Here is a 72,089-nt window from a genome sequence, read left to right as displayed (position 1 = left end):
TTACTATTACCACCATACCAACTCACTGTTTTGTAGAGTGTACTCCATATTCCTATATAACATTCATTTTTTTAAATATAATTTTATTGATGATAGGTGGAAAACAAACAACAGCTTAACTGAATGAAAGGTACAGTCCTCAAATCATGATATCAACAGGAACAGCAACTAGGAAAAGGAAGCATGCTTTTATAACATCTTGTCAAGAAGATAACATTAAATTGAAGACAATGACATGGTGGAGTTGTTGGTGATTGCAGGGAAGGGATCCATCTCAAGCATGCTAGTGTTTTTTTGTTTGTATTGTTCCAGCGTAATAGCAGAGTGCTACTTAAATTTATGTATCTGATTGACCTTCACAAGGAGGTTGGGAGGATTTCCATCTTGCCAGTATCAATAGCTTAGCTGCATTAAGCAAGTCTGGTTTGGTACTGTGTATGAAGCAGGACACCGAAGTGTCTCAGTGTAAGAGCAAAATATATGCTGGATCTCTGGGGATGTCCAATCCCCTAATTTAGTTTGTCATATTACATAAGTATCCCCAGGGAGGTTTGATTAATGGGCAGTCCCAGAAGATTTGAAGAATGGTTCCCTGAACTTGAATGCATCTCCAACCTCATCCATTGGTGTTTATATGTAAGTTTTAGCTTGGAGGGAGTGTAGAACCACTTTGTGAGGATTGTGTAGTTCATTTATTGGATACTTCTACAATGAGAGCTTTTAAAAGGTTTCTGTAATAATATGCCAACCTGTTCTTCCTTAAATATAAGGTCCTGGACTTTGGACATATGCAGCAATAAACTTAAATCCTAATGTGATAGATGAGCAAAGCAATTAGGCATTAAAGGACAAGTACTTGTTATACTGCGCCTTCTAACTCTCAAAAGTAGGTGAATTAAGCTCATGCAAAGGATTTACCAGTAAGAATACTATTTACCAGGAGTAAATCAGTCTAACAGTGGAGATTGCTGTGTAATGTTGCTTCCCAATAATCAATCATCAGAAGAGCAGATACCAGTTTTTAGTTGTCCTTCATTTAAAAAATGTGTTTCCAGCTTGAGACCATTGGACCTCTAGCCCTGATGAAGTGTAGAAATGCTTTATTGAGCAATATTGCTTTGAAAAACGTTTCAGGACTACAGCTCAAAATATACTTTACCCTTGGATAATAACATTCAGTATGATGTGCTCTGTAGTCCTGCAACATTTGGGCAACATATGGCTAGGCAACACTGCTTACACACCCTTTCAATGCAGCTAAGGAAAGACTACATTCGAGTTGGTCCACCAAAGGGCACACATGGAACATTTATGTGAGTAGATATACAACAGTATAATTTATGGGCTTTCATGGTTGAGTCAAGTCATCCCACTGCTGCAAATAAAAATACAAAGAACCTTAATTATTAGAGGAAAACGTCTTAAAAATTAAGCTTATGAAATGAAAACGTACTTTCCCTGTTGTACCTAATCCTTGATACTGAGACTGTATGATTTATATTAACATTATAAAATTGTTGTTCAGCATCACAAAGTGTTCCTTCTGCAACAATGTTACAAATCTAACCATTATTACCTTGCAAAATATAGAATGTTATTTACACTGGAATCACAGTCATCTTATGGTTTTTGCAATTTATGTTTCAAATATATTTCATTACATTTAGGGGCTGATTCACTAAGCTCGAGTGAAGGATTCGAATGAAAAATACTTCGAATTTCGAAGTATTTTTTTGGTACTTCGACCATCGAATTGGTTAAATTCGTTCGAATTCGAACGAAATCGAACGAATCGAACGAAAAATCGTTCGACTATTCGACCATTCGATAGTCGAAGTACTTGCCCTTTAAAAAAAACTTCGACCCCCTACTTCGGCAGGTAAAACCTACCGAAGTCAATGTTAGTCTATGGGGAAGGTCCCCATAGGTTTGCTAATCTTTTTTTGATCGAAGGATTTTCCTTCGATCGTTGAATTAAAATCATTCGAATCGTTCGATTCGAACGATTTAATCGTTCGATCGAACGAAAAATCCTTCGATCGTTCGATCGAAGGATTAGCGCTAAATCCTTCGACTTCGATATTCGAAGTCGAAGGATTTCAATTCGAGGGTCGAATTTCGAAGTATTTTTAACTTCGAAATTCGACCCTTAGTGAATCTGCCCCTTAGAGAATGACATTTATCATTATCCCATACTTTCTTGTTTATGACTTTATTTATACCTTCAGAAGAATACTATCTTGGATTTTTTCCCCTCTTTGACAAATTGGTGTTTACTATATATTTCTCTTGAGGCTAAAAATCAATATAACATGAAATAGCTATTTCTCTACTAGGCAAAATATTTTTAATCGGCTTTCTAATCTGAACTACCTTTCATTAAAGGAAATTTACAGCATTTCATACGATTGAGGTGTCACAATAACACATTTCAGTTGCATAGTAAATTGTTCTATCATAACATTCCCAAATCTGTAAGTGGCATATTTATTTATTTATTTAGAATAAGGCAACATTTATTAAAGAAGAATCCCTTCTTAAAAGATGAAGTGAATGCAGGGTTTTATTGTAATGTTTAGCAAAGAATATCCTTTGGACTGGGTGAAGTCATCTTGTGTCTTATTGTTGTCTCCAGGGGCCCAAGACTAAGATCAGGACATTATCAGCAGAAGAACTGCTGACTATAATTGTCAAAATAGCATAAGGTAAATTAGAAAGAAGTCTCCTATGAAATAATGCAAAATAAATAAGTTATTGTTGGGCTTCAGCCCCCATTATACTGAGAATGCTAGCAATGGGGGGAGTATACATACCTGTAAACATAACTAGGATATTATGTTTATGTAGTTGCTCTCTAGAAACCTTTATGTTCTACAGCTAGATTGGTGACACATTTTTGGTACTGTAAATGCAACTAACTTCATCTGACAAACATTGATATGTGTTCAGCAAACAAGGCAAAAGGTAATACAAATGCATAAACAATTTATTTTATTTTCTCTGGACACTTGACATTGAATTCGGTCTACAAAAAAACCTCATCAATGTTTTTTTATAGAGCCACTGTATATTTTGAGTACCTGCTTGTTAGCTCCAACCAAGGACAATTGCTGTGAGGCTTCCATAGGTCTATATAGTACCTACTGTATAGAACTAGAATACATGTGGAAATACATTAGCCCATAATATAATATGTAACCTTTGTTCCTATGGTAAAAAAAATAAAAATTTATACTCTGGGGCAGTGATTGTCGAACAGTTTAAATTCCACTTGAAGGTCCAACCTTTGGACATGGACTAAAGTCTAATCCTTGTTCAGGACCACCCTTTGCTTATGAAGTGAGTACAGATAGAAGAAAATGTCATTCAGACATAGTTCCAAGAATACTGTATCTAGGACAGTAAAAGGCTTTTCTCCGAAACTGTCACCCTTACTAGCCTTCAGGCTGGGTCTTCCTGTTCTGACTTGTAACCTTGCCCCTTGCTATTCTGTATCTTGATCTGCTTCTCACTCCAAACCTTTCCCTGCCTTGACCTTGTACTGACCTTGCCTTGCCTGTTCCAGATTCTTGCTTCCTGTCCACGCCTTGTGCCTTGTAACCCCTCATCTCATTCTGCATCTTGCCCTGCCTTTTCCTCCCTTTCCTGCTATCCAGTCCTGTCTCCTTTTGCTCCAGTCTCCTTTTGCTCCAGTCCCTTTTTGCTCCAGTCTCCTTCTGTATCCTGTCCTCCCGCTATCTTGTCCTCCTGCTAGCCTGTCCCCCAGATCTACGCCTACACCATCCTGTCTCATTCTTTCAGTCTGCCCCCAATCTACGCCCTCATTGTACTGTCCTATCCAGTCTGTTCCAGTCCTGACCTTCGCCCTCTCCGTCCTGTTCCCCCTTCATCTGTTCCAGTCGGAATCATTGCCCTCTTCAACCTGTTCCTGCCGTCCCTTTACGTGTTCCCTAGGCACATTCAACTCCTGCCTCAAGGACTCACCCTTCCGCCATCAGTCTCCAAAGCGCCCCTACCTAATCTTTGACAAAAAGTAGAAAGACTACTGATGGACTATTAGTCACAAGCTTAAATAAATATTTATTAAGACAAGGAACTTGACCTGTAAACATAACCAGGATATACTTATAGCATTTAAGAACCCTGATGAAGCTTTGTACAAATATGCATGAGCATTTTGATACTTTGTCTACTTTACCCATAGGTGTAATAACAAAATTGGCCAGTGCCAATGTATAATGCTCAGTGGTAGGCATGGTTCAGAGCAAACAAAATGACAATCTGACCATTTGCTTACTTATATGTAACATAGCAGCAGCCATATGATATGGAATAAAAGATTGGCTGGAAGGCAGAGCATCATTTACTTTCTGACTGACCAAGATACTATAAATTGTTGGTTAAAGACCCCCAAGTGATGCTACCATCTCCTCTACTGCAAATTGAGGGGAATGGAATAATCATCAAAATGACTGGTACCTTGTTTAATTACAGTCTCATTCCAGTGAAGATCACATATTAGTATGGATGCACTAGCTTTTTTTTCCTAGTTCTTACTGCCGTCTATTTTTGTGCTATAATTCTTCTGTTACCATATGGTGTAGTGCATATTGTCTATCTTGGATCCTGAGTCTATTTAAATTAGTGTTTCTATATTTACCTCTATATATAATATATAATACAGTGTTTCTTAATTAATCATATATAGTGCATATGTTTTTTTTTTGATTCATGTAAAATAACAAGCATTTTATCCCAAAGGGAATTTGCTTCCTTGCGTGCAAAACAGATTGCATAGCAAATGAAAATCCTTCTTTTATAAAATGGACAATTTGTAAGCTAGTTTATTCTTTTGTTGCAAAGGTGCCCACATGAATATAAAACAGTGTGGGGTGACCCACAATTACTACGCCTACTTACTGTGTATCACTATCAATTCCTGTTTTTATTCCAGAATAACCATTACCATATTATAAATTCAAGTCTGAGTTCTGCTCTACCTCTCTATTGCTGTTTGATACAAGCCAGGATCAGCGATTGTGTAGGGAACTTTCCAGCAGAATGAGAAAGACAGCACAATTGGAGATTTTTTTCACAGAAACCAATTTAATGCAAGACAAAATGATGGCATAATTTCTTTTTCTTTTCACCCTGTATAAAAAAGGGGAATCCTGTGATTGGAGCTGGAAGCATTAGATATATATGATACCCTTCTGAGACAAAAGCAATGAGGCAAAATTGTCCAGTGATCTCTGTATGCTAACTACTTATTATTACTGTGTCAATTTATTTACATAGTTGGCTGGTGCCTAAAAGGAAAATTGGTGAGTGCTAATGAGCTAATTTATTTCAAAATAGCTTCAGACTTTTATGCAGTACCATTAATGAAAAACAAATAAAATATATGGTACAAGTTACATTATGTTTGCTGGTCATTTTTATGGTCAGAAAGTGAAAAGATGCTTATCTGCTCCCAGGTGTACTGTATCTCATCTTTGTTTGATCCTTCCCCTAACAAATACAAAGCATCTGGATGATACCGAACACGGAATGCAATTTTTTATAATATGACATTTGATTAATTACAAGAAGCAGTTTTATATCAGCAATAAAGTCGTAAGAAATTCATAGAATGTCAATTAAACAAAAAAAAAATAAGAGGTGGGTCACAATTTTCTCACAAAAGGAAAAATAAACAGAAAGTTTAATAGCTAAAATGAGATAAAAAGAAAAACTAAGTAGCTATCATGTAATAACAGAATGCTACATAGGTTTTCATATCAAGGCCAGGACTCTGTGTATCTCTTTTAAACTATACTAAGGAGCAGATTTACAGAATCAAGGGTCTAATTTTGAATTTATGAGAGTTTCTAAAAACTCTCATAAACACGAAATTCTGAAAAGAAAATTACCAATCGAAATTCTGAAAAAAATTTGATTTTTTTTACATTCGGGTAAATAGGATAGACCTGTAAACACGAATCAAATTGAATTTTAAAAAAAATCTAGATTTTCAAAGGTCCACCCCCCCCCCTAGGCTAAAACACCAATTTGGCAGGTTTTAGATGGCAAATAGTCAAATTCTTAAAGGGACAGTACCCTTGATGAATCTGCCCCCAAGTGTCCCAGATATTGGTCCAGGTTGTTTTCTTTCTCTGCTGCCAACTGTTCCATAATGTCTCTATTATTGATTTGCAATACTGTTTTTTGAAGAGTGAAATATCTATAAGGAAAAGGTAAGGAGGCGTTTCAATTTCTAGTGAACTTCCTGGACATTGTATAAAAATGCAACACAACTAAAGTTCTGAGTAGTATATGAGACTAAAAATATAAAATACTGTATTTCCTTTAACATATGATTTGTCAAATCAACTGAATTGCCTTTTTTTGTACAAGCATTGCTGGATATTATTGTGATAGCAGTTCATTAATTGCATTGCTTAAAGATGCAGGATACCCTGCGTGAGGTAGATAATTAGATTTCAGGACAAAGATAATTCACCTGCATAATGAACTCCTGTTAATAGCAGTCACAACAAGAGGGTTATTTATTATATATATATAATTATCTGCCTCGCAAGAACCAAACATGGAGTAGCTTCAGTTTGTCTGTTTGCCCTGTTAAAAGCAAGAAATAACAAAAAACATATTTTTTTGTGATTAAAACAATAGGCAAAATGTATGTTCGCCACAAGCGCTATTTAAAGCTTTATGTATACCTGCATATTATATGTATTGTTTTTTGCAACTATTTGGATTAACTGTTATTGTTTACAGTATATCATTCAGGAATGTGTGTACAGGTATATGTGAGCATTCAAGGTTAATGTCAAGGGGGCCCGACTATTTCCAGAAGTGCAGCACAGCCGGGCCCCCCTTTAGGCCCGGTACAGGAGTACCCTCTGTACCCCCCTGATGGCGGCCCTGGTTGCAAGTTAAACTGTAAGGGGTCAATTTAAGATTGCTTTTCAGCACAAGCAATCTTTAATGAAAACCAGTGTGAATTTACTAATCACGAGGGGTTTCATGCCAAAAAATGGCAAAAATGGCTTTTTAACAAAGCTAAAAGCTACTGAAGTTTTTCTTTGTTACAGAAGTCCATTTGGGCAAATTTATGAAGATTGTGGTGCTTGCTTTTTAGATTAGTAGACTCATGAGGGGGTCCATTAAAGATTGCTCGTGCCAAAAAGCACGATCAATCTTAAATGAAGCCCCTTCACCCGTGTTGAGTGTGAGATTTTATGGCAGAATTGTTTTCATGTTATGTGTAGGCACAGCTACAGGGAAAAACAAATGGAGGTTGGCATAATACATTGTTTTCTTCATATTCTAAAATCCTGTCGCCTTTTGCTTGTCACATTTGACTGACTTTTATTTTTGTCTCCTTGATGATGCCTTGATGCATTGTGCATTAAGCTGATGCAAACCATATATACAGTTATCTAGCTTCCGTAGGTAAGAATTTGTCATCTAATTTGTCATCTATCTTTTAGGCCTCCTGCAGTTCGTACCTTGCTGTTATTTTGTATCACATCTGAACAAAGAGGCATTTCTACATCGATTTCATATCTGGTACACCGTTAGGTATAGTTTAATAGGCCTCATAAAAGAAGGAGCACTGGTTTAGGATTCCAGGTTAGCCACATGGGTCACATAGGGTACCATATTATTACCAAATTGGCACACCCATGTTTTTGGCCTTTTGTTGTACTTTAACATGACTTCTTGTTTTCAGAAGATGAACTGTTGTTCTATTTTAGCACAATTGGCAGTCATTTATTATTTTATTACCATTTTGGTGGGGTAATTAAACAATATATGCCAGTAGATAATGAAGTAACACTGAAGTATTAACATAGAGAAAAAGGGAAGCAGTTGATATTGTTGAAAGCTACAAAATCACATGATAGAAAGGGGGACATCTAGAGCATTTTAACACGTTAAATACATTTTTAAAAAAAACTGTTACAAATGGTATCTAAAATGAACACAATACTTCTCTTTTATATTAAAATGGGAACTCGTTGTAAATGTGTAATCAAATGAAGGAAAGAAATCTCATTAAAATGGTCTGTTATCCATGCAGATGCATATTAAGAAGATCAGGAAGTGATCTATGACAGCTGTACCATCAATCCTTTCCATCTCCTATACAATCCTCTGTATGTACATTAATGTTATCTCATTTAAGTATAACTACGAAACTGTACTAATGATTAGTTAGGAACAAAATTACAATGAAAATGGATTCAATGTTTTTCACGTTAATTACTGTGCTGTGAAATTCAGTACTTGAATGGGAGTTTCTAAAGCAGTTCAATGCAAAATTCTTAAAGGGAAAACATGTTTTTTTTTCTAAATGAATCAGTTAATAGTGCTACTCCAGCAGAACTCTGCACTGAAATCCATTTCTCAAAAGAGCAAACAGATTTTTTTATATTCAATTTTGAAATCTGTCATGGGTCTATACATTTTGTCAATTTCCCAGCTGCCCCCAGTCATGTGACTTGTGCCTGCATTTTAGGAGGGAAATGCTTTCTGGCAGACTGCTGTTTTTCCTTCTCAATGTAACTGAATGTGTTTCAGTGGGACATGGGTTTTTACTATTGAGTGTTGTTCTTAGATCTACCAGGCAGCTGTTATTTTGTGTTAGGGAGCTGCTATCTGGTTACCTTCCCATTGTTCTATTGCTTGGCTGCTGGGGGGGGGGAAGGGAGGGGGTGATATCACTCCAACTTGCAGTACAGCAGTAAAGAGTGATCGAAGTTTATCAGAGCACAAGTCTCATGAAGCTGCGAAATTGACAATATGTCTAGCCCCATGTCAGATTTCAAAATTGAATATAAAAAATCTGTTTGCTCTTTTAAGAAATGGATTTCAGTGCAGAATACTATTAACTGGTTCATTTTGAAAAAAACTGTTTTTCCCATGACAGTATCCCTTTAAGCAGGGCTGTCCAAACAACAGGTTACATGGAAGTCAGGGTAAATGGAAAATGATCTGATTTTATCAACATTTCGGTGACACAGAAATCCAGACACAAATGCATTTGGTTTTGTTAACTATATTTTTAAACCCAAAGAAGAATCTTCACATAATAAATACATTTTAGGCACAATTAACTTGAAATTGACTTCAGAAAGCTATTTACAATATAAATAATTATAAATGAGAACACTTTTGACATAGCTTAGTCCGGTTTCCTACATTACATTCCAAAGGAAAACTTCAAGTTACAGATAATATGCTACAATGCCACTAGTAATACACATTGCAAGGTATGGCAGTTGAGACATTAGTGTAACTGATCTGAGAAGAATGTCAGTGTCACTCTAGGGTGCCAATCACAAAAGCAAACAATCCAAAAAAATCTTCATCTGTTACTATCAGTATAATCTCAGTGTAAACATGCCTTTCATGTTATTAGTGCAGTATAGAGCTATTTGGGTTCAGTTATTTTATTCTGGCAGGTTCATCCTGTACCACATGGATGACAGTTGGCACCAACCAGAGCCCTAGGCATGTCCTTAGTTTAGTTTTGTCTAGTTAAAGGACCAGTAATACCAAAAATGTAAAGGTATTTAATGAATGCACTATAACTCACCACTGGTTAAAACTGTGTGATTACATAAGAATAACACTACTACAGTTCATATAAATATGATGTGGAGAAGACAAGGGGTAGCCATCTTCATTTCTACTCATTGGAGTGTTAAATAACATTTATCGAATATAAAATCAATATAGGATGAAAACATCTCTCATTTAAAAGAAGATATTTGCTGCCAAGAAACAGTCAGAGCAAAGATACAAATGTAAATGAAAAAATATATATTTTTATATGTTTTTGTTTGTTTCACTTTATGGTGTTACTGGTCCTTAAAGATCAAAACTTAATTCCACTGAATGTGTTTCAAGATTAACAACATAAGATATACAGATATATTTCAAGATTACCCAACATAAAAGAAATACAGATTGATTTTTTTTTCTAAAAACATATTCTGAAGGTGCAGTCTATAAAAATTCAAGTGGAGTATTTCAACATGCAGATTGTGACATTTTCCTTTTTTGTCATTAATAAGAGGGTAGGAAATCTTGGAAACTGTCTCCCAAATGACATTCTCGTTGTACAGAAAGCTGGAAGGACAATGGACAATTGGGGGCCGATTCACTAAGGGTCGAATTTCGAAGTTAAAAATACTTCGAAATTCGACCCTCGGATTGAAATCCTTCGACTTCGAATATCGAAGTCGAAGGATTTAGCGCTAATCCTTCGATCGATCGATCAAAGGATTTTTCGGAACGATTCGAAGGATTTGAATCCAACGATCGAACGAAAATCCTTCGATCAAAAAAAGGTTAGCAAGCCTATGGGGACCTTCCCCATAGGCTAACATTGACTTCGGTAGGTTTTACCTGCCGAAGTAGGGGGTCGAAGTTTTTTTTAAAGGGCAAGTACTTCGACTATCGAATGGTCGAATAGTCGAACGATTTTTCGTTCGATTCGTTCGATTTCGTTCGAATTCGAACGAATTTAACCAATTCGATGGTCGAAGTACCAAAAAAATACTTCGAAATTCGAAGTATTTTTCATTCGAATCCTTCACTCGAGCTTAGTGAATCAGCCCCTTAGAGTTGCAAAATGTAACTTGTCTTTGCACTTATACATATATCAGAAAGTCCCAATTTGAAGGTCAGAAAGATTCAACACAATGACATAACTCCCTGGGCCTGTCCCTGATAGGACCTGCAGAGGTGAAGCAGAAAGCTGCCTGCATGGGGCAGAGTGGGGCATGTGGCCTGGTGTAAATTGGTGGTCCCCCAGTATGTATTTTGCAATGGCTCCCATAAATCTTTAGATAGATTAAGATTGACTGGGAAGTATTGTTACATATGTTCTGTATTGTAGACAATGTGTACCTTTGGCTCAAATGGCCATACTTTAGGACCACACATTTCCTGATGTTAATCTCTAGATACTGTTTCATAATTTGTTTTTGTATTCCTTGTTTCTCTATTTAAATAAATGTACCAAATTAAAAGAAATAAGGAGTTTAAAAGAAGTAAGTTCTCCCAACTGGTTTTTATTATTTACATTTTACCATTTGCCCAACAATGGGCCAATTTGTTCCTAGGCAGTAACCCATGACAACCAATCAAATGTTTACCTTCTTACCTTCAGCTGACTGAAAGAAAGCTAATTAGTGATTCGTTTCTATGGGTTACTGCCCAGGAGCAAGTTTGCCCAGTTCTCATAAATGAATCCAATGTGTTTTTCTATTGTATTTGCTCTGTGGTCTATAGATGTCTGTATGTAAAGAAGAGTTGTCAATCAAATTAGGGAGAATGCATTGCCAGCAAGAACACTTTTCAGGCAGAGAATCCGTTGTATTCTATTAAATACACCTTCCTAAATAATTTCCATGAAAGATCTATCTTGTACAATCACGTGTGAACAAGTTGCCAGTTGCTATGTCGGTAAGAGCATGTTATGACTTTCTCAGATATATACATACAGTATTAGTATATTGATCATTTGATAAAATGGAACCATTTTCACTCTTTTTCACTCTGTATTAAAAGTTTTAAAGCATTACCATTTATAGCATGTACCTTTAATGTAGGTCCCAATTTTTTATAAAGCTCATTTGGGGTAATGTAAACACAAGGGCAGTTTGTTCCACGTCTAGAACACCATAACAACCAATCAGATGCCTGCTTATAAACAGCATTCCATCTGCCGATTGGCCTGGATAACTATACTACAAACAATGTCTGCACCTGTTATAGGCACTGAGACCACTATTCCTTTTACTACTTTACATTTATGTAGCTTTTATTTTCCACTTTGCTCAACTGCCCTGAAATTTCACAACATATTAAATGAAGGGTTTGCTTTACTTTAAATTATGCATCAGCTAGCCATGCTGGGCAAAGTAGCAACAAAAAAAGGTCTAATTATTAGTGGTATATGGCAATAGGTTACGTGAATAAATTGGGGCTCTTTCCAATAAATAGTAAAAATATGCTATGGTACAACTGATTTTGATAGATCCATAACAATCATTAGTATTTATTACTGCTACAATAGATCCATAATGAATTGGTTTAAGTATCGGTGGAATTTTCGTGAGAAGCAGGTATTGTTACTATGAATATTGGTCAAATCCACTGAAAATGATTTTCACAAATGGGCTATTCTTGACCAGTCAATCTGTTGAGTGGTGTGGGATAAACACTGGTTTTCCACAGACATAGTCATAGCAGGAACTACTTCCTACGTCTTATTATGAACTTTGCAGAGACACACCATGAATCTATGGCAGATAAGTAGGTCTCTGACCTATACATAATTGTGTGGGAAAATCTCTTTTCAATCAGTCTCTTTTCATACCACTCAAATCACTTTTAATATGACATTTTAACATTTGTTTCTGTAACTTATGGCTTCTTGCTGAGAAAGGCATTAAGCCCATAAAGCTTAACATAGCAGATATACAGTATATGTATAGATATATTATACAGCTAAGTATTGTGTAAATTGCATATTGTGTGTCAGACTGTAGGATCACATCTTTAAATGCCATTGTTCTGTAGAAAAAAAACAGGGCCATAATCTAACTGGAGCCTAACCACAAGGAAATCATTTCTGACACCCTATAAATTAAAATGAGACGTGCTTCTAGCTGTGTTAAGCATATTTCCTTATCACTTTTTTCTAACAGTTAAAAGGCAAAAATAAAAGCTCCAGGAGTGATCAGAAAAAAATGACATGGGTTGCCTATATCAAATGATCTGTCATGTATCTTTCATTGAAAATTGTTTTTATTATAATGCACTCTTTCATAACAAGTAATCAAGTAACACGTCTAGTTGTTCTGTATTATGCTAAAGGCATTTTCTCAAATGACTCCTGCTGACTAAGTTGAATGATTAGACGTGTACAGTATATACCACTCCATGGTAAGTGGTACTGGTTGTTAAATTATTACAGTGCAAGCTTTTCCTGATTTTTGTTAGCATTAATAAATACATTTCATCTGAAATATTTCATTTTTAGCATTACCTCAAGAATGATTTTCTAATATTGCATGCAAAATAGTATGTAATAATACTTTTTGCATGTAAATGTGGTTGTTAAGTCTTGCTGAACTAATGGCTTAAAAGTGAGATTGTTCAGATGACCTTTTTTTTTATAGGTTTCAGCGAAAACTAGTACAGGTATGGGATCTATTATCCATAATCCTCAGGACCTGAAGCCTTCTGGATAAGGAGTTTTTCTATAATTTGGATCTTCATATCTTAAGTCTGCTAAAAATCATTTAAACAATAAACAAACCCAATAGGAATGTTTTGCCTCCAGTAAGCATATATATAATTTCATAAAAATTTGGGTTTTTTTAACATGGCCTTCCCTCCATCTCCAATAATTTCAGAATAACGGATCCCATACCTTACCCTACATTCTATTGTTTATAGGAGTCACTTGACTAAGCAGTAAAAAATTCTTGTCCCACTCAGCCCCCAACTGTCTAAAGCTCAAGTTTAAATATAATTACAGGTGCAAGAGGACTGATCATTGAGAATCCTGCTTACCAGAATTATGTCAGCCATCTAGTCGTTATTCAACATGTGGAGATTGGTGTTCAGTTTTTAAGTCCTATTATCAGCCATTGGTGGCATCATCATGCAAGCTCTGCTAACCACAATAGTATGATGGGTCTTTATGTGACTGTTAACATGGTTTTATTTGATCCAGAGTATAGCCATGTTACCAAATCAAGTACAAATACTTAGTAGAATGTAAATATATGTTTAGCAATATAAGTAGGAGTTGTGAGAAAAAAATGTCAAGTGCACTTTTTGTTATTTTATGTTTGATTTGTTTCAGAGGAAGAGTTAGGCGAAGAAATTACCGTATAAAAAGGAAATATTTTGGTGTGTGAATACATTCCACATTTCTGCAAGTGTTGGGTGCATAGGTCATTTGTTTGCAAAAATTATTTGTTGCACACATGCAATTCACAGTTACCAATAACATAATATCTTTAAAACACAATTGTTACATTTCTGAATGAGCTGCAAAGCTGGCTGGTGCAGATATATGACGTATATGGTTTAGTGAAAACCCAGTCAATTCATTACCTCCATTTCATTTTTTCTTTTGTCATTCCAATTCTTAATTCCCATTTCATTTCTATTGCATTATTATTCAACAAATGCTGGAAAAAAACATTGGAGATAAAACAAAAAAATACACATTTCCTTTCAATACACACCCTGATACAGGTCAGACAAAATCATCAACTCCCATTACTAATAATCACTGATGTGCCCTTGTGCACTTGAGCAGAATCTTGTTGCATCCTTAAATGAGAAGTCACATCAAAATGTGTTCCATTACATCCCAATGAATAGTTCCTAATAGATTCACTGTCATAAAGATGTTCAAGAGCATAACCAGTAAAAGTGTAAGTATGCTTGTCAAAATATTGTCTGTGAGAACTGTAGCAATTTGGGGATGCAGAATGGTCCATTGCTGGTGATGGGGACACATTTGCATGTAAATAATCTTTTGCTAGGGTTACACTCGATTTTGAAACTCTGTCGGAATTTGGACTACTCATTCTTGATAACGCAGTTGGGCTGGTCTCATATTCATTGTCATGAGGACTTAGGATTTTTCCATCCCGTTGCTGGACATGGTCACAAGGAGAAGTGTTAGATAGAGGTGGGCCACGGCACACAACCCCAGTTAACTGTGGCTGGTGATAATTTGCAAAGCAAACAGAGTTTCTTTTGCCAGCTCCATTAATGTTAGTTAGTTGATCTGGACTAGGTTTACGCAACTGTAATCTACTTTCTTCCTCTTTAATCATTTGCTGGGTAGCACGTATGAGAGTTTCAATTTTGCTTGGTTCATGATGACTATTTTGATATTGTTCTGTGCGGTAACGATCCCCTGATTCACTTGCAGAGCCTGGATCAGGAGAGCTGACAACACTATCTTCTTCCCAATGACTTCTTCCTAAAAAGTAGAACAAATTAATCATGCATTAAATATGCTAGGATGTATAACTGAAACACAAAAATCATATTACTGCTTCTGATATATCTTTAGACAGAGACAAATATACTAACAGTATATCCAAATGTTGAAGGATGTACCGCATTTCGTTCGAGCGAAGGAAAAATCGATTAATTCGATTCGAAGGATTTTAATTCATCGAACGAACGATTTTCAATCAAAAATTACTTAGAAAGCCTATGGGGAAGGTCCCCATAGGCTAACATTGGTGCTCGGTAGGTTTTAGCTGGCGAAGTAGCTAGTCGAAATTTTTTTTAAAGAGACAGTACTTCGACTGTCGAATGGTCGAATACTCGAACGATTTTTAGTTCGAAACGTTCGATTCGAAGTTGAAGTCGTAGTCGAAGGTTGAAGTAGACAATTCAATGGTCGAAGTAGCCAAAAAAAAACTTCGAAATTCGAAGTATTTTTCATTCTAATCCTTCACTTGAGCTAAGTTAATGTGCCCCATAGCGTAATAAAAGAGCTAAGTGGTTTATAACACAAGCAAAGTTCTATAGGTACTCTATAGCAGCAAATTAACAGAAGCAGAATTATTGCCAATTTCTATATTACTCTTTTACTTGTTAGGGACAGATTTATCAACATTTAAATTGTGAATCTGCACTTCAAGCTTTCAAAATTGATTGAAATTTGTCAGACTTAGGCTTAAGAGAAAAGAAAATTCTGATAATTTTCTCCCCATGTGTTGTCCACATTAAAGGGGTTAATTACTAAAGTCTGAATGGCAAAAACTCGAAAAATGTGAGGTTTTTTTGGACTGTAAAATCTGAATTTTTAGTGAAAAAAACCTCGAACTTTTCATGATTTATTATACCCCGAGGATGGAAAAAGTCAGAATCCAAAAATCTGGAATTTCAGACCTGCAAGGTTGTATATAAGTCAATAGGAGAAGTCGCAAAGATATCCTGATATACGCTGGGTTTCGTGCAAAATTCTGAAGACTTTGTGGTTTTTGGGCAAAAATCTGAAAAAAAATCTGAGTTTTCGAGTGGAAAATCTATAAAATTCGTTTCATTTGAATTTTTGTACAATTTTCACTATTTTTTTAAATGTATTGATAAATAAGGGGAAATAACCAGTGCAAATTTGGTTGGAGTATATTTCAGATTTTGATAAATAACCCCCTAGTTATATACCTTTATAGTAATTTTTTTTCTTACCATGTGCTCTGTGAACTGATGCAATATGTGGCATGGTGGCTTCATATATATCTTTGCCATCTGGAGATGTCTTTGGTAAAGGCAACATTGATCGAGATCCCCACCAAGTCCCTCTTTCAGTCTGAGGACTTCCAAGAAAGTATCTGCCAGCCTCACATCTGCCTTCTTCACAAGACTGGCTATGGTGGTGTCTATCATCACTTAACCTTGAATGGTCAAGGGCAAATCCAAAGCAAAGGCTACTTCGGTCAGGATACTGTCTATATGCACAAGATACATCGTGTTGGTGGGAGCTTGGTCTTTCAATTGGATCAAGAAGTTGTGGTGAAGCTGTGTCAGTAAGGGGGCTACCACCCCATTGACTTTCATGGTCGGATTCAGATCGTTCAGTATGGAATCCAGAATACTGCAAAATATGATTTTTAAATTAAAATTTAAGGTTTAAATTAGTTGATATTAAAATGTGCATTAAAAGACAAATATCTTATTTAAGGCAGAATAATGTGCCCTCTATAATAAAAAAGACACTAACCCCATAGAAGACATTACCTAAAAATGCACCAGGACACAGGCCAAGTATTCTTGGGCCTGTCTGTTTTGTTTTTTGATTTTTAAAAAATATGAGTCATGTGAGAAAACAGCTCTTACCAACTAGTATACATGATGACCAAGCTGAATTCATAAGGTTATATTTTACAGGTCATTCATGGTTCTTAAAATGACATAGTTTCTGAAATATTAATAGGAATAGGTGTAAAACAGTCTATTTTTTTTTTTACTTTGCATAACTAAAAATAACATGGATTTATTGCATCCTAGAATATAAAAGTAAAGTTGGCGCTTAAAATTAGTTAATATGATAAAAAAAGAAAAGAAAATGAAAAAAAATCTCAACTGCTGTGATGAATAGAATAAATTACTGAAAATATATAAAACAAAAATTAAGCTATTGTTTAACTGCTGAGATTGTATTTCTTGCTCTTCAAACAAGCAGGAAAAATAATCATTACCAGAGCCAGTCAACATGAAAAATGCTTATATGACATGTAACATTCTGATTACTGACAGTCTCATTAGAATTCTGGTCAGTTTGAGAAGCTATCATTGCTCATGGCAACAATAATCCTCTGAATAAAAAATGATGAAGCAAACAATTTGTGGGAACAGTATTCCGTTCTTCTGCTCTGTCTGGATGTCTACAATTTATTAGACAGTGTTTTTTAAATACATTGCTTAACATAATAATCGGTTTGCAATAAAACCTTAAGGAGAACTGTATCTCATGCCTTTTGTTTTGTTGCATAAGGTCTTCAATCACAAAGTTTTATTTTAAAGACAAAGTATACACTAACATGTTTTATTTATCTATAATTAGGATAACTGCACTTCAGTTTCCATTGCTAAATCATAACATAACCACGGAGAAAAATGCCACAGATGTCTTATACTCGAGCCAGATGGCTGCCATTAAATCACTTTTATCTTATGGTATACTAACATAAACCTGAAAGTTAAAATGTGCTTTTTTGCATTGACTATAACATGGTTGCACAGATGGCGGATGTCTACATCAAAGAGATGCAAAATGTCCATAAATATATTAGACTATATCGAATATATATGTTTTCAACATGAGGCTGGAGATTAAATTACCTGAACATAAGAAGAATTGCACATAGGCTGATCCAATCAATGGGCTAGAGCTTAAGGGGGTTATTTACTAAAGTCCGAATGCAAAAATCATGAAAAATTCGTGTTTTTTTGTTATTAAATCAGACTTTTAAACCCTGAGGATGGAAAAGTCTGAATCTGAAAATCAGGCATTTCAGACCTGTCTAGGTTGCATATAAGTCAATGGGAGACGTCCCAATGATTTTTTGATGTGCGCTTGGTTTCATGCAATACCTCGAAGTTTTCAGAGTATTCGGGTGAAAATTCTGAAAAAATTGTGAAATTCGTGAAAATTGGATGAAAAAATGCAAAAAAAAAATCATGAAAATAATTTTTTACCCGCAAAGCAAATTTTCAGGAAAATGTAATAATAAATAAGCGTAAAAAAATATTGAGATAAATTCGGACTTTGATAAATAACCCCCTATATGTTTGAATTATGTCGTTTTTTTTTGTAATAACAATTATTACAGAAATAACATAGAACATTATTCCTTCCAAAGGTAAGCAAAAACATCAGTGGCGCGCAATATAATATTGCATTAGTATAATATTTGAGTTATACTTTTTCTGGCAAATTAACCTAGTCATGACAAATCATAGGAGAAAATATAGATTCTGCAATTCTGCAAAGCTCGCTGTTCGTTGTCTGTCTGCGCGTTAGGTCTGGATAGGAATCCATCATAAAGAAAAAATAGAAATACAGGGAAAGAAAAGAGGGGGGAAGAAAGAGGTGGGGAGAGACAGAGGGTCTCAGGCATCGTAGGGGTAGTGCATTGAAAACCTAGTGATTCATGATAGCTACAATTTACACACATGTATATTAGTTGCATTATAAAGACTTCAGAACCACAAGGGTGGTAGTGTAGAGCCATTTACTCCGTTTCTATTTCATGGTCTTATACTAACTCAAGGAGTTGATTGGTTTGGCAGAAGTAATTCTCATTTAATCTCTATGGTGTGTAGTCTAAGTATGGTAACCAGGGGGCGTCAAGAGGCTCAATGACTTAGCATTGCTCTGTGAGATTCCGCATGTGTTTCTTCGAATTTGCGTATCGCTTCCATTTCCCTTATCCAACAGGTTAGCATGGGAGAGATATCACTCCTCCATTTGCAGGGGATCAAGATTTTAGCCGCATTCAGACCGAATTGTGTCAGAGACTTTTTGTAGGAAGAAAACTATGTCGTTTTTAACACTGGCACATACTGAGTAAGTCATAAACCAACAGAAATGAGGTTTACAAAATTAGCTACAAATAACAGTGAAGAAGGCTGCAGATAAAGTTTGCATGCACAGTATAGTAACATAGGAAAAGCAGGAATTGGTATACCGTGTTATACCATGTAGGTAAACAGTTGCAGACTGCCAGAAGGTAAACCCTAGAAAATAGGGGGTGCTTCACACTAGAGAAACCGCAGGCCTGTACCTATTTCAGAGAACAGGAGCACTAGCCTAGAGTCCAAGGTTAGTGACTACATTCATACTGGGGTACTGGGGTGCCTAACTAATTTCCCCCCAGTATGGCTATTCCAGCAGTATGTTATTGCAGTTTTTGTTGACAATTACAAGTGAAAAAAAATCCAAAAACCTCTAAAAGTTTGAATGGCTAAAAAAAAACGGTTCAGGATCAGTGCCGCTCCTATTGACTTCAATGGGACCTTCCCTGCTTTTACTGGGTGAGGTTTTGTAATAGAATTGTTTTTTAGAGAAAAATTTTAATTTGCGGGAAAAAAAAGAAATCTGAATGCTCGTAAATAGGCCCATTACTGTACACCTTAACCTCCCAGACATTTCTCATTTTGTCATATGCTTTTATTTTGTTTTTCAAGCCACCCACCAAATGAATGAGTCGTAAAAAAAACAGAGTGATAGAAACCAATGTAAATTTGCAAAACGTTTCAAAAAAGGAATTGCATGAAAAAATCTCAAGGCTGAACAGACGTTCAACAGAACTGAGAAATGCAGATAATTTAACATAAGGTCAATGCTGATTTTAATAATGACTTTTTACCACACAGAATTTTGAGGATTTATGTTATTTTGAAAAAAATGGTAAGAGCTCATCACGGTGAACAGTTTGAGAGGTGATGTAGCATAGAAAATGGAAAAGGAAAACTATAAATGAATAATAATATTTTTAAAACCAATTCGATAAATGATATATAAAAGTTGAAACCCTGGGTTTTTTGAGATAGCAGACATTTTGGGGAAACTAGGGGGAAAGTAATCAAGGGTGCTACAGATATGAGATTATGACTTTATTTGAGTTCAGGGTATTTCTTTCTAAATTTATGTTTACATTTTTTTGGTTTAAAGAAGAGAAAAATTTAAAATAGACATTTTGATTCAAATGCTGGATAGGATACTGCTGAGACGGCCAGCACATTAAAGCACCTTACTATGTAATAAAACAGTACAAAAAGAAAAGATGCTAGCATCTGAAAGCAGTATAGACTCTGTTTAATAGAATTGATTTGGCTTGATCTTACAGTCACCCAACCTGTATATTTTAGTGTAATAGACTATATAATTAAAGTTTTCACTAAATGCAAACAAAGAATTCCTTTGCCAACACCTGGTCTTTATATCAAAAGAAGTATTTGTTGAACTAAAGGCAAACAGGGGACAAATATTCTTACAATGTAAATATAAAAGCGATGTATTAACATTTTATGACATTTTGAAAAGAAATATTACAAAAAGGTCTATATAACATATAGAAAGTCTTAACAAGTCAACCCTTTTGGAATTTATATTCCATGAAATATATGCTTAATACCCCTCAAAGACTTCTGTAGAGATTCTAAAATATTATGAATAGCTTATTGATATAAATCTTTCAACACAAATGTGACAACTGAAGAAAGAATTAACTTTGGGATCATGTGATATGTGTTAGTGGTGGATTTTTTTAAGTCCATTACAGGGGCTTAGAACGTCTCTCTTTTGGAACTTGTTGGAAAAAATATTATCCAGTAAAAAGTAAACTCTTTGTAATGTCCAAAGGGATAATGTGTATGTGTGTGTATGTGTGTGTGTGTGTATTCCGTGTACATTTTTTAAAAAAAAACCTATTCCATGGCTGCATTTTAAAGAACTGTCTAGAAATTCTGCATATTTTAAAGTAGTACTGTACAAGAAAAAATACTTTAATTATAGTGAAGCTTGTCATTTTGTAGACTACCTATATGCTATAATATAACTTTATGATACACAAGGACCATGAATATCTTGTCAATTATATCCTTATAAAAGGTGCTTAGTGATGTCATCAGTTATAATCAAAGATTAGTAATGTCATTTCTGTCACATGACTCACTGAGACTGGTGTATTATAATAAAGTTCACCTTGGTGCAAAATATGAGGATATTAGAAGTCACCTCAGAGTTCCGTGACCTGTACAAAAATACTCAGCCTTCAGCCTCGTGTTTTTATATGGTCATGGAACTCCTCAGTAACTTATAATATCCTTATATTTTACAAGACGGGTACTTTATTCACTATATAATGGCAAATGGTGTTGATTATAACATACAGGGGACAGCGAAGCCTCTATAGTGTGGACAAAAAAGCATAAAGTATACTTTTATTATAGTACAGTACAGCTTATCATTTTTTTAGACTATCTTTTTGAAATAATATAACTTTATAAAGGCAAACAGTGCTGATTAAACCTTAAAAGGGACAGTGAAGCCCCAGTGGAGGACAAAAAAAGGCATAAAGAGATTAAATACTTTTTCTGTAAAAAAAGCTTCCAGCCTGCAGCTGTGTGCATTCACATAAATCAATTCCTTAGTGGTTTGTGATATACTTACAATTTTTGAGGAAATCATAATATATTTTGCTTTCATTGATATTGGTGTTGATTTTATGTCGCATAAATATAATAGTAATAAAGTACTTGACATTTCTAGGTTGGAAGTCTAACATATCAACTTTATTCCAATACAATCACAGTATACTTTGTTTATAGTACCTACAGAATGGAACATGCATGGGGCAATTGTGTTCCGGTCCTAGAGGTACAAAACGTGTAGTGCCAGTAGGAAATGTTCTTTTTTAACGTAAACCAATAAACTGAGATGTTTTACTTTATATTTGTGGCCCTGTGGTTTTTCCAGTGTGCCCGAAGCCCCTTTCATTGGTGTTGCTGTTGGTTATTCCGCCCCTGAGCTGAGGGGCTGGGGCTGGTGCACCTGGGCCACTGTTCCTGCTTAGTGAGTGTATCAACTTTTAGGAGTTTATTTATTAAAGCTCGAATATTTCTATCAGGCTTTTAAAAAGGAAAACTCAAATTTTTCGAGGGGAAAAAACGCAATTTTTTTTAGATTTACTATACCCCAAAGCTGCTAATTGCCTGAATCCAAAAGTACTCCATATGAAACCTGTTGAGGTCCTATAGAAGTCAATTACAGATGTCCCTTTCCAATTTGAAGATATTGTGGTCTGCACTGGGTTTCGTACAATAATCCCAACAATTTGGGATTTTCAGGTGACAACTAGAAAAAAATCAATCAATTTCGGAATTAAATCTGAAAAATTTGAACGATTCGAGTTTTCTCTGGATGTTATCGAGAAACAAAATTTTTGAAGTTATTTTTTTATTAAATAAGGTAAAATCATGGATAGGAGTTGGTTGAGTTTGTTTTATTAAAATTATGAGAAACGTATGATTTTTAGTAAATAACTTATTTAGTAAATTCACTTATTCAAGTGTGTCAACCAAGTTTTTTTAACACATAAAAATATATATTTCTATTAGTCAAACATTTTGAGGAAAGAAAGGGCTCTTTATTTTCCAGGTATAACTAAAAGCATTCTAAAAAGTCTCATGGAAAAACAAACGAGATGATTATGTTTTACCTAGCCAGAATGGTCAGTTTTTACAGTAAATCTAATCAGCCTAAGACTGAGGTGGCCTGTATATGATATTACAGAGCAGATAGACTGAATAGGTTCCAGACCTTGGGCCTAGTGCGTGGATCTATGCAATCTATCCAATGTGTGATCCAATCACTGGATCAAAATGTGCATGGGTTGCCTACAAGGTTTTTATATTTTAAGTGTCTGAGCAATTGTGTGTCTCATCTCTTATTGCATTTTATATTTAATGGTCTTTAGAAATACAATATTGTAGAAAATTGCAGTAGTCCAGAGAGCTGCTTTATAAAAATGTACTGCATGCTCAGTGCAGAAGGCCCTTTTAATGAATGTAGGAATTACATATATATTTTGAAATGTGCTCAGCCTTAATCTTTCTTTTGAGCTGAAGGATGCACACTGCATATTGCCTCTCTGGTGTCATTTCAATTTAAAAACTTTAATTTTTAGAATCTTAATACAGAGTAACCAAATACCAATTTGCTGAGATCAGAATGATACCTTCTTGCACATGAGGAATATCACTTTCAGTAATGACATTATGCCCTGCACTAGCTTTTCATTAAAATAATATGTTACCGCTTATCAGCTTTCTGCTACAAGTTGTTTGTGTAATTTGATAACTTGAAGATTAAACAAATGCAAAAGATTACATAAAATACATGGAATAATAGTACAGACTTTCCTTTAGAAAGTATTCTAATTGGACCACAAATGGAAATCAATACTCTAATATGTAAAACGGAATAGCTTCTGTATTCTCACTGGCACTGGCAAATATAGGGTAAATCTATTTAAAAATAAAAACAAGAAAAAATGCTTGGCTAATGTGTTATACCAGTAACAGCTGTTATCACATTTTGGACCTCAAATCCTCTTTTTAAGATTGTTTTGTTGTTTCCCCACAACACAAAGCACTGCTAGATGTACCACCAAGATATGTAGTGATAAACCTTTGTGATAAGCAGCCTTCATCGGTTCAGATGAGTATGGATATTGAAAGTTGTAGTTCCCATACATTAGTATTACTAAAGGTTTCCAAAAGGATCTCAGTGATAACATTGGGAAGAGATAGTGATTAAATCCTCTGTTGGATGTCTCTCTTGGATAATCTATCACCAAAAGAAGATCGTATGAATACTACCCTTTCTGCACTGCAAGTTGTAACTCTGACATTGAAACAATTTAGTAGAAGCCAGCTCTCGGCATTTCGGCAGAAGGCTTGGATATCAGTCTTGTTGATCGGTTGGAAAATTTTGATTGGGTGCCTTTGAAGGCACCTGAACATCGGCCACTGTTTTGTGCTGAATCGTCAGATATAAGTAGAATTCTATTGTTTCTACCTGTATATCACGTGTGTGTTGAGGTGAATGATCTTTCTTGGAAACTATGTTTTAGTATGGGACCTCTAAGGTGGCCAACCCCACATGTTGGAAATCACTCGCATAGATCAAGACAACAGTTTTTGATAAAGGCTTATGAAACAACAAGATGACTAGAGCTGTATTATTGTGCTCTATTATTTCCACTGTGATATAAACGAAAGCCTTCAAACTATAACAAATCTGTTATATTTTTCTAAAATACCAAATGACTTGCATACAACAAGAACAGCTGCAGACTTTTGCTTTTCAGGGCATGGACACACATGCGGATCTTAGCCATGTGTTTTAGGCACGGTTCGCGCCACGGTTTTTAAAAAAGCTCATCATCGCTTATATGGTAGCATAATGTGCTGTTGCCTTAAGCTTAAACTGCTAACCGGCTAAGATCCGTTTGTGTTTCCATGCCCTTAAACTAGGGATGCACCAAGTCCACTATTTTGGATTTGGCCGAAACCCCCGAATCCTATAGTATAAGTCAAATCAACTGGCTTTATCAATTCAAAATTGAGAAAGCCAGTTGGATGACTAGCAAAACGTCTTCAAGGAAAAAGAAAATAAAGCAAGTCCATTTGATTTGACTTATTATTATAGATACATATGTGCATTTAAGTGAATATGCAATGTTGATGTGAAAATACTCCTGACATACTGATGTGAACTTTGCCACGTTTAGACAAAGGAAAGAAAATCACCTTTATGCCCCTATTAATTCCAATAAAAGATAAGAGAAAACTCTGCTAGTGACTGCTTAAATATTACCCTGATGTATTTTATATTAAATTGCATATATAAGGTATGGTTTTTGCACAAAATTCAAGCAAATGCATGGCAAAAAAAAAAATCTGAAATTTAAATATGTACCTGTGGGTAGGGTGAGGTTCTGGATTTCGATTTTGTGCCGGAGAGTCGAGATTTACTGCATTTTCTGCTGTCATTTATGGTTGAATTTGAGCTTGCATAAGAGAATTGTGGTTTTGTTGTAACTTGATCCAAAGACAGTTGTAATCCTTTGTATTCTGTATCCCTGTTAAAGATGGAAATGAAAAATTTAATTAACCATATACTGTATATAGATATAAAAAAAAACACATGTTTAAATACAATAAATAAACTTGATATGGTGAATGGGGATTTCTTTAATTCTTTTGTCTAAATTAGTATTTTGTCTTAAATGGGTTATATTTACCCCAAATGTATGTACGTGAAGCGCAACCTCTAAAGGGGAGACCTTTTTCCAAAATCTATGAAAAACATGCTTTGAGATTATAAATTGCAGTAGTGCTTTCTCGCCAGTTTCAACCGACACCTAACCAAGAGAATTCAACAAAACAGTACCAGATCTTTATTCATAGATATGTAACATGGCCCATCTGATCAGATTTCAGAAAGTCCAAACAAAGTTCCAGGAGCCTCCCCACCATGTGCATAAGGTCTAAGGAAGTTGTCAAATATAGTATTATTGCTGTAAATTGATTGTGTATTAACACTCATTTTTCACCTGGACAAATAAGTAAATTATTTGATTATGAGAATGGAACATGGTATCTGTCTACCTACCTGTCTAATTCACAGAAGATCGTCTTTTTGTAGTATGCTGTATTTTTAAAGATGATTGAGTTTGTCCTGTATATAAGGCTAGCATTTTATATGTATACTACTGACTACCTCTGTAATAGAATCAATAAATTAAAGATATCTGTAGATATAAATGCAACCTAGTTCCCTTGGACTTCCATAAAGAAAAAATACATTTTTAAAATATATCCATGAATTAGAAACATGCTTTATATAAGAAGCATTGATGCCAGTTTTAATCTGCTATCGTCATTTACTTTCTCTTCTTTCACTAGATGCTGTTGGCAAATGCTATTCACAAAACAAAAGATTTTTGCATATTATGGATTCCTTCAAACTGGAGTTTCTCAGAGTCTTTGCTTATTAATCATTTTTCTTAACACAAATGATGTAGAACACACATACTTGATTAAATCTCATCTGCAGCCAGTTATAATGTTTTGTGCAAACAGTCGATTCATGTCTCTGATATATTACATTTCTTAGACAGGTCCCGTAATTGCTTTCATTTATTTCTAATCTACTTAATGCCTTAGTATAGTAATGCTTGACTAAATATGCATTATGCTCTTTTATTTAAACTCCTAAAACAATCTTCTGATTTGCCAAATGCAAATAATTCTTATCCACACACTGAGTCGCTGTTTTATGTATAACAGTGCAGATGTCTGTGATTTCTTAAATTTTCATTTAAATCAGCATTTTCAAATATTTCTACAACAGGTTTCATGGTGTTTTAAACTAGAATGACTAATGGAAACCAAATTTCCTCCAAAAATTAAATCAACAGACTACTGCTCGACTGACAGCTATACATATTTTATGACCTCTGGCAAGGAAACTATGTTTCTCTTTATGCAGAAAAACAGCAAGATACAACAAATACAACATTATGAAAACACTTTTTCATGCCTATACATTCAGCTCTATAAAGAAAGACAATAAAAATATTTATGCTAGGGAATAAAATTCCAAAGCTTAAAAACCCAGCACAGAGACTGACCAGCTCCATCTTATCATCAGCAAGATGCTGTATAGCAAGCAGATGGAAAGAGACAATCCCACCAACAAAACAGGAACTCTTGGACGGAATCCTAAAACACAAGAGGGATGGACTTTCTGACAGCCTTACACAACAATACTGTTGAATACTTGTTCCAATTTGGAACAATTGGGACGTAAACCAAGAGGTTATTTCCAATTAAAATGCCATTTCTTATTAAGTCTCTCCTTAGTGTACCAGTTTGACCTCAAAACATATTATTGCCTATCCACTACCATCCTTCACTCCGCAACCTTATAAACTAATACTGCGCTATGCCACCCACAGTTATTTGTTCTATACTGTATACTCAATGTTTTTAATACAAATAAAGTGTCTATCTTACTCATGTTTGCTGATTAGCTATAAACCAATGTTTATTATAGGATATAGGGTATTCTGTTTCTCTGTGGTATACTATGATACGTATGGTAACTTTGTTTACTATCTGAAGCGAAGTTCAGATAAATTGTATACCGAAGAAACTGTTTAATAAAAAATTAAAAAAAAAAAAAGTATACATAAACTGGTTATTAACTAAAAAAGAAAAAAGAAGAAAATTCAGTATTTTATTATGAGAGTCTTTAGGCAGCATAAGAAGCCTAAAATTCTCACGAACAGCTAATGTTAAAGGTGCAGAGGAGTTGGTTGAAAAACAGGATAAAATAATTTAATGTAACAATGGATTCAAAATTTAAAATAATGAAAACACTACCCCCCATGTAATAAAAGGCACTATGTTTGCCAAGGAGCAGTAACCAATAGCAACCAATGAGATGTTTGCTTTTAGACTGGTGACCAGTAAATGCTGTCTGCTGATTGGTTGCTATGGTTTACTGTTCCTGGGCAAACTTTGTGTCTTTCATTACATATCTGGGTATATCAGGTAAAGGGAACTGTGATTACAGCCAAAACCAAAAATAACAGAACATTTTAAAATTAAGATTACATATAGCAAGTTGAAGAAGAAAGTACTTTATGAAACTTTTTTGACATTTTTATGAAGTTTTTGATATCATTTTCTTTATCAATGGCACACAAAAGGATCTAAACAGTGTAGTGTGGATTCGCACACCCTCCTTTCCAATGGATATAGATATGCCTGGTGCATGTGGGTGGAGGCTCGGCAACCTCCCGATGCAACAGTATAGAAAAACCTCACGGCACTCAGGTCTGCGTGAAAATTTCAATAATTTATTGAAGCGGAGTGCAATGCATTGCACTCCGCTTCAATAACTTATTGAAATTTTCACGCAGACCTGAGTGTCGTGAGGTTTTTCTATACTGACACAAAAGGATCTGTCAGAATGTGTTTAATTGCATTCAGTGAACTGTTTTGTGACTAATGATCACTCAGCTTTTTGTCATACGTTTTTGTTTTGTGGTGTTACTACACTAATTGGGCTAAGGTTGAAAAAAGATGCAACTCCCTGCTTAAACTTTTTCTTCTGGTTACGACACCTTTAAATGGCAAAAGTCATTTTCTTAAAGATTTAAGCACCCTATGTCAGTTTCCTAGAAGTACTATAATTCAGTTCTTCTCTAATATGCCCTAATTAAAGTCTATTCTCACAGGATCGTGTGTAATTGCTTATGATGCACAAGAAAAAGCATGCAATAATCTACTTAAATTATCATTTTTTTCAAGTAATCTTTAAACAAATCAATTACGATAATTACTTCACCAATCTGTTTATTCCGATGAACAAAATCATTGATCTTCCTACTGCTGCTTTCTAATCTATTTAGCTCCCTCCAGGCCTATTAAGAAGTGTTCTTGTCATTTATCAACAACAGTATTGAAAGTGGTTTCTAAAGAAACCTAATTGTCTATTTTTTTTTTTCAGATTATTTTGTGTGTGTGTGTGTAAACTATCTATAAATGTATATGTAAAGGGATCATCAAACATGGCATATGTAAGAGTTCATTAGTGATATATATATATATATATATATATATATATATATATATATATATATATATATATATATATATATATATATATATATATATATATATATATATATATAGTGAATAAAGTACCCCCTCTTGTAAAATATAAGGATATTATAAGTCACCGAGGAGTTTCATGACCATATAAAAACACGAGGCCGAAGGCCGAGTGTTTTTATACAGGTCATGGAACTCCGAGGTAACTTCTAATATCCTCATATTTTACAAACTGGGGGTACTTTATTTATTATAATACACAAGTTTCAGTGAGTCATGTGACAGAAATGACATCAGAACTCACCGGTTATAACTGATGATATCAGAACTCACCGTTTATAAGGATATAATTTACAGGATATTCATGGCTTTTGTGTATTATATATATATATATATTCTTATGAAGGATCAGCACACACTCTTCTGTAGTGAAGTAGTAGTGTTTATTTCAAAGAAAACACATTTTTATCCGACATTTCGGTCCCACCTGGGGACCTTTTTCAAGGATAGTGTAGTGTAACAAACAATGGCTTAAATACCCAAGCCATTGTTTGTTACACTACAACTGACCCGAGTGCTACTCACAAAAATGTAGTTAAATGCAGTTCTTGGAAAATGCCTTACCCTTTAAACAAAACAGGGATTGTTTGTCCATTCTTAATGAATCAGATAAAATTGAGCATAGGACTGGCCAGATATGGGATGACTTTGACGTAGTTGGCCAGCTTAAATATATTGCAATATATGGACAAACAATCCCTGTTTTGTTTATAGTTATACAGGAGCAGTGACCAGCTCCATGTTGTAGCTCCCACCCCTCCCAGCTATAGTCAGATGATCCCACTGGTGTCTAATAAAAGGGCAGCCAAGTATGGAGGTTTACTTTGAAAGCAGCAAGTAAGTTGCAGGTAAAACCTAGTCCCTTTGTAAAATGTATAATGAAGCAATAGAATTCTTAATGAATCAGATAAAATTGAGCATAGGACTGGCCAGATATGGGATGACTTTGACGTAGTTGGCCAGCTTAAATATATTGCAATATATGGACAAACAATCCCTGTTTTGTTTAAAGGGTAAGGCATTTTTTAGTAGCAGTATGCACAAAATGTCGCTGTCTTAAATATATTGATAATGGGTTGAGTGCAGAGGACTCTTGTATTTGTCTATATGTATTTTGTGGTCACAGCCTCATTGCACCCCCGCCTAATGGTTTTAAAAAATAGTGGTGAGCACAACTTTCCCCTGTTTGTTATATATATATATATATATATATATATATATATATATATATATATATATATATATATTTTTTTTTTTTTTTTTTTTTTTTTGTATAAATTGGAGGCACTTATCAAGTATCGGCACAGAATTTTACCGTGCACTCAACTGTGCACTTTATTGAACAGGAGTGTATATAAGTATAGTCTCATCAAGTATCTGCACTCACCTAATATCATACCAAATTCTGGGTGCATCTCCCAGAACGTTTCTCAATAATTGGAGGCACTCACGGACGTATTGGTGAACTTATTGAACTTCTCACATGTTCCCCCACATCAATGCATTTTTGAACCATCAGGAGGAACTGAAACGTGTTGATGTGGGGGAACATGTGAGAAGTTTAATAAATTCACCATTACTTATGTCCGTGAGTGACTCCAATTTCTACAATTATTGAGAAACGTTCTGGGAGATGCACCCGGAAATTTGGTATGATATTAGTTGAGTGCCGATACTTGATGAGACTATACTTATATACACTCCTGTTCAATAAATGCTGAGTGCACGGTAAAATTCTCATCATATAATCATGACTTGGAATAAACAGTTCCTGGACTAGCACTCCCTTTGTGATGTGGTGTTTTTTATTATCCACACATATTACAGAACTCCACCTTGAAATTATCAATTATCCTTGTGTGTATAATACAAAACACCACCTCACAAATGGAGTGCTGGTCTAGGAATCATTTATTCCAAGAAATTATATATATATATATTTCCATAAATCATCACATACCACTCGAATCAATAAAGGCCGGGTCCTTACCAAAATTTATAGTTCGGTCCTGTGTGGACCGAAACGCGTAGACATGTGGTTGCAGGAATAAAAGTCTTTTAACTATTTATGGATATTGTGCCGTGAGTGCTTTCTATGTGTGAACTATATATATATATATATATATATATATATATATATATATATATATATATATATATATATATATATATATATATACACATACACAAATACATCTTCTTGGGCTGTGAATTCCAGTGAAACCCCTAGGGGGCGAAGGGAGGTGTATAATTCAGGTTAGGCTAACCAATGAATAGTGTAAGTGATGAAAACACAAGCTGTTGACTATTTACATTTGAACATATAAACAGACTGCTTCAGAACAGTTATCTTGTCACTGATATGAATATTAGTTTGTGAACTCTTCCCAGACATACAGTATAAATAGGGTAACTCTGCTCCACCTCACAAGATGCTTACCATACACTTCCAGGTTAAAAGCTTATGTATTATAAAAGGTTATAAATACCCTTCTCAAACAAATATTAATATTGGTAAACAGTTGGGGAATTACTGTACTGTATATGATACAGTAAAGCCGTATCTCGTATCATTTGTAAACTCATAAATTAACATATTGCCATTTATTACCTTACAAATGCTATTTCCAAAAAACCAAGGTACTATTATCTTATTACTAATTTCTGTGAGCCATGATAAAGCATTAGAAGTATCTATCCTTATTGTCATCTCATCCACTTTTTATTGTGGTGTTCCTTTGAGTTTAGTTCCAACATATGTTTGCAGTCTTTCTGCACAAGCCTGTTTGAAAAGACTAAGGGGTTATGTAACAAAAGGTTTACCACAGGTCCGATTAACTATGACCAACCAATCTGTAGGTAGCATATAAAAGTAAATATTGGTTGTTATGGCTTACGCCACCTGGCTAAACATTGTGGCTTTTATTACATATGGGGTTACTTCTAGGAAGTGAAGTATTTTGAGGCATAGATTGCATTACCCTTGAAAAATGTGCTTGTTCTAGCTGCCTCTGCTTCATTAACCTGTCTGAAGGCCTTATAGCACATTATGGGATTTGTAGTCCTTTTTTCATGGTAGATTTTTAAATTGGCTTAACAGTAGAATAAAGGGGATCTATTGTGAAAATAAAAATGTAATATAAGATGAATCCGTTTCTCATCATCTGTCATTCTCACTTGAAGCAGGATTCGGGGTCAAATTGTCATTGCCAGTGAGGCCTGTTATATCTTTTGTGGGTGTTCCCTTTTCTAGAAAATGTATTGGAGCTCACTCAAACAGCACAACCAAAATCCAACAAAATAGCTGACTTTGGCATAAATCCTGCATGTAGAGAGACAAGATTCTGTCAGAGTTGGCTGTTTTGAAAGCATGAGTTCCAATACATTTCCTAGCTAAAGAGGACCCCCAAAAGAGATATTAGCTCTGTCAGTCAGAATATGACTCCTGCATGCAGAAAGACTAAAGATAGACAGAAGCTGAGAGTGCGATAGTGGAGAGTAACATGGTTATTTCAGAAGTGGTACAGAATGTTTAACTGATTATATGTAGAAAGTTTCTTTTTTCAGTATGATGAATCTTATACTACATTTCCATTTTACCTACAGTGGCAACAAATATGGCCCTTGTTCAGATATTTAATTTGCAATAACTTTTAAATAAATCCTCCATACATGGCAGACCCTCTCATCAACTGATGAGCAATACATTTACATTTTTATTTTTACCTTTCTGTTTAAATCAAATGTTTCTAATTCATCTTTCTAATAAAAATGTTGTATCTTTAGTTCACTGGCTATGGTGTCATAGTTCAGGTCTTTTATGTTTGAAATATACCCTTAGGTCTTTCAAAAACACATATCACAAACTTCCATTGGAAAATCTGTTGCCTTGCAAGCCATCTTACAGGAATGTGTTTGAATTACCGTATTTGTCCATTTTAAATATGCAGAAACCTAAATGGAATTCACTTTAATTTACTGCAATAATAAATACAAAATATCATTATATATTTAATGTACTATTTCTGGTGCTTGATTGGTGCTAATAATGCATTTAGATTGAGATTTACAAAGGAAAACTATGCAAGAAAAAGATATTCCCTTGATGAATATAGTGATTTCTCTCTTTTGGCTTTTTCTTGTTTTTACAGCTGGGAGAATTTGACAGATGGCCCCACAGAGAGCATTTTATCAGTCTCTCAGCTGCCTTCATTGTCTTACATTGTCACTGCATAGGAACTAAGACTGATATCAGAATCCTTGCTTTGAACAGCCTTAACAGCCTTAACATAACCCAAGGATTAAGGATTTAAGGAAAAAATCAATGTGTTTTCGTGTGCATGTGTGAGGTCACTTGCATAAGTACACTATCCTTTTTCTGCTTGTGTTGTTGGTGTGATTTATTACATCAGTGGGAATTGGGGAATGTACATTTTTACAGTCTATAAAGAACACCATAATATACCAAGATTCAGCTGTATTTTGTACTCCTTAGGGCACAAGAGGCATGTCTTCCACACCAGAAACGCCAATGCCAACCCTGGAACTGGCACTTTTCAGCCCTAAAACACTCAATAAAACATTTTTATGAGCTGAAATGTGCCAGAATCAGCACTGTCTCACATTTTCCATTGATGACATTGCAATGTGAAATATGACATGGGAATACAGAATATGTGTCATTAGCCTTAAAACACAGAGGACAAATTATGGTGAATGTAGCATTTAGGTTGATCCACCATGTAGTTAATCTACCCATTAATATGGATAAATTTATCAATACAGACTCAATGTTTACATCTGGATTACTGACAGCAGTCCTAAGAGGCCTACTTGCCATACAACCCTATAGAATGCATACACATGTTTCCAAGCAGCAGGCTCTCATACATTCCTTCTAGTTTAAGAAGCATCTCCACTCTCCTGAATTTCCCTATGAAAGCAAATATGTATTGTTTTGTATAAATCATTCAAGTGGCTTATAGCATTTTCTCACATCTCTTTCTGGATACCCAGAGGGTTTTTCTTAGAGTAGCATTTTATCAAGTAAGGAGATACATTCTGCTGTTATTTTCTGTAGAACTATATTACAGTTGCTTTCATAGTCCTTCCATAGGAACTAGAGTCAGGATGTCTTCGGGGAATGATTCAAATGGAAACACAGCGGATGTATGTTTACTTACCAATTTAACACTGATTACTGCAATGTGGGCCCACAGACTAGTTTTCTAAGGAAATCTTTAATATTATACCCAGGAGATAAATAGGTCCGAACTTAACATGTCTGTTTGAAAATAGTACATTATTCTTTGCTGTACTGCTTGCATAATCATCTGTATCTATCCCTGTGATATAAGATAATATTAATAATCAGAGGCAGATTTCTAAATATTCGAGTTCAAGGGAAACAAAATTGCAGGAAAAAACGGAGACAAAACTTGCAGTTTTATTTCCCACTAGCATACTTAAGAAATCTTTGGTTTTTGTCTTTGGCAGGTCTTTGCTTTCATTACCAACTTGTAGTAGACTTTTTAGAACTAACTGCTAATTGGTTTATATTGGCATATGCACTTGTGAAATGTAACATATGTGTTTGTAATTCAACTATAATATGGTTGCTAGGACATAATTACCATAGCATTCAGACATCAGTTTGGAAGTCAGAATGTAAGGTGCATAGTATATGTCCTCACAAGTAACATAACCAATAAAAAATAACTGAAATAATAAAATGTAGTCCTCACAGTCGATTTGTTTTGGGTTGGTGCAGTCAGTGATCACTAGACAACCAGAGATAATATTAAAGGGAAACTAAAGTCTAAAATAGAATAATGCTAGAAATACTAAATATAAACATGAACTTACTGCACCAGAAGTCTAATTATACAAATGATTTATGCTTTCAAAGTTGGCTGCAGGGGGTCATCACCTTGTTACTTTGTTAAACCATCTTTGCAAGACTATGCACATGCTCAGTTTGATCTGGGCTTCAGTTGGGAGGTTAAGCTTAGGGATGGTCATAAATTATCAAAACAGCACAAGTCAAATAATTTTTGCCATAAATGACATACAGCAAGACTGATTAATAATCGGAACATACAGACTGCACTGGGTCTGTGGATACAAATCTCTACACAGTCGCCGGCTGCTTTATAGGGAAACAAACAAAGCTGCTCGAGTTCTGGGAAGTAAGGTGGTGGCCTCCCCCCTACAGTTTGAAAGTATGATCATTTCCCAGCAGAGCAGTTAGGGACTGTCTGAAGTTTCCTATCCGTAGTCAATGCAAGTAAAACGAAGGGTGAATTTCACTGCATACAGCAGGTTTCTTATACAAATGGTACACATTTTTTAATTAAAATATATTGGAGATTTTCCCATTAAAGAAAGTAATAATGGGATTTTATTTTTTTGCCTTTACATTCACTTTTATATACAGTAGGAACCTTTTAAATAGCAACCTGTAAATAGGCAGAATAGTAGGGCTATTAATTCAAAACTTTACACAATAAGAAATCAGGAAGACTTATTGAAAAGTTGCTTAGTATAGGTGTACATGGAATACTAAAAGTTAATCAAAAGCTAAACTTCCCCTTACATTTATCAGACATGACATGGATTTCATTTACATCTTAAACTGTCTGAAAGTTGACATTTATGTACTCTCATAGACAGACAGCTAATCTCTAAGCTTTCAAATACACCAAATGTATTTACAGTGGTACAATCGGATAAGAAAGTCAAAACATAATATAGGGACTTTAATGCAGAGATAGAAAATACAGATTGCGACTATATACAAATGCAAGCTTATGTTGATATGCCTGTAAGGTCTCAAAGAGATTCTTGGATTATGCTGAGGGCCTTTAATGATGTACATGAAGTGGATGGAGGACCCAGATGCAAAGCCAGTTAGCATGAGATTTTAGGTGATTTTTTTTTATCGCTCCAGAATATTCCTAAAACTTCAGCAAGATGGCTGTCTGATACAACATATTAATATAGTACATCTGTGGTCCAAGAGCCTTAGACAAATACAGAATTCCACTAAATGTTGAAGTGCTCAACCCCTTTTGGATCAGGCGCCAAACAGGGTATTACCCAACCTGCCCTGTCCGAAAAGTTGCCTTGTTTACTTTGTTTGAGCCAATAAAATTGCACAACTAAAAAGTTGAATCACTTATAAGACAAATACAGAGGCACAAATGGAATCTCGGGATTCTAAAAAGTCTGTAAAACCTCTGATCTGTGATATAGTATACTGTAGAACCTCCAACAGAGATACAAAGTCCTATAATTTTCTAGCAATTGTTGCTAAGACCTATTTCCCATATTGGCTCGTCATCACTTAATGGCTTGCGAATGACATAAACTAGCATTGTTGAATGAGCTTGTTGCAACTGAAAGGATTACATGGGATATTTGATGCAGGACACATGCAGACAGAAACCATGTCATGAATTTGCAGAAAAAGCATGTAAATGGTCATTAGTATCTTAACTTGTTAATTAAGCTATTAAAATTTTTTTATAGAAAGGCCAAAATACTCTCTCTATGAAATAGAGCTTTTTTGTAATTCAGATTGTCATTGTTTGTCTATGGAATGGTTTTAAAAATAAAAGTTTTTAACAAATCCTGCACTCACTCTCAATTCTTCAATCTCTTTCTCACTTCTCCTTACCTTTATAATCCAATCCTCAATAATTTCTATTTAGAACTGTGCCCATTTGTCTATAAAGACCCACTAACCAAAAGCATCTTCATTGACAAAGACAAGTTCTGCCTAGTTTTCACAGTGAAGTAGCAAAGCATTGCTTTTGTTTTCCTGTTGTCTGCTCTGCCTGTCATATCCAGCAGTGTTGGTTCTGGCGATGCCTTTATTAATGACAGACCATTCCCTCAAAACTAAAAACTATTTACTGTACAAGAAGTGTATATATATATATATATATATATATATATATATATATATATATATATATATAGATAGATATATATATAGATAGATATATATTGCTGAATGTACTGAGAGACATCATCACTCTTAGGAACAGCTCATATTCTTCATTTTCCACTACAGACGAAGGTACAAATTCAATCACATATTACTCATATCATTTTCTCAACTACATTCTTTTTAGTGTTTTTTTTAATTAATTGTTGGTAAAACTTTGCCGAGTGTATGGGTTTTCAACACTTCTGTAAAGGTGTTGCACATTTATTCATTTTTTTGATTAAGAGATCCTTTGAATAAGCCTCCATCCTTTGAAATGTATTGTGTTTTATATATATATATATATATAGATAGATATATATATATAGATAGATATATATATATATAGATATATATATATATATATATATATATATAAATAAATTTTTCCTTTTTTTCTACAAAAGACCTAGGAGTGCGGCTTTTTTGTATGGATATATATATATATATATTTAAAACACAATACATTTCAAAGGATGGAGGCTTATTCAAAGGATCTCTTAATCAAGAAAATGAATAAATGTGCAACACCTTTACAGAAGTGTTGAAAACCCATACACTCGGCAAAGTTTTACCAACAATTAATTAAAAAAAACACTAAAAAGAATGTAGTTGAGAAAATGATATGAGTAATATGTGATTGAATTTGTACCTTCGTCTGTAGTAGAAAATGAAGAATATGAGCTGTTCCTAAGAGTGATGATGTCTCTCAGTACATTCAGCAAATCTATACATTTTTTTCTCGCAGAGTATTGCGCATTTCTCTATTGATTTAGCATTCATATGTATACATCTTACTATGTTTCTTCTACTAAAAAAATCTGACAACAACATATCATATATATACCAGTGTGTATACTACATGTTAAATATACTATTAATCAAATAGTTTTCACAAATGATATCTTTTTTTGCCTTCCCTATAATCTGTAAACAAATTTAGCATTAATGAGATTGCTCATTAGCTGCAACTTTACTGCAAGTAAATCAAAGGTCCAAAGTTTCAACGGGAGAACTACATATGCTGAAGGAAAATGACTTTTAATGCTTTCATTAATGTAGTTCCCTACTGTGATGACTTTCTGACCAGTACAAATCACACAATATCCTTTATTAAAGAGCAAGTAGAACATTGTGTGGGTCAAAGTTATATGAGCTAACCAGAAAACTTAAGATATGCCTGCAGTTTTCTCACATGCTGTGTGGTGTGAACAGAGGTGGCATGTATCTTTCAAAAGCCAATGAGTTTATTCAAGTGGGATTTGCTAAACACCAGTTTAGGGTGGTTAACCAGCGTTGAAAAAAAATGTGAAGGGACGTCAGTCTGCAGTGATGCTACTTTTGCTGAACTACAGCTCCCAGGATCCCCAAATGTTAGTGGACAGAAGTTTGCGGGAGGGCGAGAGGTGAAAGAGTTAGAATGCTGAATGCTGCTTAAATGACTTTGGCAATGTAAGTCTTCAAAAATGCAATTATGACGATAGGAGCTACTTTAGGTTGCATGTTGTGTAGGCTCACTCAGCACATAATGGATGGGGGTTCTTTCCTGTACAGAGTGGTCTTGTTACAGCATAAAGATTCCCATGGTAAATAATCGCTGTCAGAGTGGTGCTATGCAGTCATGAGCCAGATTTCTGTCAGCTGTGTGCACATCAATGACTTCTAACCACAGTTTTATAATAAATAAGTAAAAGATTAAAAAAGGAGATTTATTGGCCAATCTGGTTGAAATTAAGCCAGCTGAACATGGATACAGAGAAGAAAACCAGATGTCCTATATGATAAGTGCTAGAATAAAAACCTCCCTACTTTAATGCGTGAACCATCAAGAAAAGGACATAAATTTACTTGCTTTCCTTAGTGCAGTGACAGACTGGAATCAGGTCTGAGAGTTCAGCTTAACTGGCTAAGGAGGATAGAATTCTGGATATACCTGATAGTGTTGATGTTCAAGGGTTACTTACGTTAGAACATAATTCACACTGACAATGCAGTGGGGTCTGGAGGACCTGCTGTTGTGCACAATGGTAGCATAACTCTGTACCCACACCCAGCCACCGTGCTTAGCCAGGAACCTGTAGTACTTGGTGGTGACCTGTCCTTTCACAAGCACTGCCAAGAGAAGCACAGAAAGGTACATTAGAATACTAATCAGTATGTATCCCTTGTCTCTCCCTTGCCCCACTACTACCTAGTTATCTAATACTGTACTTAATATCCTATAATTAAACTTTACTGTTCAATTTATTTGAAATCTCTTCAGGGCTATAGTAGGATTCAAACGTTTATGATATATTGTACTTGAAAAAAAAAAAGAGTCGGATTTTAAAAGTTAAATTAAAAAAATAGTATTGCCTGTTAGAATAGTTTTCTAGAAATGTCTATAAGGGTCATTTACAATAAAAAAAAATTCAGATTTAAATCACTTGTATTTTACACACAGTGCAGCATTTTGTCCCAAAATTACGCTGTCATTGTGGGCGAGTGTTCAGTTGTGTTCTTGACAGTTGCATCTAATGTATTATTATTATAATTATTATTATTGACACATATTTTTAGAGCGCCAACATATTTCGCATTGCTGTAAAATAAATGTGCTTATACAAGAAATCACATGAATATGCTAAGTAATTCGTTTTTATTATCATTTTTGTAACAATTTTTTTGTTAGCACTATGTCATATGGTGCATGCACTGGGTTGTTAATTTCAGAGGCAGAAAATCTTTCTTAATTCCCAGCCTAGGGCTGTACTAACATAGGTGCTAAATTGCAGTGTATCTTAGAACAGCCTGCTAAAAGTTTAAAATTAAAGAGAAAGATCTAATTTGTTTGAATAGGTAACTGCAATTGTTTAATTTAGTACCTATGTTTGTAAGTCAGTCCCTCTCTCTCTTTCTAACTGTGCTGTTAATAACTAAAGTAGACTATGGATAGACTGCTTGTTCATATCCCCTTGAATAAATCATTTACAAAAGTAATGGACATAGATTAGGTCACTGGTTATAAAATACTGTGGATATAGATCTATTTAATCATATTTTTTAGCCACTGCTGAAAATTGTATGAAGAACTGTCTACAAATAAAATTCTTACACAAGTGATGTGCACAGCGGAGATGAAACGTGTCACAGCCATGGACATGATGATATAACGTCTTTTCAATCAGATCTTGAGGCTCATATCCAGTTAATTCAGCTACCCTACAAAAAAGAAACATTTGGTAGTAAATAGTTGTTAATATATCGCATTCTCAGATCCCTCTGCTTTATCGTCAAATGTTTTAATCCTTCATAAAGTAACGTGGTTCATAACTATAGAAAGTATCCTTTTAGCTGGTTGGATTGCTTGACTAAACTACTGAATAATAACCAACATTATTTAGTGCCCATGGGAAAAATATTATTGTGCATTAGTCAGGGACCCCAATGGAGTCTCTGAACTCATGGTCACACCGTGTCTGTACAGTTTTTTCTGTGCAGGTTATCATCAGAAAGCAATCTCCCAGCATGTTAAAACTGATATCCAACTAGGCTTAACACACTGTACCAGGCTGAACCATAGAATCTGGTTCCAACTTCAGGCAAAGAAAAGAAATGATAAGCCCCCAACACTTTTTTTTATTGAGTTTTACAACTTACCTGGAATCTAAAAATATGAGCTTCATATCAAGGCTGGCTCTGAACATAAACATATTGCTGTGAAGTTTAATCTCTGTGACTGCACTGGGAGGAAGAGAATGGCCAACAGCCACCAGGCCCACATTTTGATAGCAGCCATCAAATGGCGACATGTCCAGACTGTACTGGCGAATCTTCAGGTACCCACTGCAATGTATCACCTGCAGTATACCATAAGATCAGTAGATCAGTTAACGCTTGAGGTAACATGTTTAATCAATATGCATATACATTTGTTTTATTCATGCTAACTCTATTATATATATATATCCACATGGTCACTCGTTGGTTAGCAGTGATGCCTTGCAGCCCACATGGGCACTATCTGTGGTATCTGCATGCTCTCTTTTTGTATCTGTGGGTTTCTGCCCACACTCAACAGGCAGGTTAATTGTCTCCAGACATAATTGATCCTAGTGTGTATGAAATTGATAGGGGACCTGGACTGTAAGCTCCACTGGGGCAGGACTTTATGTGAATGATTGATTATCTCTGTAAAGCACTGTGTAAATGTTATGGTGATATACATATAAAGGCTAATAATAATAGATATGTGCACATATTAAACAGCAAACTTATCTATCCAGTTCTTGTTTAACCAAGACCCACCTTATAGCCACCACATGTCAACCCTGCGTTCCGCTTTGCTAAAACACATTTCATCCGTAGGAAGAAGGAGCGCTCAATCTCATATTCTGCAAGAAAAGTGGCAGTTACCTTTAGTACATTACACCATACCACGAACTTCACAATATTACACCACTCTAAGTACCAACATCCTTGCTCTTACCCTGAACAAAGTGTGAGTGGTAAGGCTGGTGAGCTGTCAGAACTGCAGTCATCTCATCATGATCAGCAGGGTGAATATATTCATAAATACTGTTCCCAGTCAGCTCTACCTAAAATAAAGCAAGATGGAATGGAATGGAGAGGCTTTTGTTTCAGCATATCGTGTTCTGCATGACATAAAATTGAAACAAATCATTTATGTGCAAGAAAAGAAGCACCAAATGATATATCAGTGTCAATACCACATTCTATGACATCTATATAAACATGTAACCTGAGTAATTGCACAACAAACTAAACAAATACACTGACTAGTGCTTTCAGAGTATCCTACTTGTTCTCTGGGAATGTTGACACTGAGGTATCAAAGGATAAGAAAGAAAGATAAAGCACAGCACAGGATGAATGTCATCAGTTGATTCATCTGTTTATCTGGCTGGTAGTAATGTATTTCCTCAGTCACACCTGCTAGTGCGAGTAATTGTCTGTGCACTAATAACCTCTTTCACATACCTGTGATAAGCCCAGATGGACAGAAGCTGTTTCTGAGATGTACATGATTTTCCCATCGGGGGCCACCACAAAGATGAATCCATCTAGGGTCTAAGTAAAAAAGAGGAAGAACAGGTTGAAATGAGAAATAAGCTGAAATCGGGTTTATTTATCTGTATTCCCACAGTGAGGCCATTTAAATAAGATTTACATTGTGAATGTGCTTAGGTGGCCGCATATCCATTTTCCACTGCTTTATACTTCTAGTTTTCCAATCAAACATGACTGAGGCAGGAGGAGCTGCATGGGGTGTGTGTTTAATCTCTTATTGTTTTATATATTGCAGCTTAGCACTTGCTGCACTGGGATGGTCCATGTCTCTCCCAGCAGGGACAGGGCCTCTACTTTTCTGCAATGCACAATTCTACATTACACAAATTTTATGGTTTCTTACCAAGGTGATGTTTGATAAATAGCTCATATAACTAACAACAGGGGATTTGATACAGATTTGCCTAAGAACAAAACCAAAACAACTACTGGATAAACTTAAAACAGGAAAATCAAGGATTCCAATTTTCAAGACCTCTTACCACCACTTCTGTCCAACGAAGCCCAGTATCAATGAATTAAAATGTGGTAACAAAAAGGTCAGACACAGAATTTAACTGCAAAAAGTTGTAGTGCTTTTAATTACATGACGTGTTTCGAGCAGGAGCTCTTTTTCAACTACTGGATATAATATTACAATATTGATTTATTGTTAAGGATGTGAGGAAAGGAAATAAATAGTCTATTTACCTACATACGGTATATATAGATATAACACACATTCAATTACAAATCTTGGGTATATTATTATTATAATTAACATATTTTGCAGTGTTGTACAACCAAAGGGATCATAGCCAAATACATGTGTGTGTATATATATATATATATATATATATATATATATATATATATATATATATATATATATATATATATATATTTATATATATATATACACACACACATAAAAAGGATCAAGATAGTGTAAAATTCTATCAATCGTATATATATATATATATATATATATATATATATATATATATATATGTAAAGATTTGTGAACATCAAAAACATTATAAATGTCCTTCTCTGCGTCACCTTTACTAGCAAATAATACTGCTAAGTCAAGACAATACACCATAGAATTAGATTTGTTGCTTTGCACACACACCAGTGGGAAGAGACTGAAACCTTGTGTTTACATGAGGCAGCCTCATGTAACTGTTCTTTTTGTTGCCTTCAAGCACTGAAAGCCTAACACTGCATTACAGTGTTTTGTCCTCTTTAAAAAGAGAACAGGATCTTGAGATGGCAACCTACATTTTGAAGCAATAAAAAGATCAATGCATGGCTCATTCTCAAGTTCTGCTTGCTACCCCAGGTGAGCAAAGACCTCATACTACATAAATAAGCTGTATTTTTGATTCAACAATAGCCATTACTGAAAGGCCAATACTAGGTACACAGCATTTTGAGTGAGGCAAAAAGAGCAGAAAAAAACTAGAGGGGATCTACTGAACAATATTTTTACCACATCAACATCTGACATTTGGGGGGTTATTTATCAGGATGGGCCAATTTGATCAGTTTCGTTTTTGACGCGCATCTTTTTTGTGATGTGGCGAAACAAGGCGAAAAAAAACGCCCATTCCTAGTTATTTATCATGGTCCGAATATCCAAACCTCGAATAATTCATGGTTTTTGGAGGGAAAAAAATGATAATTTTTTCAAGATTTATTAAAGTCCGATGGTCTAAAAACTCAGAATCCGAAACCCCAGCATCTAAAAGCACTCGAGGTCCTGTATAAGTCAATGGGGAAGGTCCCAGTGTCTGCGCTGATGTCCGTACTGATATCTGATGAGTGTGTGGTTTCTGCGTAAAAAAACTCCACTCACTCTTTGTGAGTTTTTTGCGCAGAAACCACAAACAATTCGGAGTTTTCAGGGAAAGCTCCGAAGTTTGCCCAACCCTATTTTTTCGGGCTTTTTTCTTCATCAATAAGGTCCATTCGGGCAATCAGAGTTGCTTGGATTTCTAACTTTGAAATACTCAGATAAATTCAGACCTTGATAAATAACCCCCTTGGAGTGAGGCACAATTACCATAGAAAATACTCTGCCTCTTTAGCTGCTAATCTTCATCTCAGCAACTGTTGTTTGTACAGTGTACTATTTTATATTTATATCCCAAAATTATTTCCAAAAATAAATAGATAATTAAAAATTATTGGTAAATGTATATATATGTAGGATCCAGATAAAAAGCAAATTCATCAATATTATTTTAAAAATGATAAAAAATACACAATTCAAACATCAAAATCCCAAGCTTTCATCGTTATGCATGTTTATTACATATAGGTACACTATTATTATTATTTATAAAGCTGTAACATATTGTGTAGAGCGTACAATGGAAGGGTGTGCTCATCAAACATACAAATTAATAGAAACAGAAATGCATAAATATTTTACCCTAAGTAATTTTTCACCACTGTTGGATGGATTTTCTGCACAGCGATTACATCTGCACAAGGAATTACAGGAGTATTAAATTACAATCAACTTGTGCTTAAACACTGTCAAAATCATATAATTGTAATTTACTTAACATTTCAGTATATGGGCCCCATTAAAGAGACCACATTAGAGTCCAGTGAAAAACTCTTTAGCGGCTAATAACATTGAAACGCTAGACAAAACTGAAAATAGACATAAAACTCCCAGGGAAAAATGTTACTCCTGTGTGTCTCCAAAATAGGCATTACATAGCACTGCTTCAAAGTCTAGTACTGTACTAGAAAAATGCACTTAGTGCCTCTAGAAGAAATCAGAGCAGGTGGGCATTGGTCAGCTAACATTGCTATTAAAGGTTTATATACACTAATTATTTAACTCAAGTCAAAGAAAAGTAAAGCCTCTCTTTTATTCAGTACACTCATTTAACAAGGTATTTATAATTGACAAATTGGGCTGATCCAATTGTTTAGACCATGGGCAATGATTAATTCATAACTGAGGCCAATGGAGGGCCATTGGGAGTGGACAACATCAATGCTCTGTAGGCCTCACCCCACCAGATTTTCAAACCTGCCAGATAGATATTTGTTTGATTTATAACCAGACATCCATTAGTGTGGACGATGGGGATGGCCCACACATGGCAGATTAAATCTGCCGCAGAAAGGCAAGCCCTCACTTATAAAAAATAAAGAATCACCATATTCCAGAAATCTAAACAAACATTTCAAACCCTAATTAGTGGTTCAGCCTACATTACAATCAGAAAAATGTGGGTCTCATACAATGGTTGCAGTTTTCCCTAAAAGCACAGCAGCAGCCAAAATTCTTCCTTACAGAGTAGATGTGGGGTTTCTGATCAGTGACCGTGTTTCTCATTGAGCACTTCAAACAAAATGTTTTTTTATCCTTCAGGAGTATAAATTGTGACACTAGCTGTGCATCAAAAACCCAGTAGGAAAGCATAAGCCAAAAGAGTTATCTATAGAAATGGGAATAAGATTGAAAAAAAAAAAAAGGTCTGTCTTCCCCAGAATGCTGTTTTATACAAGATATTTTAGATATACTATTGATATATGAAGTGAAGACTATTTTACATTTAAATAAAGATTCTTATTTGTGTGTGAGAAAATTGAAACACTTGTATACAATTCATTGGAAACTCTATTTCCACTTTCCAGCAGAGTGTGTCATTAAAAAAAGGTGAAGGGTTAAAGATTACACAGATGGATAATTAAAAGTTCAAGGAAAGGTCTGAATTCCTCAATCATTAATGAAAGGCTATAACTTTACCTGTAAAAGGTGGGATCCCAGTTCCCGGCCAACATTATCCAACGTGCTAGGCCTAGTAGTGTGCCCCCAGGCTTCTCCAAGTCCTGTGCAGAGACACAAACAGAAAAGGGGGTAAGAAGGTTGAGTCCAGACACACAGGCAGCAGAGTCATCTGTTTCATGTCTCAAGGACTAGCCTAAGCAGTGTAGGAAAACATTCTGCTGTATAGGCAACAACATCATGTAGCAAGCATTTTAAGTGATTTCTTCTGTATGGAAGGATCATATGTCGGCTATTCAGGGTAGTAAAAAGTTGGTTGTCATATACTGTAAATTGCACATTTTTAGCTTATAGATATACAGAGGGTAATAATATTTTAGAGAAATGCAGAGCAAGGATCCTGATGCTCTCCCTGATGTATACCTCTACCTAGAGGTATAAAGGACCTCTAGGTAATGTGATGTACAATATCCTAAGGCTGCTAAAAAACATGTCAATAATAAAAAAAAACATTTTTTATTACTAAGAACTATGTTAGCTTAAATAAACTCTAGAAAAAAATCTAATTTTGTATTTAAAGGGTTTTTCATGAGGATGAATGACTTCTTTATCTTAGCTGCATTCTATTTTCTATTATTTATTTTATACAGTTTTATATTTTAAGAAAAATTAATTTGCTTTAGTTTCCTTCCTCTGGTGTTTCCCAATAGCCATTCAATAAACCAGGTTGCCCATTCTTTACATTGTTACAATTACAAATATTAGTTGATACATTTCTCAGCTGCTTTCGAAGAATCTCAGCAAATGAGATATCGATTGTACCAGCTGAGTTTTGCAAAATGCACCAAGCGTGCTCAGTAGGGCGGAAACTCCTGCTGAAATGTACCAAATAATGTAAAATGTAACAGTTTGGACAGTCAGTGACCCACATAGGCCCACAATCACGAATCATAAGGCCCCATTCTACTAAGTTAACAGGTCTGCCCACCACGACAGACCTAATTGCCCTAATTGCATATTGGTCACCTGGGCCCCTGGACAGACAGCCCTAACAAAAAGTAAAATGGGGCCCTGATGAAAAAAACATCCCTTTCATGCAAAGTCTAGCTCCTGGTTTGAAGCCTGTCTAGCAGTATAAAGCTAAATAAAATAAAGCTAAATAAAATAGAAAATGAATGGAGGTTCAGAATTGCAAAAGTGCTCAGATTACTATACTAAATATGTTTACACCAATCATTTTTTTTGGGTCCTTTAAATGAAAATGTTCCACTATCCCACTGTCCACTGTGCAAGACAATATAATAAGAATAAAGAACGCCACTCGATCTGTGTAAATCTCACTCCATCTACTTTTTTAATACAATTGGAGCTTCATGAGACTGTTCTAGAGACGTTATGGGATTGTTGATGGACTATATGTTGAAACAATAACATCGTACTGTAAATAAAACGTAATCTTGTTGAATAACTCTTGTTTTGTCAAATATTGAACTATAACTCACCTTCACCACATGTAACTGTGCAATATTGGAGCTCAGGTATTGTACACCTGATGAAGAGTCATGCTCCTGAAAAGCTGTGTGCACTAAAAGTGTTGCTCTTTTTAGCATCCTTGCACTTGGGCATAAATTGCCCCCTATATTTTACAGACAGCAAACTTTTGATAATTAAAATACTATTGTTACATTATAATGGCATTATGTATTGTAATAAGGGCATAATCATGTCAGCTCTTTGTAAGACAGCGTGTTCAGAGGTATAAAGCAAATGTACAATAATAAGAAAAAGCCTTAGACGGAAAAGGGCTCTTGAGGCATATGGAGTGATAAAAAAGAAACTGACAGATCAACACAGGAGGCAAGCTGAATATAAAACAAGTCCTTCCTGACATAACGTATAGAATAAGAATCTAGATCGCTTAAAACCAAGGAGGATTTCAGAAATATAACTCTACCTGAGGTACCATGTGTTGCTTTGGAAGCTTGACATAACACATTTTTGAAAACGGAATATTTAAAAACAAACTCCTTTCTGTCAAGCAGACTGATACTATTTTTAGTTTTGGAATAACAGGTAATTATTTACACATCATTTCCAGTTCAAAGTCGTAAACATACCACATAAAGTTAACCGTGGGAAAAGCAAGGTTAATGCCACCAACCTTAAAAGACTAACCCAGAGCTCTGGAAATAGACATCACAAAAGCAAGGAGCACTGGAAATTGTAAACTTTTTAACTAAAAAAGCGTATGGAATCATGGGTATCAATTGTAATAATACAGTTTCTCCTTTGGAACAGTCTGTCAAGATCGTTGACACATCATTCTACTATTCATACTGAAGTTGCACTCTATTAATCTATTGTTTTTGCCCCAAAATGCACTGCTGAATATTTCTCTAATATACCGAAATTCTGAAATTACATTAATCATCGTCTTAAATTTATGTGTTTCCTCCTTTTACTGCAATGCACTGCTGGGTAATTCTCCATTACAATTGAGTAGTGCAATGTCATTGGTCAGATGGCAGGTCAACAGTTCTGGAGTAAACAGATCATAGAGTGAAGCTCAGAACCTTTGAAAGCCCCATAGGTACATGTTTTGCCCTTACAAAATTAAGTTGCTGTTCTTCGTGTAAAACAGTGGAAAGATGAAAAAATTAGTAATAAAAAATAGCAACAATAAATTTGTAGCTAGAAGGCGCATTTTTTTAGCTGATGTCAGTGATCCCCCCATTTAAAAGCTGGAGAGCAAATTATTTAAATCTATAAAAAGTGATGACAACCAATTGAAACGTTGCTTAGAATTTTAGCGATTCTATAACATACTAGAAGTTAACTTAACTAAAGGTGAACCGTCTCTTTATTGTGAAATCTACAAGTTCAAGGTCAAAGCTTAAAACCACTTGTGAAAACTTAGCGGCCTATTTATCAAAATTCAAATGTATGAGTTTTTTTTTATACTTCGAATAAACTCGTAATTTTAAAACTCGAATATTTGTTCATTTATCAAAAAATCCGAAAACTCAAATTTGTCGAGTTTACAGGCTTAAAAAATGTGAATTTGTAAGTTTACAAGCTCAAAAAAACTCAAACATTTCTAATTAAAAAATGGTTTGAATTTTGCCTAGTACAACTCCCATTGACTTCTATATGGACCCGCCAGCATTTAGAGGCTGAAGTTTTACAATCGAGTTTTTCGAGTTTTTTGTGCTTAATAAATACCAGACATTCGAGTTTTTTTTTTTTTAAAAAATATAACTCGAATTTGTGAATTATTGTGCAAAAGAAATCAAATTGTGGCAAAAATTTAAATTCAAACTTTGATAAATCACCCCCTTATTGTAAGGAAATCCACATAGATCAATATAAATTAAAACCAAAATTGTTTAGCTTCCCAAATAATAAGTGTGAGCAATAACAAGAGAAGACATGAAAGCTAACAGCTCCACAGTTAAGCTGGCCATAGATGCAAAGATCTGATCTTTTTGGACCGTGTATGGAGAGTCCCGACATTTTTCGTCCGGTGGAAATCGGTTGTTTGGTCGATTGGACAGGTTAAAAGATTTCTGTCGGCTGCGGGTAATATCTCTGCGTGTATTGTCGATCGTACGATTTTCAGAGGGAGACTGTTACTAGCTTTGGTCGGACATAACTTTCGTACTATTGCTGTCAGGGGCAGAACATCGGCTGATCTGTTCTTTTACTACATTATTTGATCTGAATGGTTAGTGGCAGGTCGGGAGATGGGGAAGTCCGATCGTAACTTGATTCATATGATCGGATCTTTGCGTCTGTGGCCAGCTTTACGCTGCACATCCTAATGTTACAATCATTTATACAAGCTAAAGAACAAAAGGAAAGTAGCCATATTATAAGTGAGTCCCTCATATGCTCTCATCACATTCAGCATGTAGTCTAATCAATTGGAAAGCATACCAGATCAGCCTGTATATGGCTGCCCAAATCGCACTAAGACCCTTGGGTACATATATAAAAGTGAAGTCTTTTATATATAGTGTTCAGCAATGCTGGTCATACACTAGATAACCTGATTTTTATACAGCCAATCAGCCTGGGTCTTGAACCAGTGGTGTAACTGCCATACAGCAGACTCCATGATTGCTGGGGGCCTGGGCTACAAGGGGGACAGACCTCAGGATCTGTTCTGTCTCCCCAGCTGCTGCAAACTACAAACGGTGCTGCCTGCTCACTTGTTTAGTGCAGGCATCTGTGTATGCACCGGGTCCCTTCCAAAAATGTTTTGCACGGCAGCCACTTGCAGATACGCCACTGTCCTGAACAGGCAAAAATTATACATTTGGCCATCCTGGTAGACTGTGTGCTGCCCAAAGGTTCAGGTAATGTGATCAGTCAGCCCTACTGTCCAATCAAATCTTAAAGGGGTTGTTCACCTTCCAACACTTTTTTCAGTTCAGTTGGTTTCAGATTGTTCTATGTGTGATTGTTTTGTCACACATAGAACATTGAAGTGTAAAGTTTAATTTTTCAACTTCTAAAGCAGCTCTGGGAGGGGGGTCACCGACTCTCTAAACTGTTCTAAATGAATCCATTTAGTTGATACATTTCTTATCTTTGTCCTTGCTGAGCAGAATCTCTGGGTTTCATTACAGGCAGCTGTTAGAATTGATAGTTGCTAATACTCCAGAGATGCTGCTGAAAAATGTATTAACTAAATGTTGCAAAATTATAACAGTTCAGAGTTTGCACCTGAACTACGGAGCTGCCAGACTCAAACACCAGAGACAGGGACATTAAACTCATGAGGCAATTTCGACTTTGAAAAACGTGTCGCCGCGTGTGAGTAGGCGCAGGCAACTTTAGTGCTAGCGGGTGCAAGATACCAGCAAGCCATTCAGGGAGATTAGACGCGGCGATTAGTCGCCAGACGACTAATCTCCCTGAAATCTTCCCGTGTGGACTAGCCCATCTCATCTGCTCTACTAACCCAAATACATCAGCCACATCAAACAACATGTTTTGCTTTACTCCTGCAGTATAAATTACCATGGGCCCCCACTAAGGTCTGTGGGGCAGTGGCAGTCACAACAACCACAGTTATATCTCTATTTTAAAGTGATAAGTAAACACCATGAGAAAGGTGTTCGGAAGGCTTTCTCATAAGAAATGATATTTAATTGTGCCTTGTGCATGCTTTCTAGCACTAAGAATATATTAACTGATGTGCAGGCCCTCTTATAAATATTTTTCCATAAGAAAGTTAAAGAAAGAAAAATAAAGGCAAGAAATATAAAAATATTAACAAAATACAGGGTATACCAATTTTGTTTATTTCAAAAGTTGTTTTAGATGACGTGGTTGATGATGGGGGAACTTGGGAAAATGCCAATTTTGCCTGGAGTTGTGACCATATTGCAAGAAGTAGCCTAAAAAAGCATTTTAAAAGCAAAAGCTAAAAAAGTGTAAACTAAGTTGCAGATTTTTAAATGATCTGTGCTCCAAGTCTCTGTGGTGGTATTTCTGATGCATGTGTCAGAAACAACATACCCACTCAGCAAAGTACTTGTTTGCTTTCCTTTGTTGATGTAAGCTTGCCTTGGGTGATAGGATCTATAGCAGGAGATAAGCCCTCTCGGTGCTTTCTCTTGGTAAAAACTGTTGACAGCTAATGATCCCAGAAATTTCACACATTTGTTTCGTACACTAATTGGGCAGCAGGGTGGCTCAATGGGTTGCCATTCTGCTCGACAGCGCTGGGGTCCTACATTTGATTCCAGCCAGGGCATTATCTGCAATGAGTTTGTAGATACTTTCTACGTCTACATAGCTGTACTCCAGTTTACTCTCACACCCCAAAAACATACAGGCAAGTTAATTAGTCTCTGGTTAAACTGATTTTAGTGAATGTGATAGGGACCTTATATTGTAAGCTCCACTGGGGCAGGGAATGATGTGTATTCTCTGTAAAGCACTGCAGAAGGAAAAAAATAGAAAAAACTATTAAAGACGAATAAGCAAGTAGTTGTCTCCCAAAGTCTGGTATCACCATATAAATCAGAAGATGTAAAATAATTTAGATCTTTAGCTCCAAGGCCAGAATATTATATAACCTTGTGCAAAGTGAATATACTTTCATTTCTTATTATGCCATGGGCACATTCCTCTGCTTCTATGTGCTCATACCAAGAAAGAAAGAAAAAACGTCATAAAAACAAAGACTGGATTCTCTGCTGTAGCCTTTGTAACCATCTTTCTTCATATGGTCATTTAGTATTGTAAAATGGCTACGGTAAATAGCTATATGACCATCTCTCCTGCATCTGGGTGTGTTTACACAGTCTAACTACTTGTTTAATAATATCTGTAGTCTTTGTAAAATCTGTTCCATTTACTTCTGTTGCTTAACTTTAAGTGGCAGTAATTATGGCACTGGAAGGTGGGACTAGATAAAGGAGTTGCTGCTGGTCTGTTATTGGTGTAGATAGATAGATAGACAGACAGACAGACAGACAGACAGATGATAGATAGATGGTAGATAGATAGATAGATAGATAGATAGATAGATAGATAGATAGATAGATAGATAGATAGATAGACAGACAGATGATAGATAGATGGTAGATAGATAGATAGATAGATAGATAGATAGATAGATAGATAGATAGATAGATTTATTGTAAATGCTTAGAATTCAGAATGCTGAAAATTGAGAGTGCCATAGAAATGCTAAGCAATGGAAAGGAAAGGGTATCCCAAGACTATTGACCTGCATTTGGCCGGTCTCACAGCGAGGCTTAGCCCGCATACATCCCAGTGGCGCTATGCAAACACTTTCCTTTTCATTGAGCCATCTGTCTCACACTTTGTTTCTCTATCTTAAGTCTTTTTTATCCCCCGACTCTTTCACAGAACCTGTTCTTCCCTCTCGTTTTTTTCCCTATTAATCTCTTTTCCAATCTGTCTGAATGGAACTATTTTGTCCAAACAATTACCATATAAGTTATACACGCACTTCTGCCACCTCAGAGTTTGGCGCGCAGTGGATTCGCTCAGCAACAGCGGAGCACATAGAGAGTGTTTCTCAGGGGATTACAAATGGGCACTGACGGCCGGGTACCTAATGTAATAACACCATCTTGATTGGGCACAAAGAATAAAAAAAAACGTCTCCTAAATCCTCAGTGAATGTGGCTCCAGCGGAAACCACCGTGAAAAAAAAACAATGTGATATAAAAATGGACTTTATTAATGATTGACTTCGTATTACGTTCCGGGTCAAACGCAGACATTAACAATTCCTCTGCTGTTTTACTCCTTTATAATGTACGCGCTAATCATGTTATCGTGTGTTTATTATATATATATATATATATACACACACACACACACACACACACACACACACACACACAAAGGCAACACAAACAATCTGAATATTGTTCCATTCTTCCATGGAGACAGCAGACATCCGAATTGCATAGGGGTTTATAGTTGTTTATTAAACTTAAGTGAACAGTCTAATTAGCAAACCTTAGAGAGGAAATAAAAGCCCAGCAGTCTGAGGTTAATACATAACAGGTTAACTATACAACTCCGGCTTCTTCGAGCAGAACAGTCCTCGCGCAACTTTTTTTTGCTTTTTTTTTTCTGATCCAAAAGGCATTCCATCACCGATTATTAGCACCCTACCATGATTCCTATATGTTGTGCACACACTTTATACACCTATACATAGTACATATGGACACATTGTACCTTTTGTCAACACAGTGATTGTTGCACTTGACCTAGCACAGCAAAGTGTGAGATTACTTTAATTAGGTTATTTAGGTTTAAAGAAAAGTCCCCGCCCCCATTCAATAGAATTCCATTGTACAATGGAGATAAACCCTTGTTCTATGGATGTGTGCTGGAGGGGGCACAAGTGATGTAGGAGCAGCTGAGGCTGAGTGTATACACTTGTCAGAGGCATATGACCCAGCTACACGGCATGTACACAACCGAGCGTTTCCATTCGCTGCGCCCCACAAATCCATTTCCATTTCAATACACCCAGACCTGCAGATTTACCTCAATGGACTCACTGCGCTCTCTCTGTAATTTCCTCAAAATGAGATTTCGATTTCTAAAACAAGAAACCAATTAGTAACCAAATGAGGCGGAGGAGATTCGCCCAAATTGCCCTAATCCCAGAGGCAGCATTTAGGCCAGTGGCTTTCGAGTGAATGCTGAGCAGGGCCCCTGCTCCAATGGAAATTGATCCACTACTTCAGAATGAATGTCTTCCCACTCAGGCCTGGTCACCCCTCCCCCTATCCCCTCAGTCGAGACACCCTTTGCTGAAAGTAATTCATTAGTGGACCCTCCGCACCCGTCAGCGCCATGGTACCAGGAAACAGGAATCCTACATCCAATATGTGCTGAGAAATTGTGTGGAGAATATGTGCATACAGGTTGCCTACCACTATATCAATCAAATATCCCTCATTAAAATATAATCAATCTCTCTACCATTGCTACCTCAGTTATTTGTATCTATAAGCAGAATTATAGCTACTCTCTTGTGCTGTTATAAAGTAACATACAGTATCACCACCACCACACAAATGAACACCATCCGTGTGATATCGGCTTTATCGCATATTCTAAGTTAGAACCCGTGTGTTGGAGCTAAATTGCACTTGTAGGTGTGAGGTCCTTTTTTTCCACACTAAAGAGCACCCTGGGAGTGATGTATGCTAATCTCCCTGCTCAGAAACACCCCAGTCAATAAAGCCATATGTCTCTTACAGGATTACAATACATTATAGGAAGAAGGGGGGAAAACACTCAGCAGGAATATAATGAGATTATGCAATACATTCCTTACAACTGGCCGCCAAAATTGTTTTTAAAAAATCCTAATGCTTTTGAAAACAAACCAATACACTGCTTCCATGAAACAAATAAGTACTGTAACAGGATGTTTAGGACTTTGTTTTGCATCGCCTTCGTAAACGATAATGGCAAACCGCCATATTTACTTATGCCTGTGGTAGGCCCGGACTGGCAATCTGTGGGTTCTGGCAAATACCAGAGGGGCTGCTGTAAGTTGCCATAGACAGTCACTATATATTGGGCTGGTGGGGGGCTGTTTGGGCTGCTGTGTGGCCTGTCTGGGCCTCTGTGTACCTGAAATGCCAGGGCCTAATTTGAATCTCAGTCCAAACCTGGCCTGTGGCATAGACTATTGTACAACACACTGACAGCTCATGCCCCATTATTAATCAAACAATAGTTCCATCTAATCAGAACTCAGTGGCAGAGCGAATAAATCCAAACAGAAGACAGCAGTCTCCCCGCAGATCAGGGGCTTATTTATACGTCTACTCACAGGGTCAAGCTACTGCTCTTTCCTCTGGAACAATGGGCACAGTTTGCGAATAGTGTCTGAATCCCATTCTGGGCTGTTTGTCTAATTATACCATAATAATTACTTGTTCAGGGGAAAGCAATAGATGCAAAGGAGATTACTATGCACTTAATCCGCAGAGGGCTAAAACATCAGAACAGTACAGATTCTTTACTCTCACTCCCTCTTCCCCACTACCCCCCACTGAAATTATTACAATTCAGGGAAGGTTTTAATTTCTTTTTTTTATTTGTCATTTCTATGTACTTGTCACTATGCACTTTTATCCGAGTGACCATGGAGCAGCCGGTGCTGTGCAAACATTCACTTTGCCTATTGCGTTTTGGTGTAGGGGGTTGGAAACACATTTTATTCCTATTTAAAAAAAGAAAAAACGTCATTCAATAAAACATATATGCAGCAATCCAGTACAAGGTAACTAATAGGGTTTTCTTTCTTCAGACTTCTTCTCATACATACTGCCTTGTTAAACATTCACCTTCCAAAGGTGCCTATTTATAAAGCTGTGTAAAAGTGTGTTATTAGAATACAGTTGAATACCTTGGTATACTGTGTAACAACAAGTATATTTAAATAAGCCATGTAATTATATTATGGGAATGTGTCGTTTAAAATTCGGTTAAAAAAGGGTTGTTATCTTGATAAATGCTACCAGAATGCCTGTTGTTGATGGCGGACAGTTTCTTTTCCTTTGCCCAGGTCAAATATATTTTTCATCTTCAGTTTATCATAAAAAACACACCTTTGTAAATATGCTAAGTTTTTTTTAAAATAAATTATTCATTCAAGTGCATACATAGCACTGATTAACGCATAATGCTTAATTAACATGCCTTTCACTTCACAACAAATGTTACACCATTTTTGGGTGTCAAATATTTTTCACAACTCTTTTCTTGCACTGCTAGTTTTTTTTTTGTTGCAGTTGCTGGTGTTATTGTTTTGTTGTTGCTTTTTTAAGTTCTGGCTTTCTATTTGTAAGCTCTTTTGGTTAGGACCCCTTTACCTGTGTAATCTATATGTCACTGTCATGTGTGGAATATGCTATATATATGTGCTAATAATAACAACTTGGTAAGTATGCAGGTGCTAGGCCTCTCAGAAATGTACAGATTTACTGAGCTAGGGGCTTCAGAGAGAAGGGTTAACACTTTTCTGACCCTTGTCGACCTCCTTTCTCTTGTTTTTCTTTCCTCTGTAATGTCACTTATGCTTTATTTGCACAAGCAGTTTAGGGCTCAGACCTGGTTGGACTGAAAAGGATCTAAGCAATAATAAATCAGATAGGGGAAAAATTCAGTTTACAGTGAATGTGAAACATAGTCTATTCTGTGCAGTGTTGCAGGTACAGCCCTCATGGGACCTGGGTTACATGTGTATTTTTGTTGGATATCAAATGAGATCAAAACCATGAACAATAGCAACAAACAAGTTTGTTTACAGTAACTATTAGACAGACAGGTATATCCATAGATAGATAAGTACATAAAAGATGACTGAAGAAGAAGGAATCATTTAAGCAGAATTGTCAGTAGATACAGATAGGTTAATATGGCATAGATTATGGGAACAGAAATAAAAGTACATCTAGTAGATAGATAGATAGATAGATAGATAGATAGATAGATAGATAGATAGATAGATAGATAGATAGATAGATAGATAGATAGATATAAATGTATATAAATAGATGATAGATTGATAGATAGATAGATAGATAGATAGCTAACATATAAATTAAATAGAAAAGAAAGACTTCATAATACACCAAAACATTTTTCTTAATACTATTTTAAGTGAAATGAATATATTTTGGCAACGTTTGTGCTTAGAATTGCAGCTGTGGAGTTTGGAAAAGTGACACTAGAACCCCAGGCATGACACTTCAATCCCAAAACAGAAATACCATTTGGGCAGTATATTCACAGGGTCTTATGTATCTGGCCTAATGCAGTGTGGATCAAAAATGATTCTATACCTGAAACAATGCTCATCGTAGAGGATTATTTCTACCTTACTGGAAAGGATATTACATAGTGATTAATGTACTCTCTGTTATAAATTAAAAGGATATTATAAGTCACAGAGGAGTATCATGACCATAAAAAGGCACAAGGCTGAAGGCCTCAGAACTCAGTGGTTATCCAAGAAACTCACCAGGGGACATGTATGCTAATGAGCAGCAACTGCCATATTCAGTTATTCAACCTTTCTGTTTTTTATATTTGCACTTTTTACCCTTAAACCACTTGCACCTGTCATACTAAAAAAAAACATCACATGGGACTGCAAATTAGGGATGTCGCGGACTGTTCGCCCGCGAACTAATTCGCGCGAACATCGACTATTCGCGTTCGGCGAATGTTCGCGAACGTCGCGCGACGTTCGCCAATTTGGGTTCGCCTTAGCTGGCGCTTATTTTTGCCCTCTCACCCCAGACCAGCAGATACATGGCAGCCAATCAGGAAGCTCTCCCTCCTGGACCACCCCCACACCCCCTGGACCACTCCACTTCCATATATAAACTGAAGCCCTGCAGCGTTTTTTCATTCTGCCTGTGTGTGCTTGGAAGAGCTAGTGTAGGGAGAGAGCTGTTAGTGATTTGAGGGACAGTTGATAGTAACTTTGCTGGCTAGTAATCTACTTGATACTGCTCTGTATTGTAGGGACAGAACTCTGCAGGGATTTGAGGGACATTTTAGGTTAGGTAGCTTTGCTGGCTAGTAATCTACCTTCTACTGCAGTGCTCTGTATGTAGCTGCTGTGGGCAGCTGTCTGTCCTGCTGCTGATCTCTCATCTGCATCTGTTCTTCAAACAACTGCCACCTAGCTGTCTAAATATCAATAATAATACCGTCTCCAGAAACACCACCCGAGTGACGTTTTTCAAGCAGCAATAATATATTCCGTATCCAACGGCTGTAGTGTATACGTTGCCCTTGCAGGCATTATTTGCCCAGTCTTTAACCAAGTGCCACCTAGCTGTGTGAGCTTTTTCACATTCCGTGTCCAGAAACATCACCTGAGTGACGTAGTGTGATTTCTGCCCTTTACAGCACAAAACGCAGCGCTGTGTCAACAATGGATTTTTCAGATACATTTTTGCCCTTGATCCCCCTCTGGCATGCCACTGTCCAGGTCGTTGCACCCTTTAAACAACTTTAAAATCATTTTTCTGGCCAGAAATGTCTTTTCTAGCTTTTAAAATTCGCCTTCCCATTGAAGTCTATGGGGTTCGCGACGTTCGCGAACTATTCGCATGTTTTGTCGCAAGTTCGCGAATATGTTCGCGAACATTTTTTCCGCCGTTCGCTACATCCCTACTGCAAATCTCTTAACTGTAATCACTGCATGGATTTGTGTGTATGAATATTCTGTTTAGCTCAATTTGTCTTTCAGAAGAAAGAATATTTAACTTTTATTAGACAGTAGAAGCACTTTGGAAAATTAAAAGATGAATAACTACAGTTGGTAAATAGCCATTAATGATTGTCAGTAAGTTGGCAGTTGGTTCATACTGAATCTTCCCTGATTGTGCATTTTGGATCAAGCTGAGAAATGGATCAGAGCCCATATATGGATTTTCGCTAGTTCTGAGCTGAAAATATTGCAACTGGGAAAATATATTTTATAGATTCCCCTCCGTACCCCTGATAAAATTACTATTTATTTACAAAGCACTATGTATTCTCTGCTGTTTTACCATACATGTCCACTTACACAGTTCTATGGGAGTCAACCAAATTTGGTCCCCCTTACCCAGTGTCCTGCAGTAACAGCTCAGTCTCCTGCTCCCAGTAGTTTAATTTAAATTAAACCCACCATTGTAAACACTGAAAAAACATTTCAATATCCCTCAGAGAATGGCAGTGTTGGGCATAGCAGGGAGTGTGATAGGGAGTGTAGCCAGGGAAATAATGCATAATTGGGTGTGGCCTTCTTAAATTTAAAATATAAAATCTCCAAGTTGCCATCTTTGCATTGCATAATATAGGGATAACACAAATATGTAGCAATGTTTTTTACATATAAAAGTAATACAAGCAAAAAAAATCTTGAAAACACATAGTCTAGGAAAGTTCCCTGATGTGATTAGCTTGGATTAAGCACAAGCTTTCCTAAGGGGGTCTATGTTGCTCAAAGCAACTAATCAGATATCTAATTGCTGATTGGTTTCTTTGGTCAACATCACCGGTATTGCTTCACTACACTTTTTTGCACAGCATGATAAATAGCCCCTTAGGGTCAGGGCACACAGGCAGATTCAGGGAGATCTCCCCGAACTGCCTCCCCACAGGCCAAAATTTAAATCGCCAGCGGGATGGCACTCAGCTCCGATTCGTTTTCCGAAGTCGTCTGAAGTTTCCTCGTGAGGCAACTTCACCGGAAGGCAGTTCGGGGAGATTAGTCGCCCCGAAGAAGAGGAGATTGGTTGCCGGGCGACTAATCTCCCTGAATCTGCCTGTGTGCCCTGACCCTTAGGTGTAGGTGCTGTAACCATAAAAGGACACAAGGTCCTGTGACATCAGCAGTGACATCAGGGAAAGGGCCTCTGCCTGGCTCCATTCCAACTATCATGGTGCACTGTCTGATGAATAGTGCTGAGCACAGGCTGACAGACTACATTGGTCTATAATTCCTTGAGTGATGAGCAGACGCCCTAAGAAATAATTCAGCGAAAAGTGTGCCTCCCATTTAACAATAGAGGAACATTTCATAGGGATTATGGTTGAGGCTCAATGTTCCACGCCTCTCATCAGGCAAATTTACATGCCATACCAAATGGACAAGTATCCTACCTCAGGCATGAAAAACCTGTATGGGTTTGCTGTATCCACCCGTCTATTGTAAAGCACTGTGGTATATGTTGGCACTTTATGAATTCATGTTAATAATAATAACCCCATGAAATCCTAAAATTGGGAAAAAAAAAGGTTCTTGTACTCATAAGAATATTTATTCTCTACCAAGTAACTTAAACAATCAATGTGATCGTAATAATATTTTTGTTTATTTGTGTACTTCCCCCTGGGTCAGGCCAAATTACATCATGGCCCGCTGGAAGCAAGTTAAGCGGAAAATAGATTACTTGTTCCAGAATTCCTGTTTCAGAAATCATTTGCTCATAAGACTGATTTCATTGTAGAGCTTTTTATACTGGAAACAATAAACTACATCCGTCATCATTACAGTATGATCATGGTTTCACCTTCATTTTGTTTGCTTCATTATACATAGAACATCATATTTATTCAAAGCCCTGCATACAGTTACTACAGCAGTTTCCTTTTTCTACCTTGCCAATATATCTAGTTACTGCAGCTAATTGTTCCACTGCCTGGCTTGTTGCAACAAAACAAAGTTGGTTTCACTACGCTCCATGAGATAGGTCAATAGGCAAAACACTATTTCCTACTTTCAGACAATGCTAGTTGTTGTTGCTAATGTTTTCCTTGATAAACATAAAAGGAATGATGAAGTTTGCTTGTTTCTGCCTCTCTTTTCCTTTACTAGAATTATTAGGAAATAATGTGCAATAAGGTTAATATCTCTGTTGTAAAGCATCCCATAGTTCATATTACAGTTCCACTGGTTCAATTTGTCTTGCATTATATCTTTGTTAGGCATTCTCAACTTACCATAATAAGTCTGTATGTGGGTATGGCAACAACTAGGGGTCATTGAGAAATTGGGAAAAACCAAACATTAAGGCAGCAGGGAAACTCCATAAGTTGAACTGGTCACACACCAACTGATGCTGCATGTCAACTCTAGGCCAGATAGGCAATTTATTTGGACATGTATGGGGCCAATACAACACATGATCTGTATCATGTAGGCTAATATTTATTGGGATGACTGGAAAATCATGTCAGGGAAGGACCTCATTGAACAGTCCACTTCATATATGCCTGGGCACAACAAAACTGGATCAGCCTAATTTGTCTCCACCATTTTAGTTACCAGGCAAAGACCTACTCATATAGGAACCTTGACAAATTATGAGGTTAGAGTTGTACTGAATTTGTACAGTAAATTATATTCAAGCTGGATTGTTTTCTGGGATTCTGTATAAATAAATCATAATTTAATGTGAATTCTGCCTCTACCTGAAAAATATCTGTAGAATCGTCACTGAGCAGCTACAGAGAAGGGATACTGGTCACATATATTCGTATTATATTAGAGTGCTTATCCAAGAATACACAGGGATATATCGAAACACTTCTCTAACTTAATAGAACATTAGCTCTGTGTTGTTCCAGAAATCATTTCTGTGTGTGGGGGTGGGTGGTCCTTGAAATATTTGCCTGCTATTGGGTTTTGTGTCCACAATATATCAGGGCAAAGGATATTTTCCTATGTGACAGTCCACAAGCCGTATTTTCCAGGCATCATGAATGAATGAATAATGAATATGTTCATTTCATTGTTAGGTAGAAATCACGTTCACCCTTAGAACCTTTAGCATTAGGCCCAACATCACATATCATAAAATTGTATAAGATTGGCATACAGCCTATAATGGGTACAATAAATGGTAACTAGCCAGGCCCATTTACAGAGTGGGGTCCTGCAGAGTGTGGGAATGGTAAATAAAGCACCACCAATTCACCACTTGACTTTACTATAGATATGGAGGCAGCATTAGTTCTAGTGATAACTATTAACAGCTATATTATAAATCTTCAGTGACTAGGGGCCTTGTGGAGTAGTATTTGGGGTATGAAGGGAATGGCCTCAGCATGAAGAAAAAATAGGAGAGTTGCAATTCACACAAAACTGGTGAAAAGTGTTGTTTGGAAAAGGTAAAAATGTTTGCAAAAATGTATAGATAGTTTCTTTGTAAGTATTTACTGGTATTACCCTCTTTTTTGGGGTGCTGTGCAAGTTTGTGGTCTCAGTAACCTAAACCAGCCAATCATTGATTAGCTTTGTTCAGTTACCTGCAGGAAGAACAATTAAAACAAAAACCATGATTAGATAGGAAATAAGCCGATTTTTATTTTGTCACTTTAAATATATCTTGCTTTGTATGAGACTCAAAGCCAAATAATAACACAGATGCTGCAACAAACACCTGAAAAGCTTTCTTACACAACCTGATCTATTAAACCAGAATCTCTCAACCTGAAGATCTCCAACTACAATGCCCAGAATTCCTTAATATAAATGCAACTAAAGAAGTGAGGGGTGATGGGTAGAAAAATAGAAAAAGATACAACTGGATCCACTGAAACCACTAATGGTGGCAGGTAAAAGTTGTTGAGGTCCTATAGAAGTCAATGGGAGCTTCCCTGATCCTATTGGACAGTTTTAAATCAATTCGGAATTTTAGTGGATTTCAGATTTTTTTTTTAACTAGGAATTGGCCAAAAAACTCAAATTTTCTAGGTATTTTTTTTGGTTTTCGCATTATTTTCTGTTTGTATTTTTTTTATACAAATAAATTTAATAAATTCCATGGCATTAGTAATTTAAGGGGGTTATTTACTAAAATCCAAATTTAGCTCATAATTTAAATAAAAAAAGCTCGACCAAACTCCCATCCTCGATTTTGCCTTATTTATTAATAAAATAATTTTGCCCGAAAACCCCAAATTTATCGGATTATCGGGCTAAACCAAGCGCAGACCACGATATATTCCAATTGGGATAGGGATAGCTCCCATTGACTTATACATGACCTCGACGGATCTGAGATGGCGGATTTTTTCTGGCTTTTTGTAGCATCTAGGTATAATAAATATTGCAAACATTTGATGTTTTTTCCATTAAAAATTCAAGTTTTTGCCCCACAAAGCCAGAGCAGATAAATTCGAGGTTTAGTAAATAACCCCTTTAGAGTTTCTGAGTTTAGTTATGGTTTCAAAAATCTCTAAACTCCGACCTTTGATAAATAGGCCTCCACTTCTACCATAAGGCAAGCACATTATGGCGTTATAATGCACTATTTCGTTAAATATACCTCTGATGACGCTGAATAGAGAATAGCTCAGGAAATAGTTTAGCCTTATGCTGTGTCTGGTACCAATTATAATGTACAATAACTACCTGGAACTTTTTGGAATTCAACTTTTTTTTTCTCTTTATTTATTGTGTTTTCCAACAAATACCTATATTGTACCTTCATATACTTCTAGCATTAACTATAAGTCTAACAAAAAAAAAAAAGGAATTTGACTTTTTAATAGCAAATATCTTATTGGTGGCTATTTGTTACTGCACTGGAGAATTAGAGCTTTTCACTCTAGCACCATCTGACTTTAGACTATCATTGGTATTATTATTATTAATGCACAATGCCCCAGGTGAAAACTACATATCAAACAATTCACTGGAATTAAAAACGATGTGTTCCTGCAATTTACTGTGGATACTACAAGTTAAAGGGGTTCACCTTTGAGTTAACTTTTAGTATGATGTAGAGCAGTGATCCCCAACCAGTAGCTCGTGAGCAACATGTTGCTCTCCAACCCCTTGGATGTTGCTCTCAGGGTCCTCAAAGCAGGTGATTATTTTTGAATTTCAAGCCTGAAAGCAAGTTTTAATTGAATAAAAAACAAGTATAGTGCCAAGTAAAGCCTCCTGTAGGCTGGCAGTCCACATAGGGGCTACCAAATAGCCAATCACATCCATTATTTGGCACCCCAAGGGACTTTTTCATGCTTGTGTTGCTCCCCAACTCTTTTTTATATTTGAATGTGGCTCACGGTTTAAAAAGGTTGGGGACCCCTGATGTAGAGAGTGATAATCTGAGACAATTTGCAATTTTTATTATTTTGGTTTTTGAGTTATTTAGCTTTTTATTCAGCAGCTCTCCAGTTTGCAGTGTCAGCAATCTGGTTGCTAGGGTCCAAATTACCCTAGCAACATGCATTGATTTGAATGAGAATATGTTATATATTAATAGGGGAGGGACAGAACAGAAAGATAAGTAATAAAAAAGTAGCGATAACAATAAATGTGTAGTTTTATAGAGGATTTGTTTTTACTTTTAGAGGGGGTCAGTGACCCCCTTTTGAAAGCTAGAAAGAGTCAGGAGAAGGCAAATAATTAAAAAAAAACTTAATGAAGACCAATTGAAAAGTTGCTTAGAATTGGCCATTCTATAACATACTAAAAGTTAACCTGAAGGTGAATCCCCCCTTTAAAACACACACACACACACACATAATTGATGACTTAGGCACACACATATTTATAAATGTGTGCAACAACCAGTGTAATAATATTAAGAAAAATGTACAAGTACATGAAGTACAGGTCACATTTTACTTTTGCATGGTTTACTAAAAAAATGTTGATTATATATACACATACCATTTCTTCACCCATTCTTTGTGTTTGTTATAGATGTAACTATAGGTTTTGTTTCCACTAAAGCACTAGTGAAAATAATGAAAAAAAAATTAAATATAGTTGACACAATGACACAATTTCTTTTGGTAGAAGAAAAATTCCAGTGCAAACACAAGAACAAATTAAGCCCTGAATTTTCACTGGCCACATCTGATTACTGTTATATTTACAGGCTACTAACCCATGGGATCTTCTTTCATTGTCTTGTTGTGAAAGTTCAAGAACTCTGTCTTGTTACACACACGTTACAAATTCCCATGTTGGTGGCCGCTAGCAGTCAGCATGACATCATAAATGGCGCAAACATTTCATCCACCTGAAATTCCCTCCAGTTAAAAAACATATTGGGTCTCTCATACAAATAATGCATTGGAGACTCCCGATATAGCACTCTGTTATGGTAAGGTAGGGCAGACATCTGATGTAATTGTTTAAAAAAAAAAAAAACAGGGGTTCGTATTTATAAGAAGAAGCACAGGCAGAGTGCAGGAAATGGTGGGGAAAATCTGATGTATCCAGTAGCTACGAATCACAATAAATAATCAAGAGCTGCTAATTATCTGGTCGGGATGTTACAGAGATCTATTCATGTAATTAGTATGGCCTTTTCTAGTCGTCAATGAATCCAATAGAGTTGCCAGAGCTATTCCTCGGAACTAAAGGTGAGCACAAAATAAATATACTTTTACGCATTCGACCGGGCAAACTGGACATCTATATGGGTGGATAATGGGATTTCTATATATTCCCAAGTCATTCCGGAGAGTACGTCTCTTTTTTCATTGAGCAACCAATCAGTTTCGTTTGTTTTCCATGACTATTATAGAATCAGACACAATAAATCGTTTCATACCAAAATAAATTTCGATAGGAACCCGTTTGTCATTTTTTTTTTTCTATCGTTTCCAATGCTGCAGTAACATTTTTGGGAAATATCAGTAAAGATAAACAGGCGAGTGGAGGCCTAAACAGTAGAAAGGCTCCAGATCACTAGAGTTTCCATTCAACACCAATAACATACTATGTGACAGAACAGGAGAGCCAGGAGAAATATTTATAATTGTGGCTTGGCACTATCCAACAAATAAAATCAATTAGCAACATATATGTCAACTTCAGCCTCCACAACTTACTCCACATAATAATTACTTTTTTTGGGGGGGTGGGGTAACAAAGATTATTAGCGTTATAGCTGAAATATAACAAAATAGAAATCCTTCCTCATTAGAATGACCTCGCATGAGTTTGTTTTAGAATAAACATCACCCCCCCCCCAAAATGATAATTTATTAATACATATTTCAAGAGAATTTTATTTCATATACCTTTGTTGATACTGCTTTCCATTTCTGCACTACCTATAGAGGTGCCCAAAAACAGTATTCTGACTTGTGCGCAAAAACGCAATTCAATCGGAACCCGCATTCTCTCCTTCTCAGTGTTACTGCCTGTATGTATACTCTTTTTATTGTCTTACCTGTATTTAAATTAGGTTTCTGAATTTCCTTAAAAGTTATAGGTCGGAAAGCCCTGATTGGCTAACTAGCAGGACTTTTAATAGTTAACAGTTCCACGCGCTTTCGTAGCATATTGCGCCCTATGGACGAATTCAGGTTACATTTTATGGGGGTCGGGCAGCACCCACAAGCTATAAATGTAATTTACAGCAAATTAATTCGAGGTAAATATACATTACACATTTTCATCTGAGATCAGCTCCGAGGCACATAAATCTCGGATGCTGAGAAGTTTAGTTCTGCACATTAAATCTTTAAACCTACATCAAAAAAATGCAGGATTTACACTCAAAGGGGCGCAAACACCTGGAACAGAAAGGGACTGAATTGAGGCGGGTGAATTGTGTAAGAAAATAAACATTGTAACCCAACACTAATTCACTTGCTTCTTGTAAAGAACAAGGGAGCCGACCACAGTGACAGACCCGAATTTAACTTGGTTTGTCTATCTACATAACATTTTGATCCCCTTATTTATTTTTAGGTTCGTTTTCCTAGGGTATTTAGTTGTTTGTTTATATGTTCAAATTTAAGTCTATGTAAACAGTCCCATGTGCGTTTTCTACAGTGTTCTAACTCCTGTTTCTCAAATTGTGCATTTAATGATCCTAGATTATATGAAAATCACACATTCAGAATCTTCTGTTTTGTATTTATTTGTTTAGATTATTTGTTGACAGTGCTGTTTCTGGTGTACCTGGGAGCTGTGCAAATTAGATATCCGTTTTATTAATGTTGGATGTAAAATATATGTGTAGTTTGCAAGTAAAGCGACTCCCAAAGTGAAATCATTAATTATATTATAGTATAGTGTTTCGTTTAGATTTTTGTAGCCACCTGCGTCGCATTTACCCACGATGCACTGTGGTTACGAATCATTTCGTTGTTGGTAATAATGTGATTTTTAAAAATGTTTTGAAATATTTCTTAATAAATAGCGTGTTTATTTCCATAATTCTATGAAACCTCAATGTGCTTTTTCTAGTATAATAATCAAGTAATCTCAGATGGAATATGAATTGAATATCTATACAACAAGAATCACGAAAAGACCTGATATAAAACGGGTGTCAAATGTCTCCAGGTTTAGCTTTTTAGAAAAAAAAATGAAGCGCAGTATGGTATTTGCCAATATTACTCAGTTTATGAAAAATTCTCCAATTGCAATCTACAAGTGCCTAAATATAGATAGTGCTTCATATACTTCTGTTTTTACAATATTATTACAGTGCTCCAATTTGTCTTGTATTGGGTAAAAGAAAAGTGAATCTGTTTTTCAAACCATTCCTAGAATTAAGTAGGAATAACTTTGTTTCCTTATAATATATTCATAATGACCAACTTCTGCTCTGAATATGGAATTGTGTGAATATGGAATTGATAAGGGATAAGGGAAAGGGAATAGGTTTATATGCGTTTTAGAAAGAATATTTCCTTGTAACCCTCATGCCCCATGGGTTGTTGCAGAATAATATATGTTCAGGTAGAAACGTTGGCACCAGGTTGGCATAAGAAACAGCCTAGAAAAAGTGACTTTTCAGCTTACAGTATGTCTGTGCTTGGTGGAATAGGAGCCTGTCCCTTGGTTTGCAGGCTCTGTGCCATGCAGTTCCCAGGTGCACTCAGCCATTCTTTCTTTCTCCCACCCAGACCCAGTTAGTGGCTCCCCTCATTACTCCCAGCCTTCCCAGCAGCGCCATATGCTTCCCCTGATCAAGCAGCAGCTACATAGGCACCGATAATTGACGAGAGCTGCTGGAAATCACGCAGACAGGCAGCCTACTGAGACTGGGAGAGCTGGCAAATCATTGCTAATAATCCTTTTAGGAGCATCGCTGCCTTTGCAGTTTCCAATAGTTTTATTTTTATCAACTGAGCGCTGACAGGATGAAGAACAACCCAGATCCCTCATGTTATCCCCTGAATTGTTGTCCTAATCACCCACCAAGTCAGCTCCTATCCCTCACCCAACCCCAGCACAATAACTTCACTTCTCTCGAGGAACATTATATTGCCGGCCTCATTAAATCGCCACTCAGTCTGCTTTCTGCCCAGGCGAAATTCCAAAGTAATAAGTATGAATCGACAGAAATTCGGATTCTGGGAGAAATCGCTGTGATAAACCCAAACATTTCCACAGAATACAAGCTAAGAAAGAATCAATGTCGTATACTTTTGATAATGCATTTTTTAAAAATTAATTTCTATGGTGATATATAATAATATATATATATATATATATAATATGGTTTTTGTATGTGAAGAGATTTGCAAGAGAGCGAGAGAGAAGACGCAGAGACCATGAATCCTACAATGTGCAGTGTAGTGTGACAATAGGGGAATAAAGGTTTAGATGAGGGTAACTACAGTTTGTTTGTACAAATACAGTGCTGTTTGTTTAAGTGGAATGGTGGCTTGTGCTTGGAGCTCCAGACAAAGGTATTTGGGGCAGTAGCTCTACCAGAGATCATGGGGCTCATAGTGAGCATGTAAGACAAAGGTTTTATTCTTAATCAAGCTCAGAAAAATGCAGAGACATTTGTAGAAGGTTTAACAATGAGTTTGGGCTGAGAGGAAGACAAACAAGGCACAGGTGGGACCTACCTTCAGGAAAGACCACTCTCATCTTTAAATAGCTGGTGGTGAGGCGGATGATGGAGGCTTTGTCCAGCTGGGAGGTGATGGCAGAGGGCAAGGGCAATAACTTTGCCAGTTCATAAAATTCGCTGTTCTCCTTCTCCCGTCTAGTCCGAGCAGCATTTTTGGATTTTTCTTTCATGGCTTTCTGTCAACCCTTTGTTTTTCCAAACGGGAATCCACAGACTCATCAAAAAATATAAAAACCAGTTTCAAAATAGGATTTTTTTTTTTATTTTACTGGGAGTTACAAAAAAAAAAATGGTAGAACCACTTCTTCAAGAGTAAAAGAGTAATAAAAAATATGAACATTAACTATTTTCCAGAATCAAGTGGTATCCAGACATTGCTGCAACATGTGAACTTTGACTACACGAATTCGATCGAAGTTAATGTGTCTCGGCAAGTCACAAAATCCACTCGTGTCCTTCTCCCAGTGGCATAGTCACCCCTCTGTCAGACTCTCAGGCCTTACAGCAAATGGGCTCCCTGACAAAGACACAAAGTCACAGTGCCAGGCAATTATTTGGAGGAGTTTCTTTATTATATATCTGTATGTGTGCAGCATTCACAATAATTCACTATATGGATAGAATAGATAGATAGATAGATAGATAGATAGATAGATAGATAGATAGATAGATATAAATGTATATAAATAGATGATAGATTGATAGATAGATAGATAGATAGATAGATAGATAGATAGATAGATAGATAGATAGATAGATAGATAGATAGATAGATAATAGATAGATACATAATTGATAGATAAATAGATAGATAATTGAGTGATAGATCGATATATATATATATAGATAATAGATAGATAGATAATTAATAGAGAGAGAGAGAGAGAGAGAGAGAGAATGGATAGAGAATGATAGATAGATAAATAGATAGATAGATAATATATAGATAGATAATTGATAGAAAGATAGATATAGATAGAGAGAGATAAATAGATACATGATAGAGAGATAGATAGATAGATAGATAGATAGATAGATAGATGATTGATAGATCGATAGATATAGATAGATAATATATAGATAGAGAGATAATTGATACAAAGATAGATAGAGAGAGAGAGAGAGAGAGAGAGAGAGAGAGAGAGAGAGAGAGAGAGAGAGAGAGAGAGAGAGGGGATAGATAGATAGATAGATAGATAGATAGATAGATAGATAGATAGATAGATAGATAGATAGATAGATAGATAGATAATAGATAAATAGATAAATAGATGATAGATAGATAGATAGATAGATAGATAGATAGATAGATAGATAGTAGATAAATAGATGATAGATAATAGATAGATAGATAGATAGATAGATAGATAGATAGATAGATAGATAGATAGATAGATAGATAGATAAATAGATAAATAGATGATAGATAATAGATAGATAGATAGATAGATAGATAGATAGATAGATAGATAGATAGATGATAGATAGATAGATAGATAGATAGATAGATAGATAATAGATAAATAGATAATAGATAAATAGATGACAGATAGATGATAGATAATAGATAGATAGATAGATGATAGATAGATAGATAGATAGATAGATAGATAGATAGATAGATAATTGATTGATAGATCGATAGATATAGATAGATAATATATAGATAGAGAGATAATTGATACAGAGAGAGAGAGAGAGAGAGAGAGAGAGAGAGAGAGAGAGATAATAGATAGATAGATAGATAGATAGATAGATAGATAGATAGATAGATAGATAGATAGATAGATAGATAGATAGATAGATAGATAGATAAATAGATGACAGATAGATGATAGATAATAGATAGATAGATAGATAGATAGATAGATAGATGATAGATAGATAGATAGATGATAGATAGATAGATATAGATCTATTTACAGCATTTCTTAGTAAGCCTATAACAATATAATTCAGTTCATTTGAAAAAGAAAAACACTCATCTTACCTGGTGAATATAATTGTTTAATTTATTCAATCTTTATAAGACTTGGTTAAAGCCGCTCACCTGTGACATACACACTAGTGCCTAATCCACAATAAAACTTTTAAACAAACGAAAAGACACACCGACCCAACGCAGCGACTGGAAGTATGGGGCAAAGTAGTGAAGGCGAGTGTGCGGAAAGCTGCGACAGGAATGAGTCGCATTATCTCATAGCACAGGTATCTTACCGTATTTACTAAGGAGCTTACAAGTAAAGACAAATATGAAGATTTGGGGGGCCAATGCGGAGGAAATAGAAGCAGGACTAAGGTGCTGCTGTCCCATCCCAACATGCCAAGCAGGCCCAAGACATGAGAAGCGCAGTGTCCCCAAGTGTGACCCCCTGCATCAGCCCCACTGTACTTAGTGTCATAGACGAATAAGGAGCCACTCACCTCTCCGATCCCCCTCGCTGTGCGGTGTCCCAGTAGGCAGCAGTCAGGAGCTTGTGGCAGTTAGCTGACTGGGCCAATTGTCCGCCGAGAGCGCCCATTAACTTCTCTTTGCAGCCTCACTCATTGCAACTTCATTCCCGCCCCGGCTCCCCCTTACCCTCCCTTACTGCCAGTCATTCGCCATGCTGAGCGCCATTGGGCAGCTCCCTCCTCTCCACGCCCCCTCATTGGCTGACCTGCTCCTTACTCTCAACTGGCACCACATTAATGCCCAATGCGACCGGCCGGCTCCCTGGCTGCTGCACTTCAACTGGAGCGTTCCATATAAAGCTTTTGGGGGGCACTGCGGTGGAGAGCAGGCAGTGATGTTAGGGCAGTGAGCATGTGCCAGTCAGGTGTGAGGAGTGCCACTCAGTACAGGTGCCCAGGAAAGGAACAGCTAGTTATCTGCGTTACATTCACAGAGACTTATTGCTGGGCAAAGGGGCATTTATAGGAGCACTCTGTTCTCTTGCCCGACTCACACACACTGGCGGGCCTGCAGTACAATAATAATACGAATAATGCCCCTCTCCCTCTCTATCACATTGTATGGAGGCACAATCATTGGTACAGGCCTGAGTACTGAGCAACTGTCAGGCAGAGGAAAGTGCTGCGGAATTGGCAGGGACTGATGAATGAACCGTTAGCTTTTTCTTATATACGGATTCTTGACATATGCCTACGGGCTTCTCTTGCTCGTCCTTTGTTTTGTTTGTTTCCATTAAATACTGCTTTGTTTTTCCCTTCATGTATTTATTCTGACAGTGATATACTGGAAGCACGAGACTTTGTTTGCGCCAAAGAAAAGCCTACATTCCCTACAGTGCGCCACATTCACTTTAGCTCAGTTCTAGTGTTAGAGGAAAGGCATGAGGCTACTCACTATGTGGTGCCAGCCCTCTGCAAAGGGGTAAGTACTGTGCAACTGTCACTTTGCACTGGCTTTATGTGACACTCATATTTACACTAATGACTTAATTTATTAAATTACTGCCATGAACGTCTGAATACTGACCTATCTGTTCTGCACTTCATCTCCCATCATTCTTAGCTGGACATATTCGCAGTTGCAAACAATGCTGCCCTAAATAAATATATATATATATTTGATTGGAAGTTGCAGTTT

General features: G+C 36.1%; 1 protein-coding gene across 1 annotated transcript; it reads right to left on the bottom strand.

Annotated features, from left to right (window-relative positions):
- Nucleotides 1-12,803: 12,803 nt before the first annotated feature.
- sim1.L (SIM bHLH transcription factor 1 L homeolog) lies at nt 12,804-68,989 on the bottom strand. Its single transcript, XM_018263368.2, has 11 exons — nt 68,493-68,989; nt 45,639-45,721; nt 41,792-41,881; nt 41,280-41,388; nt 41,099-41,184; nt 40,451-40,650; nt 39,906-40,012; nt 38,776-38,923; nt 25,055-25,217; nt 16,255-16,660; nt 12,804-15,031 (listed from the first exon to the last, which is right to left on the bottom strand). The coding sequence occupies exons 1-11, from the start codon at nt 68,665-68,667 to the stop codon at nt 14,307-14,309; spliced, it is 2,292 nt and encodes a 763-aa protein (XP_018118857.1). The 5' UTR covers nt 68,668-68,989; the 3' UTR covers nt 12,804-14,306.
- Nucleotides 68,990-72,089: the final 3,100 nt, after the last annotated feature.

The sequence above is a fragment of the Xenopus laevis genome, chromosome 5L (genome assembly GCF_017654675.1).
Source record: "Xenopus laevis strain J_2021 chromosome 5L, Xenopus_laevis_v10.1, whole genome shotgun sequence".
Taxonomy (NCBI): Eukaryota; Metazoa; Chordata; class Amphibia; order Anura; family Pipidae; genus Xenopus; species Xenopus laevis.
Note: the sequence above shows the minus strand (reverse complement) of the source record. Positions and strands in the feature narration are given on the sequence as shown.

What these genes read in the sequence shown, in the direction of transcription:
- sim1.L (XM_018263368.2), bottom strand. Translation starts at nt 68,667, where the DNA reads ATGAAAGAAAAATCCAAAAATGCTGCTCGGACTAGACGGGAGAAGGAG. An exon ending in TGACATGTGGTGGCTATAAG is followed by an intron (nt 40,651 to 41,098) that starts GTGGGTCTTGGT and finishes GGTATACTGCAG; the next exon opens with GTGATACATTGCAGTGGGTA. An exon ending in CTCATATTTTTAGATTCCAG is followed by an intron (nt 40,013 to 40,450) that starts GTAAGTTGTAAA and finishes TCTTTTTTGTAG; the next exon opens with GGTAGCTGAATTAACTGGAT.